Genomic DNA, 68,197 nt, shown 5'->3' with positions numbered 1-68,197 from the left:
ACTGATAGGGTCTGGAAACTGGTCCATGCATCAGCCCTTCCTGACACACATGATTTGACTCCCTTAGTAAGGGCTGCAGGACCAGCTAGAGAAACTCTACTTCCTTCCAGTGTTCCTGTTCCAGATGAAAAATAAAGGCTTGGCCTGTGGGTAACTGAGTGTAAGATCCTCTCATCACTGGGCAATTGAATGCTGTTTGAGTATCTTTTAAAAATTATTAGTGTTGTGGTAGCATGTAGGAGCCCATTGTGTTCTCTTTGTACAGCGCCAGACACACGAACAGTCTGTATCCCAAAGCCTCTACAGCCCTACGTATAAGCTCTCTCTTCTGGTCGTATTTGGGGGTCCCATTGCACTAGGTTCTGTACAAACACACAGGGCACAGCTGTTCACGAGCTGAGAGCTCTAGCTGTTGTGATCTCTAGCTGAGCTCTCTGAACACCTGTCTGGTTTTGCTCTTTCAGCTTGAAGTTGGAATGTGACAAGCTGGCCAGTGAGAAATCAGAGATGCAGCGTCACTATGTCATGGTAAGACTCCGTTGCAATAGCAGAGGGTTTGGGGTGCAGGCGAAGGGGAAAGGACATGGTTAAACAGCCCGCTGGAAAGGGGTGTCGTTTTTAGGGCTGTAAAATCCCCTTTAATTGACTAACTGGTTAAACTTCGTGTTTCGGGGGAGTGGGAGCATTTCCCCACACTCCACCCACCTGCTTTGGCCAGGCTGGGGCAGCCCCTGCTTGGAGCAGCACCCCTCCACGGCAGGCCTCATGGGGTTGGAGCAGCTTCCTGCCTGAAGCAGCGAGGAGTCCTGTGGCACTTGATAGACTAACCGAAGTGTTGGAGCATAGACTTTTGTGGGCAAAGACCCACTTCGTCAGCTGCATGTAGTGGAAACTTCCAGAGGCAGCTATAAATGTGCAGGCCAGGATCAGGCTGGAGATGACGAGGTGGATCCAGTCAGGGAGGATGAGGCCCACTTCTAGTAGCTGATCTGGAGGTGGAAGGTTAACCTGTCACATCCCTGCTTGTTTGGTAAGCAACAGGCCGATGAACTCGGAAGCCGGCCCCTGGAGAAGCAGAGGCGAGTGTGCTGAGGAGTAGGAGTCCAAGGAGGGCTTCTGAGAGGACACCCGCTCAAGCAGTTTAGCTCAGGCCTGGGGTTTGATTCCTGGCTCTGCTACTGACCACGTGTGTCATCTTGACATCTCGGTGCCTCTGTAAAGTGGAATGGCACTGGCCGAACCTACCTGATGGAAGTAAGGAGGCTTTGACTTGCTAATGGCAGGGAAGGGCTGTGAGCGCCTTGGCTGGGAGCAGAGACAAGAAAATAGCGACGCTGGAAACGGCTGCCAAGCAGGGCTTTGTGATGCAAACGCCAGGCGATGCTGACTTGTAGCACAGCTGCAGGGTGCAAATTAGACCTTCATTGCCTTGCACAGTCATCGCCGCCGACGCAGAGTGGGCGGGAAACGCTGCCACATCCGCGTGGTGGGCGCTGGAGTGGGGCAGGCCAGTGGGGAGCTGGCTGCTAGATGCATGCTGTGCCATTTTAATTCAGTAAGGAAACCCTCTTCTGTTCCTCTCCCAGATGTGGTCAGCACTCAGCCCTCAGAGGTGCCTGTTTGCGGAGGATTTGCCATATGTGAGCTCCTGGGCACAGGTGGGCTTGGGGCCGGAAGTGCAGAGTCTGTGGCCGGGTTGAGCTGTCAGCGGCTGCCCGTCCTGGGATGGGGAGAAGTGGCAGGGATGAACACAGAGCTTCTGAGAAGAGTGAGGGATTTAAAAGCACAAATAAAAAGGGCAGCATCCCCATTCCTCCACCACAGGCCGTGGCTGCTCCCAGAAAGGGGGAGGTTGGCTGCCTGACTGAAATTCAGCTCCTTGCTGTGAGCCACAGCTGGTGTGTGGCAATGACGAGCAATAGAACAATGCGCGTACGGGGGCTCGCGGAGACGGGAGGGTGTCCCAGAGAGCTGGTTTATAGGGGTTTCTGGACAGGGATTAGGATCTTTCACTTTGGGTGCCAGCCCTGATTCTCGCTGAGACAGGCTTTGAACCATCGTAAGAGCTGGTGGAGGAGAAGGGGGTTTGGGATGATGCGGAAATACCAGCAATTTTCACCTCCTTCCACTGGAGCTAGTTGTTGGGCCTGGGAAGGAGAGAATTCCTGTGTGTGTTAGGTAGTGTCCATCTGGGACCATCGCCCCATTGGGCCAGGTGCTATACAGGCAAGTCCCTGCCGCTCAAAAGCTGACAGTAAAATGATTACATTGAATCCCAGTTTGTCCCTGCAAACAGAGGTTGCCGTCTGCCTAGTGTAGCCAGCAGCCCGCTAGTGGGAAGCTAGCAGAAGGGTTTTATCTCTGAATTGGTTGGCTACCGGGCCTGCGGAAGTTTGAATTGCAGTTAGCGATGGACCCCTTCTCTGCCCAGCTTGAGAAAGGAAGAGGAGAAACCCCTTGCATGGGACCATGGCGGCTGCTGCTCTGAGCGACGCAGGAAGGGGATCCAAAGGGCACTACTCAGGGAACACGGGAACATTCCAGAGGCAATTCTGGCCTCATTGAGATGCCTGGGAGCTTTTCCCAATGGAACCAGGATTTCACCCCAAGTGTGCAGGAAGGGCTGTGACCATGAGCCAGCCTTTAATAGGGTGGGGAGAGAACTTCCTCCCATGACTGGTTCTCCTGGAGCTGCTGCTTGCACCTCTGAGACGGTCCAGGAACTCGCCAGTGCTGGTCTGCGTCCGTCCGGCTCCTTTGCAGCTTCGTTAGGAAAGCCGCTCGTGCAGCCCTTGCGTGGTGTGGGGAGTCTGAGTTGTTGCTGTTTCTCTTTCCTCTCCCCCTGCAGTATTACGAGATGTCCTACGGGCTCAATATCGAAATGCACAAACAGGTGAGACAGGGTTTTCTGCAGCTGCTAGGATGGGCGGGGGGAGTTATTTCCTTCACCAGACGTCTCTGACCTTGCTCCCCTGCCTCTGCCGGCTTAATTTCCTTGTGGAAGCCATTGGAAAGCCATGACGGTTCCCCTCTGGCGGGTATGATTTGAGCTCCTCTTGGGATTGATTTGTTTCCTCCTCCTCCTCCCCCTGCAGAGACACACGCCCCATTGCTGGTTGTTCATGAGTCCATAGAAGACCTTCATGGTTCTGCCAGATGGATTAGGGGCTGAATCCAGATGGAGAGGCGAGACTTGGGGGAGAACATTCTGCATCTCCTCTCAGATGTTAAGCTCCGGTGGAGGAGGTGTGGGGCCCGAACGAGCTGGGCATTTCCGTGGGCTCAGGGAGCAGCACCTAGACAGGGAAAGAGCAGAAGGCGGAGCCCAGGAGGAATGCGCTGCCAGGCCAAGCTGCTGGAATGTTCAGTACATGATGCTGAGCCTGAGCCGTGCCTGGTTCACAACCCCCTGAAATCTTGTTTGGACTTGCTGAGCTCTTTAGCAGCTGCTGCTTCCTCCCTGTCACGTGTCCTGCTGAAAAGGCCGGGGAAGCAGGAAGAATCCTTTAAAGATTCTTTGAAAACAATTACCCTGTGATTCCCAAGGGCTTGTGCTGGGTGGTTTAACTGTTCAGGGGCCGTAGGAAATTCTTGTGATCTGTTGTCATGCAGCAGCTCCAGGACAGGCGAGGGGAGAATCTGGAAGGTGGCAGATCCTAGGCACCTCTTCAAGCTCTCTCTTTGGGGTGGGGAGATTGTACAATTAGGTCTCCTTTGTGGGCCTCTGGGTAACTTCAAGCTCCTGCCTCTGACTCATGTCCCAGCTCCAATCCAAAATGCATGTTTTTAGTTTAAGGGCAGTCCCTGCTCTGGGACAGGAGATGCTGCAGAATTTGGCAGGCCTAACTGGGGAACAAGGGGGGGACAGTTTGTAGACCACAGCCAATGTTTTCAGTGCTTTCTGAGAGCCTGGCTTTCCAAAAGCACTGAGCCCCCATCCTTTGGAAATGCCCAGCCCCTTCTGTTGTCTCACGTGGGTGATATATTGAAGTGCCCAGTGGCTTTGGGGAGATAATGGGCTTCTGTTTTCACACATGGATTTCTTCCTTCCTTCCATGGCTATCTAAATAAAACCCCAAACTGGGTTCTGTCTGTTCCCACTGTCGCACTGTCTCCCACACAATGCAAGCCCAGTTAGCGGTGGAGTTTAACTGCCAAGCCCTTGAGTGGATTCCAGCTTTGAGTTTGCCCATCCATTTTGGGGGTAAGCAGCCTTTTTCTGTCTGTCAAGAGGGAAGCAGACGGAGGTGATCAGGCAAATGTGAGAGATGTGCAAAATATTGGCTTCCGTGTTTCTAAGCTCTCTCCGCCACTAGACTCGTGCAGTGACCTGGCTGAGGCCCTGGGCCACATTACAGAGGTGTTTAGCATCCGAAAGATGCAGATAGGCACCTAATGGGAAGAGCAAAAGTCCCCAATCAGGTGGGGCAAGTAAGCCTTATTGACTTTAAAGTCACAGATTTTCATGCCTATTGTGACCTCTGTGATATAGGCCGTGGGACTTCTCTGGGTTAATTCCTACTTCTCGTCTGGCAGCTGTGGCTGAACTAGAGTCTCTCTTAAGAAAACATCCCATCTTGATTTACCCACTTCCAGGGATGGAGAGCGCACCACAGCCCTCGGCAAGCGACTGCAGTGGTCCATTGCTTGCAATTCTTAAACGTGCACCTTATTTCTAGTCTGAATGTGTCTAGGTTCAGCTTCTAGCCGTTGGCTCTTGTTAGTCCTCTGTCTGCCAGAGTGAAGAGCCCTCGATTTTTATCAAACTTCCCCATGCAAGTGCTCAGCTGTGATCAGTTCACCCCTTAACCTTCTCTGTGATACGTCCCTGGAGCCTGTCGCTGCCAGGCATGCTTTCCAACCCTTTAATCTCTCTCTTGGCTCTTCTCTGAATCCTTTCTAGTTTTTTCACATGAGGTCCCCATCCTGCTTGGTGGCTTCTGTAAACCCTTGTAGGTAGGTGCCTTTCTGCATCGTCAACCTAGCCCGGTACTACTCGCCATACAACAAATAAAAATAAAGGCTGGATTCTGACTGAATGAACAGCTTTGTCATTCCCCAGGAGAAAAATATTTAAAAAAACACTTAACAGTCTTTTTTTGTAAAGCCCATGGGAACCAGCTGACACTGTTGTTTTATCTGATCTCTGCTATGGATTGGTTTGTTTTGGTTTTTTTAAAAACCCTCCCTCCCCGGCGCTCTTTGCCCTTCCTATTAAGAGTCGGCCTTTGTCTCTCCCTGGGCCTATTGCTGGTTATTAGCCAAGTCTCCTCTTACTAGCTCAGCTGGTGAGAATATTCCTGGTGCGCAAACTCAAGATTTATAGAACTTTTTAAAGATGTGCAGGGAGAGGGGAGATGACTCCAAGGAGACCCACAGCTGATTTCATCACGGCCTCTCCTTCTCGAAGTGAGTCAGCCACAGTGAAACAAAAGTGTGTCTGGGAATCTAAGCAGTGTACGTAATTCAGCGCTTCCCAGCCTGGTTTCTAATACATTTCCTTCCTATAGGTCTCTGCTTTCTTTATTAAAATGCATATTTGAGTCCCTGAGTAGGACAAGGAAATACTGAAAAATCACGATGTGACCAGCAGGATTTATTTGTGCAGGGGTCTGGAGTGGATATCCTTCAGGGCCCCCCACCCCTTCCCCCACCCTCTTGGGGACACAGCAAGGTGGGTGGGACGCTCGTGGACGGATATTGACCAGGGCAGTTAATCTACAGGGAATGTGCCTCTCTTCTGACCCTTTTTTTTTTCCCACCCCCAGGCTGAAATTGTCAAGCGGCTAAATGGGATTTGTGCTCAAGTTTTGCCCTACCTGTCTCAAGAGGTAACTTCCCTCCCCCCCCCCATTTCTTTCTATACTGTGAATTGCAAGCAGTGGGGGCTTTAACCACACGGCTTCTGTGCACTCCACCTTGCCTGTTGCCAGGTGCCTTCAGGAGTTCAGTGGGTGTTGTGGGGCAGCCCCATAGAATTAGGTGGGAGAAGGGGGCAGATATTTTTCAAGTGCTTAGCGCTATTGACCTGGCTGGGGTTGTTCCCAAAGAACTGCACCCACTGTGCCAAATCTGGGAGAGACGGCCACTTGGGCTAGTGTGTCCCTGGTAGCTGACTCTGCTGAGGCTCTAGCCTGGAACATTTAAAGTAGCTCTTGAGTTTCTCAACACCCTCCGTGGTACGGCTAAAACGTCCTGGCCTATCTTGTGGCACATCCACAGACAAAGATGGTCTCTGTTCGCTCCCCTGCTTTTCCCATGATTTGAGTCATCAGCTGCTTCTGTGAACTATGGCTGGGCCATGCTGGCAGCTAATTAGGAGGCTGGAGTGTGTATTAAAAAAACCTCCATATGGCTGATTCTTAAGATCTTAGTTTCTTTGCTTCATTAATTAATATACTTGCTGCCTGCCTCTCTCTTTCTCTCAAGGAAAAAAAAAAGAGGATTAACTGGAGAGGAAAGAGCATTGGGGAAGAATATGACACCTCAATTTGATTTTGACAGAGCAGTCTTGGCGTGTTTACCTTTGAAGGGTTACATCCCGAGCCATCTTGGCTAATAGCATGAGGCACAATTGAATTCTGGTCAGAATTAGTCCACCCGGTGGTGGTATGGGGGCTCTGTTCTCCATTTTGGGGGGAATTTAAGGAACATGGAGGTCCAAGCTCTCTAATAGTGTAGCTGTAGCTGCATTTTCTCTGTCTTAGCACAGTGCCCTCGCCCTCTGCTAAGAATCTACTTGCTGGCGATTGTATTCAGGGTCTTTTTCCTATTGCTACCCCTGTGGGCCAGTTACTTAGTACATATTCTTAATATAGCTGCTGCTGCTCTAAATTTTTCTAGCATTATTGCTGGTCTTCCCAGTGACTCTCTAGGCTGCCTGTTATTCAGAACTTGCATCCAGGTCACCTTCCAGGGCAAAGAGCATTTGACCTGTGGAGTGTTTCTTCCTTGCTGCTTTTCAGAGGGGCTCTGGGGCCTTGAAGTAGCCCCTTGCTTACAGCCGTAGTGTGGAGTTTGCTGCATGGCCCGAGTAAAGGATTACTCTCGCCCTGTTGCTGCAGTTACGTCCAGTTAGAGCAAATTCTGCCCCCCTCTTCTGTTGGGGGGTGGGAGAGATTTGGGGCCTGCAGGTTGCAAAGTCCAGCTGTACTGGGGATCCAGGGTGGATATAAATCCATCCTTTCTTGGAAAAAATGGATATTTTACATAACGGCTTATTTCAAATAAATAAATAAATTTAAAATTAAAGTGAAATGGTGGAAAAATGTTGAGGCCTTAACTTACTCTAGTCGGTTAATACTAGGTAAATAATTTTACCCAGTACTGTACTGAGCCGGTAGCAGGCCCTAGTGAAGCACCTTTAACCAGGGCTTCCTGAAGGGCTAACTCAGGTTCTGCAGGTGCAGAGGGAATATTTCCTTCCTTTCAGTTTATTCAGTTCCGTGGCTTGTTCATTCGAACCTGAGAGACCAATAGGTGGCTGGAAAAAGCAGAAATGTTTGTTAGCGCACAAGAATGGTCATCTTGGAGACCAGGGTCCGTCTAGCACAGGATCCTGTCTTCTGACAGAGGCTGGTGCCAAAGCTTCAGAAGGAATGAGCAGAGCAGGGAAATTGAGTGATCGACACCCCTTCCTCTCCTCCCCTCCAATCCATCTAGTCCCAGTTTATGGAAGTCCCAGGTTTAAGGGTGCCCAGAGCTTGAGGTTACATGCCTGACCATCTTGGCTAGCAGTTAGAGGATACAGCCAACTCTTCTAATCCAACTAGACTTCACAATATCCCCTGGCATTGAGTTCCACAGATTGACTCATGGGTGGTGAATATCAGAGGCAGGGGAAGGCAGTGCCAGCTGGCACTGCTCGCATGCTTCCCCCATTCAGTACAACCCTCTTCTCACCCCACCCCCCAAGTCTCCGGGGAGGGGCTGCCTGGGCTTCAACCCTGCGCTGCCAGCCCTCCCAATGTTCTGGTGCCAGGGAGGCTGGGATGAAGGGGGGCGAGGGGCAGGGAGAAGTTCCCTCTCCAGGTTGGCCAGTGCTGTGTACTCCCTGCCCTCCCCGGGCAGGGGGGAAGGCTAGGTCTGTGGGCCGCCTGTGCTCCAGGTGGAGGAGCTGGGGCAGTGGAAGGCTACAGGCTGCCCCCGCTTGGTGGAGGCCTGCCCCCACAGTGGTGGGGTCTCAGGCACAAGGGCCACCGCTGGGGGCTTGCCCACCCCAACCCTGGCTTCACCTGGCACCATGGGTTACGTGTGTGGGGTGCGAAGAAGTAATTCCTTATTGCAATTTGAAACCTGCTGCCTGTCAATGTGGGTGCCCCTGGCTCTTGTGTGAAAGGATAAGTAATACTGTGGTCAGAATCTTGTAGACCCCTGTCCTATTCCCCCTTAGTCACTCTCCATTGGTGTATAAAAATGAGGTATGAAAGGATGAGATGTGCTAGATCTAATATGTAGAGGGACATGGTGACCAGAAACAATCAATTCCATTCACTTATTACGGGGAACACTTCACTTATTTAATAAATCCATCGGTTTCCAATGCAAAACACATTTTGATAAACTTAATTTTTGTCACGTATCCTGCCCACTTAATGCGACTTTATTTAGCTAACAGTTCTTAAAATGTTGTTTGTGCATTTAATTGGTTGTATTTCAACCCCTGTAGAGTTTGACACACCCCAGTACAAAAGTAATCAGTTAGGAAATAAGAACTGAATCATTCACCATAGAATTTCTTGCACAAATGTGAACAGATACTATATCCTCCTGGTTTGCAAAAAAGCACCACATTTAGATTAAAGGGTATACTTAGTTACCAACCAACAAGAATCCACCTTTCTTTTGGAAAAATAACAAAAATGTAGAAATGTAAAACAAAATTAAAATGGGTGATTATAATCAAGGGTGTTGCTTGCTGATCGAAATCATGATTAAAATTGGTTATTTTAACCCATTTTGGTTTACATCAATCGATCTTACTGAGCCAGGTGCTGGTAGGGGAGTTTCTGGTTGGTGCTGTGGAGACAACTCAGAGAGGCTGTAATAGAGGTCTATAAAATTATGACGAGTGTGTAGAAAGTGAATGAGGGAGTGTTATTTACCCCTTCCCATAAGACAAGAACCAGGGGTCACCCAATGAAATGAATAGGCAACAGATTTAAAATGAACATAGAGAAGTACCTCTTCACACAGTGCAGAGTCAACCTGTGGAACTCCTTGCCAGGTGATGTGGTAGCTGGGTTCATAAAGGAACTAGATATGTTCATGGAGGATAAGTCCACCGATGGAATCAGCAGAAGGAACTTGCCTCCTGCAAGCAAAGTCTTTTGGCTGGCTTATGGCCCCCTCGTGGTGTACTTAATGGGGACAGATCCTGTAGCACATGCTCAAAGGAATGTCTCTTGTCCCCTTCATCCTCGGGGAGCATTGCAGGATCAGGCACTTATTCTACAGGCACCTGCTCTCCCTCCCCTCCCCCTCCCCAGAGCCTCTCCTTGGCCGGCAATTAGTCCAGGGCGGGATGAGTTTAACCTGACTGGCCGTGCAACCTGCTGGGAGAACCTAGCTTGGGCTGGAGCTGGCTGTGCTGAGTCCCACACAGTGATCTTTACATGACTTGAAGGTTTTATTTCCTCCCCCTTCTCCCTCCCACCCAGCACCAACAGCAGGTCCTGGGAGCCATTGAACGAGCCAAGCAAGTGACCGCACCGGAGCTGAATTCCATCATCCGTGTACGTGATGCGCGGTCAGGAGCGGGTTGTGGGGAGCAGGGGAGAAGCGTGGAGATGGGGTGGGGGGTGAGCTCCAGGTCCAATCACTTTAGCTACCCTGAATTATTTAAAACAGACAGGCCCTGGCACGCTGCAGGGGGGCCAGGGCAAAGAAGGTTGTAGCTCTGCAGGGGGATGGGGGCTCTGAGCGCTGCCTCTGCTGCATCCTTTGCCCCCTTCCCATCCTACCTGAGGCAGGCTCTTGGCACATTGTCATAGCCAGCAGCCTTTGACCACCGTGCAATGGCGCCTCTACTCCGATGAGCCCCGAGTCCCTCGCCAAACCCTACACCGACATCACGCGCCCCTGCAGAGCGCTGGACCACAGCATATGCCTGCTGGCTGCAGCTCTGCCGTGGCCAAGCTGGGCCGTAGGGGTGCATCGGGCTGGCGTGGCCCAGCAGCGCAGGTAGCAACAGGGTGGATGAGGAGCTGACCTGGGCTGCATCAGGCCAGGCCGTGTTCAGCCGCTGGCAGCTGAGCTGCAGGCAAGCGTCTAGGCCGAGCTGCAGGTGTCTAGCCCGCTTGGCTCCATCCAGCAGCACGGGCAGAGGGCTAGATCCTGGCTGCAGGGCTAGTGCAGCGTTGGGGGTGGGCCAGGACTCAGCTCAGCCATGAGCATAAGTGATGGGGGGAGGGGCGTTTGAGGGGAGGAGGGGTTCTGCAGAAGAACACCAGGCTCCTATGGGGGCCTAAGCAGCTTCCACGCAGGCACGAGCAGCCTGTGCATTGCTCTGGAGGTCACCGGTGCAGTCCCTGCAAGACAGCGGCCGCCCCAGCTGCAGTGCGCGAGGAAGCCCCGTTTGGCTGGCCGCTACCCCAGGGGAGCAGGGCCCGTCGCGGAGGGGGCTGCCCACTTTCCAAATGACACATGCCCCTCTTGTCCGTCTCTTCCATCGTTCCCTACAGCAGCAGCTTCAAGCTCACCAGCTCTCGCAGCTCCAGGCTCTCGCTCTCCCCTTGACTCCGTTGCCCGTGGGCCTGCAGCCCCCGTCTCTCCCGGCCGTCAGCACTGGCACCGGGCTCCTCTCGCTCTCGGCCCTGGGCTCCCAAGCCCACCTCTCCAAGGAGGACAAGAACGGTCACGATGGGGACACCCACCAAGACGACGATGGGGAGAAGTCAGATTAAAGTGAGGGGGTGGGGCTGGGGGAGGGCTGGGGGGAGGGGCTCAGTAAAAGATGCAGTATCGCTCTGGTCAGTGCTCCTTAGAACTGCAGTAGTTTGTAGGGTGGCATCCCGCCAGGCGCACAACGTGCGCGTTTCCCCCCTTCCGTGCCCACGATGGGTGGGGATCTGAGCAGCCACGTCCCTTGAACCAAGTAGAAACGTGGCAGCAATTGTGGCCACAGTCACGCACACATGGTTGCTAAATTCCACTCTGCCCGCCCCCAGATCTGTTGCAGGCCTCGTATTGTTCAGTCACGCCAGGGCTCGGAGCGCTGCTCTCCGCAGCTCTAGGCCAGCAGAGCATCGAGTCTGGACTCTGGGTACTATGCGTTCACAGTGGTACCATTCCACCTCTTTTCTGCCCCCGTCCTCTCCTCCCCAGAGCCGGTGCATATTTAAAGATACATCCCTGTTCCTGCCCCGACATGCCCCAGCCTCTGTAGGTTTCCATTGCATCTCACTGGCCCTGTTCCTTCTCGGCACCCCACCTGCACTTGGACCAGTTCTGCACCTTGCTGTCCTGCATGTATCTCTCTTTAACCAGTGCCAGGGGCACCATACCTACTCCAGTGCCCTCAGTTGCCAGGTGTGTCTCTGCGTGCTGCTCCCCCACTTCCAGCTGGCCTTCTCCAGCATGGTACCTGGCTATCTAAGATGGTGGGAGAAAGGAGGTGGAGGGGAAAAATCAGACCAGATTAGAACCTCCCCCTGCTTCCCTCTCCTCCCCCCCCCATTTGGAAAAGGATACTGCAGCTTTCTCTGTTTCTATTTCCGTGCGCTAGCGTGTCTTTCTTTTAAAAAAAACAAAATGGAATTTTAAAAAAAATCTCGTGTTTGTATATAGTCCTTTAGAGAGAAATCTTGTTTTGCTTTTTGTGTTTAATCATTCAACCTATAAGAAGAGGAACTGAAAATGCTGTATGGAGGGTGTTACTAGCTGTGCCTTTAAAATAAAGAAATAAGAAGGTTGGTTAAAGCTGCGACTCAGGACTCTTGGTAAATAAATGCGGAGATTTTGGTTCTAGGGCAGAAGCAAAGGGCCTGGGTTCTTTGTCTGACCAAATCCGTGGCCCTCTACTGCCCTGCTGTATGCCTCAGTTCCCCCATCTGTAAAATGAAAGTGATTGGGGCTGCCTTGCAGCTGTTCTGTGACCTCTCCAGATGCAGAACAAGTCTCCCCTGCACGCCCTGAAATGCTGCAGGCCTGATTTCTCTCTCCTACCCCCAAGAGTGTGTGGTGGGGTGGACCAGGTCCTGAGGCCCCCTGCCGAAGGCCCTGTGGTCCTGCCACACCCCACCCCAGAAAAAGGCCATAGACAAGTCCTCCAGGAGGCTAGAGTGGCTGTGGAGGAACTGGCCAATCAGGGGCCAGAGAGGTGCTAAAAAGGAGCTGCAGGCCCAGAGTCAGCTCAGTGTCTTTGAAGCCCTGAAGAGGAGAAGCCTGGCTGGCCGAAGGAGCAGCAGCAGCAGCACCCCCGGGAGCTAGTGTAAGACTCCAATGAGCTGAGGTAAAGCCTTGAGCTAGGGGAAGAAACCTCCAGAAGAGCCCTGGAGGCATGGCTCACGGCTGAGTGAGGAAACAAGCGGAGAGAAAAGGGGCGCTAGCAGAGGGCACCGGGATGGACCTGGGTGAGGCCCCTGCCCGGCAGGCGTTTATGATGCAGCATGTCACTCGGCCGGAGGGCTGAGTTGCTGAAGAGGCTTTCGGCATCAGGCAGTGCGGGAACGGCACTCAGCCGGGGGGGCGCTTTCCTGGGTTGATCCTAGGGCAGCCAGGTCTGATTGTCCGGAGGTGCCACGCAACAGGGCTGCTCAGTGCCTTGTAACAGGCTGGCACTCTCCAAATACATGTGCCCCCTGTTACAAGGTGATGAGCATCATCTGCATCCATGTTGCTCAGCACCCCTGGACAGTCAGTCCCTGGCTGCCCTGCAATCACGCTGACAGAATTGGCTGCTAGCTCTTCATAATCAGAATGGCCCGAGAGCCCTGTTCTAACTTGAGAACATCCCTCTGCTCTGGGTACCTGTCATGCCAGCTGGAGAGGGGAGCCTTTTGCTGCCTGGGCCCGTGCCCATAATCTCGCGCCTGGTGAAGTCAGTAGAGGAAAGCTGCCAAGGCAGGCAGCCGTGTGGGCACAGGCCCTGGCAAAGCTGCGTGCAGCTGAATTGGAGCACGAGCTGCTGGGCCTGCAAAGGGATTGTATTTAGCAAAGATCACCCCTTCTAAGACAGAATTTGCTTCGTCCCACGAGACTGCAGGTTCATGGAGTGCGGTATCCTGCTGTGGGCGTGAGAAAGGGAGGTACCTTGACCAGCCACTGGCAGGGGAGCCCTGAGACTGCACAGCAGAAGCAGGGAGGATTCCTGTTCCCTAGGGAGTCTCATCCAGTAAATTCCACAATCGACAATTCTACAAATAAAGGGAAACGTTCCCTAGTGGGAACTGCCAGCTGCTGCAGCACTGGCTGGATCAGTCTTGGTGCAGCCTTCACCTGCTGACCATGCCCCTTAGGTGCCACCAGCTAGGCACAGCTTTGGGACGGATGTGAAATGAGTTGGAAGGGTCTCAGCCTGGTTCCCGGGGGCAGCCAAAGCCTGTCAGTGCACATCCATAAAAAAGCACCGTGCAAATTGTCGCTGATTGGTCCTGTTGTCAGCACTGCAGCCTGAACCGCAAGGCCTGGGGCTCTGGGGGCCAGAGATGCAACCCCGCATCAGGCTCTGTTAAGCAGCAGCTCCAGCTGTCTCCAGTCTGACAGCTGCTCTATGGCCTTTGCTATGGAACTGAGGGCTCTAATGCAAGAGGCCAAGTGGCTTTCCCTCGGGGTGTCTTTACAGCCATGTTTGCTCATGCAGTTGCTCTGTAAGAGCTGTGGGGCGGGCACTGGCTTTAGGGCTAGCTTGTGCCATGCCGCCTGTCCTTGCTAGGTCACGGGTTCAGATCGAGCCTGTGGGCAGGTGGGACCGAGTGCTTGCGGGTGAAGTCAGTCTGGTGCATTTGTGATCTGCTTCCCTGGAGGAGGGCTGGCCTTGCAGCTCAACTACAAAACTCACGGGCACTGGAATGAATTTGCAGCTGTAGCAGGTCAGTCAAGGGCTGAATGACGGAGGCCCTGTTTACAGTCAGCTGAGAGCCACAGGATCCTGACAGGTAGCAAGTATACGTGCCCTCCCCAGAGCTATGTGTATGGAGTGTGAGTCTCCAGGGGCCTAAACCCACTTTAAAATGTGCACAGAGAACCACTTCCCTCTCCAGTCCCTGGGATCTCTGGGCTCATCCTGCGTTTTTCTTCGCTAGGAGCCTCTTGGTTACATGCCTCGGGCATTCCCGCCAGTGCGTCTGACTTCCCAGGTTGGTGCTAGCAGGGCGCCATATCTGTCTCCTGCATAGACTTTTGATCACTCAAAGAACATTCCTCTTGGCAGCTTCTGACGGCGGCTGCATTTCTCAAAACATAGTGCGAACATCCCCTCCCACTCCCGGGCAGCAGAAGGGGCTTAAAAGCACCCCACCCCAGTGACTCCTTCGCTAGCTAAGACCGCTGCTCGGGTCGCAGAGCAGCTCTTCCCTCTTGACCTGGTGTCTGCTCATACAAGCCCCTTTCCTGACCAGGTGCAAGAGGGCGTTTTCCAGAGCCCTCCGTGTGATTTAACGACTAGCTCTTGGATTCAAGGCAGCTCAGAGTTGTGAGCAGGAGGTTAAGGCAGGAGAAGCTTGTTAATGTCAAAAGAGAAACCCAGGCAGACAGGTTAATAAACAGCCCCTAGCACTAGGATCTTTAAATCCTGCAGAAACGCTGCTCTGAAAGGGAAGCTGCTCCCCCCACCCCTACCCCCACCCCTGCTCATTTTTGCTTTGCTGGGCTGTCTGGTTCACAGCACCTCACCTTTTGCTGTGTGTGTCTCCCCTGCATGTCTGCAGTGCCTTTGGTTTTAAAGGGCCCCACAACCTTACTCCATAGCCAGTGAAATGCAGCTGCCTGGGGGAGGATGTGGGAAGAGGGAGCATTGGGGGCAGAGATGCCTGGGTTGACCCTTGCTCTTTTGAAGAGCTCCGGGGGGATTTCTGGCTTCCAGGCAGCACTAACCAGTGCTCAATTGATCCCCCGGGGGCGGGGGGGGGGGGGAGACACAAGTCTGCGGTGATTCGGGATCACAGCCTGTGACTGTAGGGAGTCCAGGTGTTTGAAACCTGCTGCCTCTGGTGCAAGCCGTGTTTGGGAAGGGAAGCCAAGCAGGTGAACACAGCGCCTAGCTCAGGTGGCGTTTCATGCCAGTGCGGGAAAGGGGGTGGTGCTGGGAATAGAACCCAGCAGTCCTGGCTCCAGCAGTGGCTAGGGTTACCCATGCACACATGCTGTGAGCACGGATGAAGCTGGTTTTATTGGGTGGGCTCCCCAAAGTGCAAAGCAGAAAGTTACCCGAGCTGAAGTAAAAAATTCAGAGACAAATTTTCCTTCTAAATGCGGCACCAGTGAAGATCTGAGACTCCGGAGCGGTCGCTCGCAGGTAAATGTCACTTCCCGTGAAGAGAAGAAAAATAATTTAACTCCTTGCCATCCACTGGTTGCTGCTGTCATGGGAGGCAGTGTGCCCAGACATTAAAGCACAGGGCTGGGAGTCAGAGCACCTGGTTTCTCTGCCACTGACCTACTGGGTGATCTTGGGGAAGTCACTTCTCCACTGTTTGTAATTCCCATCCCATCATTTGTCTGTCTGCTCTTTGTAGCTCTTCAGGACAAGGCCTGTGCCTAGCACAAGGGGGCCCTAATCTTAGCTGGGCCTCTACATGCTTTTATCCTACTCATAAGCAGTGCAGCCTCTGCTTCTCCAGGTGCCTCTTCTCAGAGCTGTCTCTGCTGTCCCATCTTTCCTCCAACAATCAGGTGAGGAGAGGTCAGTGTTTGGGAGGAGACCGTGCCGGCTGATGTTCACTGCTGGGATGGAGCCCAGGAATAACCTGCAGTCCACCATGGAGCTAGTCCTACTAGTGGAACATGCTTAATTGCTCCCCAGGCTGGGCAGAGCACGGGGCTGGGGTCAGGAACTAATATTTGGCTGAGAGCAGGGCCCCCTTGTGCTGGGCTCTGTAGACACATAACAAGAGACTGTGCTTGCTCTGCAGCCCGTCCAGGGCAGATCCCAGGGCTGGGTATAAACAGAGCGTGACTCTGCCCCAGAGAGCTCGCAACAGGCCCAGAATGGGAGTAGAAAGAGGAACGTCAGAGCAGGAGATTTGCCCGAGATCACCTGCCATGTCAGCGACCGTGTCAGGAATAGAAGTCGGTGTCCAGGTTCCCAGTCCGGCGCCCTACCCATGGGCTACACTGCCTCTCAGAACAATGTCTGCAGGAGGGAGGGAGGTGTATAATGCAAGTCTTTGCTCAGCCTAGTGCCCTATCCTGTAGACAGCACAGCCTGTTTTCCTTGCTCTGGCACTGACTCCTGCTTGCAGCCGTGGGTGAATCACTTAAACTTGGCTGCACTGTGGCAGGGATAAAAGCACTTTCCTTTCTCATTAGGGGATCAACAGTGTTTTGCACATATTAAAGATGGAAGTGGCTGGGATTGATTTGTTCTAGGGCGGAGCATTGTCTAGTGGCTCGTGTACTGGACTGAGGCCTAGGAGTCCTGGGTTCTTTTCCTGATTCTGCAACTGGTGTGCTAGGTGGCTTAATGCCAGTCATGGTCCCCTCTCTGTGCCTCAGTTTCCCTGTCTGTAAAACGGGTGAGGATACTGGCTTCTATTATAAAGCGCTTGGAGATTTATGGGTGGAAAGTGACATATAAGCAGAGTTAAATTTGAGCCCAGGCACCTCTGGCCTAGCACGTCGATGATGAATGTAAAAGAATTCCTTGCGCCCTGGCTCCTCTTTCCTTACCAATTAAGCCCTGCTTAGAAGTGCTGGAGACGGGGGGCCGTTGGGTTCTGTGGGTTTCATCACCACCGTACGGCCTTCTTTGTCAGCGGCTGAGCCTGCGAGGTCCCTGTCCCTGGGGCGTGGGGCCTGGCTGTGCCATAAGCCGCAAACCAGGAGTACTTTGTAACGGCAGGAGCTGGCGGGGCGGGGGGACGGTTCCTCCTTCCCAATTCATCACTAATGCAGGAGCCGCAAGCCCCTCACGGCTGCGGCGAACACGAGATAAAAGCTAAGAGAGGCATCAATAATTAAAACCCACTCAGGAGCCGGTAAGTGCAGCCAGCAGCAGATCGAAGAGCGCGCCGGAGGAGAGGTGCTGGCAGCTGCTGTGCTCCTTTAAGCCAGGACTCCTGCCCCAGCCCTCACCCCTGCAGCGAGGTGGTGGCAAGGTGTCCGGGACATGTAACAGACTGGTAGCCACACAGACAGGAGCAGCCCTGCCTGTCTCCTCTTTCCCTGGCATGGCAGGAGCTGAGAATTTAGCTTCTTGGAGCTGCCGGGTCCTACTGACCCCCGCTCCTACGTGGCCTCAGCATGGGGAGAGGCGGGAGCATGTGGTTTTGAAGAGCAGAAGGTGGCTGTGAGATCGAGGTTCTATTCAAGGCTTGCGACTGGTTAATGGGAGGCGGGGACATCCAAGGGGTAGATGGATGAGCTGGGGTCTATTGCCAGCTCTGCTCCTAACCTGCTGGGGGAACTTGGGCTAGTCAGAGCACCAACCTGTGCCTCAGTTTCCCTCCCTGCCCTGCAGTGATCTTGTCTGTTCAGCTTGTGCAAGGGCAGGGCTGTGGCTGCCGGATCTTGGGGGGAGGTCTCACACGCAGTGCCCTTTGGAGAGGGGAAGGGCCCTAGCTTCCTGGTTGAGAGGGGAGAGCATGTTAACAACCCTGGAGACAGCTTGCTAGCAGGTTGGGGGCAGCGGGGGCTCCTCTCTATAGGTGTGTTATGGCCCTGCAAGAGGGGAGTCCAGTCTCTGTGTTCTTGGCCTGTCTGCTGAGGCTGCCCACAAAGGGGTTAATTTAATGGCCAGAGAGCTGTGCCACGTGGACAGCCTGAGGCTGGGCTGAGACCCTCCAAACTCGTCTCGCGTGGTCCTAGAAGCAAACATCAGCTGCTGCCAGCCTGGGTGGACGTAGCGCAGGCCACGTGGAGCCAAGGGCTCCGGTGGGCACCTGTGTGCACAGGCTGCTGCAGGATCCCCGGCGGAGGGCTGCCGCTCTCGAGGCCTTGGTGCTGTGCTTATGGAAGAGCCAGCCCTGCCTGTAGGAGGGGGTGTAGTGGGAGCCCCTTCCCCACTTCCTCCCCCCTCTCCCACTGGGGAGGTTCTCCAGCAAGGTGCCCCCCTCTGCATCTGAGAGTCGGGCTACGCTGAGAGCAGCTTTGTCACCCGCAGGGCAGGCAAACCTGCCTTTGCACCCCAAGGGCCGATTGCAGCAGGGCCAGTGGCCAAACAGCGTCTCTGTGGTGGGCCTCCCTTTCGGCCCCCTTGGTGTGCAAGTAGGAAGCAAGCTGGGCTCTGGGATGGGTGTGGATGGGCCCTTTGTACCCCTGCCGCCTGCAGGATCCGTCATGTGGGGCTGGCGAATGGGGCCAAAGCCCTACAAATGTATTTATAGTCTGAACAATTGTGTATGGAGGCCCCCGCTGTGATTGGTGCCCTGTTGTGCTGGGCATTGGATACGCACAGCAAGAGACGCTGCCCGGCTCCTAGAGCTAATAGTACAAATAGGTGAGACAGGTGAGGAAAAGTGAGACACTGACTGGGAGGGGAAACTGAGGCACAGAAAGGGTAAGCGACTTGCTTAAGGACACCCAGCAGGTCAGCAGCAGGGCTGGGAATAGCACCCAATCCAGCACACTAGCCACTGCCTCCCAAGAGCTGGTCCCAGCTGCTACAGCTCAGCCAGTGATCAGCCCCCATGCGAGTGAAGTCTGCCTGCCAGGACGTACCTGTGGGCCTCTGGTCCCCGCACAGCAAGTGAACGGTGCCCTGAGCCTTGGCCAGCACTGGCCTAATCTGCCAGGGACTGAGCCGGGCCTGCTTCTCCCCGGACGTTTGGGCAGACGAGCCAATGACCTGCTTGGGGTGCGTTGAGCGGAGCCCGTGGCCTGTGCCCAGCCAGGAGGTCGGGATCTAGAGGTGGATCGTGGAACCCCTGACGGGATCCTGACCGGTTTGGCCAAGAGGCTGTCGAGTGCCAGCGCTTCAGCTGCCCCTCCCCCTCTGCCTTGGAGCTGCCCCTGCTTTCTGTGCAGGGCAGGGCTGGGAGAGGAGGGGGCTGATGTCAAGGTGCCCCCCCGCCCCGCTCTGTATCCTCTCTCCGGAGCAGAGGGGGGGCACAACAGGACGTGGGAGGGAGTTTGCTGGCTGCTTTTGGGAGGGTGCAGGGCCAGGGCAGGGGCGAGCCTACCTTACCCCCACTGCACCCCCACCCCAGAGTCACCTGAGGTCAGCAGGGCCCAGATGGAGCCTACATCCCAAAACCCTAGCCCAGCCACAAACCTCCTCCTGCACCCCAAGCCCCTGCCCCAGCCCTGAGCACCCCTGCACCCAAACCCCTCCCAGAGCCTGCCCCAAGCTCAGCTCAGAGCCACTCTCACTCTCCAAATCTCTTAATCCAAGACCAGAGCCTGCACCCCAACCTGGTGAAAGGGAGAGAGAATGGGGGAGGGTGGGAGGGAGGACAGTGTGAACGGGGGCGGGGCCTCGGAGAAGATGCGCAGAGAAGGTGGAGCAACGGTATTTGGATTTGAGGTAGATCTTGGATTGCACTTAAATTCAAAAAGTGATCTTGTGCTTAAAAAGGTTGGAGACCACTGGCCTACAGCCTAAACAGGCAAGGCAGGGAAAGAAGGCAGCGGCATGGTGAGAAGAAGTGACTTGCCCAAGGTCTTCTGGCAGATCAGTGGCAGAGATGGGCTCAAGGCTCAAGTCACCTCCATCCCAGTCTCATACCTTCTTCGCTTGATTTAAACAAAGGGCAGCCCTTAGCAGATCGGAAGGGAGAGGGCATGTCTCATGCGCTGCCCCACCTTCCATGAATGGTAGAGTCTGGGAGGCTGGCGGACTTTGTGGGGGCAGCTCATTGGGGGTCTTCAGCTCGTGAGCACAAATGGGTTCTGAGGTAGCAGACTGCAAAGACCCTGAGTCGCCGGCCCGGCACGGAGGAAATCCTGCCAGCGCCTGCCCGGCTGGGCACGGGACCTAGCTCCCTGGTGCAGGTTCTTAGTGTTCTTGGGGGTAGGGGGGGAGCTGCCTTAGCCTTTGGCTCCCAGCAAAGCAGGTCTCCTCTTATTTTCCAAATGAGCTGCTGGGATTGCGGGGGAGGGAGGAGGGTTCAAAGGGAGAACCCCCAAGAGGGCATCCTAATTTGAATTGACCATCACAGCTGGAAACTCCAACAGATCAGGACCCTGTTGCATTGTCCACATGCACAGACAGGGACAGTCACTGCCCCCAGAGGAAGAGTAGGAGGGTTATTTATTGAGGGGAAACTGAGGCACCGAGTGGGGAAAGACTTGCCCGAGGTTATGCAGAGAGTCAGCAGCAAAGCCAGCAGCTGAGGCCAGATCTCCCAAGCCCTGTCCCAAGATTCGAACCTCCCAGACCATCCTTTGTCCCACGAGGTGAGGGGGGGATGGAGCCCTTCCAGAGTGGCTTCTCTATGGTGGCTGTTTTGGGGGCCACATATCTTAAGCTGAACCCGTTTTATTTGCCATTGGATTCAAAGTGCAACCCCCAGCGCAGGAAAGTCCCCACATGCCAGCAGGAGGGGGGAGCAGCTCTTTGGCTTTAGCCTTTTAGACGGGTGGTTTTCATTGGTTAGTCTCGCTGCTAACAAACAAAAAGACAGAGACCGGAGTGGAAGGCTGCAGGACTAGTGGACAGAGCAGGCTGTTGAGATTCAGGGCTCCTGGTGTCTATTCCTGGCTCTGCCACTAGCTTGCCTGGTGACCCTGGGCAAGTCACTTCCCCTGCCCCATGCCTCAGTTTCCTCATCTTTAAAACAAGAAGAATGCTATTGCTGACCTGTCAAAAGTGCTCACCTAGGTGCTGATAAGCACGCGATGTTGTGGTCTAGTTCCAGTGCGTGCTGACCCAAATTACTCCCTGGCTTTAAACCCGTTTCAAGGAATGAACCAGTCACAGAGGGCATGTTGCACTGCATGGCTATTTCATATTTGAATAGCTACCCCGTAAGCCACCCATTATTTTGAAATAAATAACGGGCATGCTATTTCACCATCCCAGTTAACCTCGTTGCATGAGGGTCAAGGATGGCTCGAAATAGTGCGTTATTTCCAAATGTGGTGCTGTGTAGATGCGACAAATTTCAGAATAAGCTATTTTGAAATAGATCTGAAAGAAGATACAAAATGTGCGTAGTGTGAAGTGCATCTCTTAGTTTGGGTTCAGGGTGCTGTGTAGACGCACCCTGAGTCAAGGTGCTTTTCTACCTTTTCCTGTTTATTCCATCACTGCCTATTTCAGGGCTACTTGTAACTTCTTCCTTGTGTCTCCAGTCTTGGCACAATAGTGGCTAGTGCTGGTTTTTAAAAATGTGGGGGGTGTTTGTTTGGTCTTTTTGTTAAGGAAATGAGGGAAAAGGGGGGGTTAATTTGTCACAATATCCCCCAAAATGTATTTGACCAGAAAAATGAAAAAGTGAAACTTGTTCCCCTTTCAAAACACCAAAACAAACTCTCCCCACCTTGATGCATCAGCTGCTTGGTTAAAAAGTCAGTTTATAAACAATAGAAATCCAGGTTGTATTCTTGAGGGGTCAGAACCCCGGGAAGTGTCATCAAACCCTGAAAAGTTCCTGTGGAAATTTTTTTTCTCAGCCAAGTGCCATTTTCTGTTAAAATTTCTCAGCACAAACCTTTCTGCCAGCTCCGCTCTGCTCTGCAAATCTTTGCCCCGTTGAGTTTTTACCGTTTAGCTGCCTTTGGCCTGCGGCTGTTAACTGTAGCGTATTGCTAGAGGTCAGGGCTGCCTTTGCTCCTAAAAACGTCAAAGGGGGATTTTTAATGACGAAAAGGAAAAGCAGAGAGAGGAAGTCGTTAGCTGGCACAGGGATAGCAGCTGCGGAGCACAGGAGGGATGTTCCCAAAGGTGAAGTGGGGAAAAATACCAACTGCTTTTCAGTAAGAGAGATTAATTCACCCCTGGGGGTGAGCTGCAGGGACAGTGAATGATGACTGATTTGACCAACCAATTATGCCACCAAAGCGTTGTCATGCCAGGTAGCCCCACTGTCTGGGCAGGCTGCAGATACCTAGCCGTTTTCCAAAGGGCTGACGAACCCTTCTGTGTCCGTGCCACGCTACGGAAATAGGCCGTCTGGGCAGAGCGCGGAGCGCCGCACCACACGGTGCTTAGACCTGAAGACCTAGGCTCTGTGTTCAGCCACTGCGGGAAAAGGACATGTCCCCTCCTCAGCTAGGATCCGCCCTGTGTTGGTGTATCAGAAAGAGCCGGGCCCATGTGGGCTGCGCGGGTGCACGATCCAACACAACCGCTGCCCGTCTCATCAGGCAAGCCTGAGCCAGGGCAGGAGGAAGAAAGGGTTATTCTTCCTATTTATGAGTGGGGAAACCGAGGCCTGGAGCCAGGATAGGACAGATTTTGAAAAGATCTTGGCGCCTAGTTAGGAGCCAGAATAACGGAGCCACTTTTACTAAACTGAGGACTATGGGATGCCTTGCCCAGGGTCACTAGGGCAGTGGTCACCAGCCAGGAGGTCGGGATCTAGAGGTGGATCGTGGAACCCCTGACGGGATCCTGACCGGTCTGGCTTCAGCTGCCCCTCCCCCACTGCTCACAGCTCCTGCCCTCTGCCTTGGAGCTGCCCCTGCTTTCTGTGCAGGGCAGGGGAGGGAGAGGAGGGGGCTGATGTCAAGGTGCCCCCCCCCCCCCGTATCCTCTCTCCGGAGCAGGGGGGGGCACAACAGGACGTGGGAGGGAGTTTGCTGGCTGCTTTTGGGAGGGTGCAGGGCCAGGGCAGGGGCGAGCCTGCCTTACCCCCACTGCACCCCCACCCCGGAGTCACCTGAGGTCAGCGGTGTCCAGCTGGAGCCCACCTCCCAAACTCTACCCTGTCATAAGCCTCCTCCTGCACCCCCAGCCCTGAGTACCCCTGCACCCAAACCCCTCCCAGAGCCAGCACCTAGAACCCCTCAACTGCCTGCCCCAAGCTAAGCTCAGAGCCGCTCTCGCTCTCCAGATCCCTTCATCCAAGACCAGAGCCTGCCCCCAACCCTCTGCCCCAGCCTGGTGAAAGGGAGAGAGAATGGGGGAGGACAGTGTGAGAAGGGGCGGGGCCTCGGAGAAGGCGCGCAGAGGAGGCGGAGCAACGGTATTTGGATTTGAGGTAGATCTTGGATTGCACTTAAATTCAAAGCGTGATCTAGGGCCTCCGGGGCATTGCTGGCAATCAACCCCCAATCTCCTGAGTCCCAGCCTGTCTGCCACACTCCCTCCCCTGCTGTGTGTTCTGTCTACATGTGCCAGGCTTGTCTGCTGACATATTCCACCTGGGCAGCCCCCTGGCGGGAGCGCATCACCCCAACAAGCTCACCCCATAGCAGGACCAGGCACCGCGGTGGTGAAAACACCAGCCCCTGTCCACATGACCCCTCTTACAGAGCTGCTGCTCCCGTGGCAGCCATGGGGGGCGATCTGGGGGCTGGGGGCTCGGAAGAGAGCTTGGTCTGTCTGTGTCATCGCTGAGAGCCGCCATCGTGCAGCAAGTAAATAACATAATTAATAAAAGATTAGGAGGAAATGTGGCACATTAAATATTTAACCTGGTGGCTGCCTGCGTGTGGAAGGCCAGGTACAGCTGGCTCCTGCAATATTGAAGGGTTGGCTCATCCCCGGCCCCTCCCCGCAGCAGGAACTCTCCAGACGTGCAAGCGGGGGGGGGGGGGGGGGTGACGCGTGCAACCCTCTCCTGGCCAGAACCACACACCCAGCACGTCTCCTCCATTGCTAATGCAAAGGTTCTGTGATTCGGAGAGCGAACGTCTCGTAGGTTGAGAAGGGGCTGGGAGCCAAGGCCTGTGTATTCTAGTCCCAGCTCTGGGAAGGGGAGAGACGGGGCGCAGCGCAGCGGGAACCACAACCCATAGGTTCTAGACCCAGCTGTGGGAAAAGAAGGGGGTCGTGCAGCTAGAACAGGACTTCAAACTGCGTTTCCTGTGAGATGAGCGCTCAGGTGGCCACCCAGCAGAGATTCAAATGCTGATTAGGTTGGTGGTTCACAACTGCACAGTCTTTGGTGCACAGAACAAAATGTATTCTGCAAATGGATGGAAAAAACTTAGAAGGAACATTGACTGGGCACCAGGACTCCTGGGCCCTTTCTATTTCCAGCTCTGGGAAGAGAGTGGGTTTAGTGATTAGAACAGAAAGGCAGAGAGCCAGGACTCCTGGGTTCATTTTATTTCTAGCTCTGGGAGGGAAGCAGAATTGTCTAGTGGTTAGAACATGGGGGCCTCTTGGGTTCTGTCCTGAGCTCTACTCCTCACTCACTCACTGCCTCATGTACCCAGGAAGAGTAGTAATCCTTCCCTGCCTCCCATGGGTGCTGCAATGCTTAATTGATTCAAGTGCTCCCCTGCCAAAGGGCTTTAGGCAAGAGTGGAGTTTTGTTATTCCAAGAGCTGAAACTGGCGGAGAGGAGCAGGGAGCGGCAGGGCTTTGACAGCCTTGTGCGTTTCCGTATCAGCCCCGCTTTTGAGCCCTGAACACAGTTTTAATTGGACAGCCATGCTCAGGAATTCCGCGGTTGGTTAGCAGTGGCAGTAAAAGGTTTGTTGCGTATTAGCTGGGTGCCAAGCCAAGTGTGGTTAATACCCTGAAATCCTGGGAATTTACTGTGGTCAGGAGCGTTTGGGGGGACGGTGTCGACAATACGTCCCACGCAGTTGCTGCCTTACGGGAGCCATTTTCCTAATTGCAGCATTTAGGTTTGCAGCGAAACATGCAAAACAAATGAAATCATCCTTTGGAATTTTTTGGCCAAAATTCTAGCACTTTGGGGTTTGTTTGGTTTTTGTTTCCATAGGGTTACCCCTCACACCCTTGTCTCTGTCCTTGATGGAAAAACAAGGCCTGCTGAAACCCAGTGAATAATCGTCATGCAGCACATCTGCCACTCTCAGTGCATCCATATTATCTTCTTTTCACAGCTGGGGAAATTGAGGCAAAGGGACACACCAAAGGAGATTAGCAAATTGGTGGCAGTGCCCAGAAGAGGACTCAGGAGACCTCTGGCTGCCTCCTAACACTGATATCAAACTGGCACTGCTAAGGGCCACCACTGTCCAACAACCATGCTTCACAACTACAGCAGCCACACAAACACAGCCACCTCTGGGGTGTAGCACAGACGCTGGCCCATAGCACGCTACACAATCCTGAGAGGAAAGTGATAGAAATGGAGCCGTGTTAGTCTGGGGTAGCTGAAGCAAAATGCAGGACAATGTAGCACTTTAAAGACTAACAAGATGGTTTATTAGATGATGAGCTTTCGTGGGCCAGACCCACTTCCTCAGATCTGATCTGAGGAAGTGGGTCTGGCCCACGAAAGCTCATCATCTAATAAACCATCTTGTTAGTCTTTAAAGTGCTACATAGTCCTGCATTTTGCTGAGAGGAAAGGACTTTTTTTATTTTCTGGGCTGGGTAGAGGGGGAGACGCTGTTCTTATGAGCCAAGCAACTTGAGGATCATAGAATCAAAGGGCTGGAAGAGAGAGACCTCAGGAGGTCGAGTCCAAGTCCCTACTAAAACAGGACCCATCCCAACTCAATCATCCCAGCCAGGGCTTTGTCAAGCCAGGGCTTAAAAACCTCTAGGGATGGAGATTCCACCCCCTCCCCAGGGAACCCAGCCCAGTGCTCCCCCACCCTCCTAGGGAAATAACACCTTTAACATCCCTGCAAATGGGACAAGCTTTGCTGCTGAGTGGAATTTGGGCTGTGATGGCCCAGCAGCAGGGGCTGGAATTTGCAGTGTTCTCAGGAGCCTGCTGCTCCGACGGCGTCCCCCAAAGGTGGCTCTGTCTTTGGGGCCGTTGGGGCGGAAGGTGCAGAACTTGGCTGGGGTTCACTCTCAGAGGGGAAGAGCGGCCCTAGCTCTGTTTGCGGCTCACTCTGCTGTGGGCTGAGGGAGCTGGCGTGTGTGTGTCTGCCGAGGCCCCCATGGTGATGGAAGGTGCTGCTGTGTTAAAGATATGTGCTCCTCTCTGGAAAGCCTGATTCATGGCCAGCAGGAAAGCCTTGCTCAGTTAGATCAATGTGCTGTAATTATACCAGCCAGCCACTTCGGGTGGGGTGGTGAGGAGGGAGCAGGGCCCCACGTTACTTTGATTGACAGGGCAGAGGAGCTAGGCGCAGGAGCTTGTGGGCAATGTAGTTTGTAGTTGCTCTGCACTTTGGGGTGGCTGGAACAGCCAGGGGTTGAAGATCAGGGCATTAATTTGCTTGCCAAGGGGGAGGAGGGGAGGACAGCTGGTGCAGGCATGGAGCAAGGACAGCCCTGACCCCAAAGATCTGCCCGTCAGGGGGCAAGCTAGGGAGGAGATTAAGGACCCTGGTCCCTGTCAATAAATCATAATCCCTAGCTCTTATCTAGCACTTTCCAGCTGCATCTCTCCCGTCACTTTACAAAGAGGGTCAGGATCCTTCTCCTCCTTTTGCAGCCAGGGAAGCTGAGGCATGAGCCAAAAGCTCCTAGTTGCCCCCACCGCCTTACTCCAGAAGGATACACATGCCCCAGGGGCATAGTTTGGGGGAGCACAGGCATGTTGCTGCCCCTGCAAAAATGCAAGCCCCTGATGGGGTGGAATTTGCTGCTCCCCACACGGCCCCATTGGCTTGCCTGGAGCTCCCCCAATAGAGAAGTCGAAGTCGGCCTACGCCAGGCCCTGGGGGTGAGCGAGTGGTCCGCGCTGCCTTCGCCCAAAGGCTGGGAAGCAGTGATCCGGTCCCCAGTCTGTCTAAGCAGGATGCTGCCTTGGGCGGTGACAGCAACTCACAACGGAGTAGGGAAGGATGCTTGAAAAAAGCGGGAGGGGGGACTTGAGAGCCCCAGTCTGTGCAGCCTACGGCTGCCAATAAACTAACTCTGGAACTCTGGGAGCTGCCCCAAGAGGCAGGTGCTGGGGGGTGGGGTGGACTACAAATCCCAGCTTGCCCGAGCTATTCCCTCCCCTACCCCAAGCTCACTTCTGTTTATCCTCCAGCTTCTCTGGCTCCTGATTAGCCTCTGAAGCCTTTGACATCATAGACCCATGTGGGAACTGGCGGGGCCGATTGGCTGGGGCGCCCAGCCAGCTGCAGCCAATGGAAGCTGGTCCCCAGTAGCAAAGGCTGCAAAGCTGTTTAAGGTGGACCTAGGGGCTGGTTTGTGCACCAGCATGAAGGCTCGGGTGTAATAATAATAATAATAATTAATGGTGATCCTGGGGGGAGGGGGGGCTTTTGGAAGCTTCTGCTTCAGGAATGATCAGGCCTTTCCCAGTTTTTCGGGAGCCTGGGAAAACCCGGCTGCACTGTTGCCTCCCGGCCTAATAATCAGCAGCTGTGGTTTCAGGGGACTCTCCTGTTGGAATCACACTAACGCAGGGAGACATTGTTCTTCCAACCGTTCCAACAGGAGGCGCTGTAGGGAATGGGGCGGGAGTGCTGGCTGGGCCTGGCTCTGACCCTGCCAGCAGGAGGCGCTGTAGAAAAGGGTGTAAGAGAGATGGGGCAGGTCTGATGGGTGTAGGAGAGATGGGAGCAGACATGATGGGTGTAGGAGAGATGGGGCAGGTCTGATGGGTGTAGGAGAGATGGAAGCAGACATGATGGGTGTAGGAGAGCTGGGGCAGGTCTGATGGGTGTAGGAGAGATGGGGCAGGTCTGATGGGTGTAGGAGAGCTGGGAGCAGACATGATGGGTGTAGGAGAGATGGGGCAGGTCTGATGGGTGTAGGAGAGATGGGGCAGGTCTGATGGGTGTAGGAGAGATGGGAGCAGACATGATGGGTGTAGGAGAGATGGGGCAGATGTGATGGGTGGAGGAGAACTCCCGCGTCACCTCTGCCAGGTGTAGCTTTGCTCTGTATGAATCATGCTATAAAGCCATGTGGGGAGCCGCGCTGGTCTGCTCCCTGCAGGAGGTGCTGGGAGGAATGGGATCAGTGGGGTAGGTGCCTTCCTACCACCAAAACCAGCTCCTAGTTTTTCTCCTTTCTCTCCATGGAAACCAGTCCTGGCAGCAGCTCAGGGCCTGGGGAACACAGTAGCCTGGCTTGGATCACTGGGTCAAACAGAGATTCTAACCCTGAATATATTTGATGAGTATAGATTTATGACGCCTTTATTGCAGAGCACACAGTGCGTGCTGCTCCCTGTGCCCAGGGTCAAGCCAGGGGCTAGCGCCAAGCGGCTGTGTAGCTCTGCTGTCCAAAGGGCCAGGAAGAACGAACCCAAGTAGATGGAGGCACCGCGGGCCCCAAGAGGGCAATGCTTATTGAGGTTGGTTTCATTTGGGTCTGGGGGAGGGGGCTTTCACCCAGGCCCCTTCAGATCTGGGCCCACCTGTCTGAGGCGCTGGCGGAGGGGTCGAGTCCAGCAAATCCGCTTTATAGCACGGGGCTCCGCAGCCGCAGATGTGCATGCAGAGTGCCGCGACTCATTTTTGCAGATACAGATGTGGATACAAATTTGTACCCATGCAGGGCTCTACGGGGGGGCAGCCTGGGTCCCTGTGGCCATGGAAGATCCCAGCAGTCAGTAGGGTGGGAGAACTCCAGGGGGGAGAGTCTGGGGGCAGAGGAGAAGGAAGAAAATGTTGGGGCACAGAGGAAGGACAAGGAAGGGGCCTGAGACCGGCGGGTGTGCCCAGGGCATGAGGGAGGGGAATATTTAGGGGGTCCCCATTGTTATCTGAATGCAGCCCAGCCCCACACTTGAAGGGGGGCCATGCAGGGATAGAGCAGAGCCAGATGGGAGCTGAAGAGCCCTTAGGACATGAAAGGTCAATGAGGCGGTTGACCCTCCCCCCCCATTTTGGCCAAGCAACCTGGAGACTGAGTCGGCCAGTCGGCTGCAACCCACCCTCCCCGGCCCAGCAGGATGTGGGGGTGCTGGTAGGGAAGTGGGAGCAGCTGCTTCCCTCAGTTCAGTTAGCCTGGGGGGGGTCGCTCTCCCAGGCCTTGCTGCCCTCCGGCACCTCTAGTGGGTGGGAAGCATCCCTGGTGTGGCTCCCAGAGCCGTGGGCAAAGCCCCTGGTGCCACCTCCTGCCGAGAAAGAGCCACCTTAAGGATCCAGTTCGACAGACTCCCCTACTCTCCCTTTGCCTTGCCAGGAGGCAGTTTTCATTCTAGCCAGGGACCGCTGTTGAAATCCGGCCAGATTTTCTACTGACCTTCTGTTCCTGCTGGTTCTTTTTCTTTTCTTTTTTTTCCCTTTGGCGCTTTAAGACAGATTGTATTTCCCCCAGCCCTGTGTCCGATGGGGGGGCTGAAGCAACCCGGACCAGTACGACCCACTGGGGAGGAAGCCTCGCGCCCCTTTCACCCGACGGAAATGTTCTTCACCCCGGCTGAGCCGTACCCACAACAATAAATAATTTTATTTAAAAACAAATCCGAGGAAGATTCCAATATCCGGCCATCCCTCCCTGAGACAAGATTTCCTCGCCCTCTTGATCTCCCGGGGACCGGCGGCTTTTGGAGAAGTTAAAAAAGAAGCGGGGCTGGGGAGGGAAAAGAGAGTGGCCTCTCTCCTCCGGTGGGCGTCAGTTTTGGGCAAGCCCCCCAGGATGTACCCACAAGGACGGCACCCTGTAAGTACCATCCTGTGCTCCGGGCCGGCTGGGGAAAGCCAGGAGCTGGGCTGGATTCTGGCATGGGGCAGGGGCAGGGGCAGTCCTTGGGCCGTGAGCTAAGGGAGGGGAGGGCAGTGCATTGGCGATGGGGTGGGTGGCAGCAGCGTTGTGTCTGATCTCCCCCTGCTCTGCGCTCTAGACTCCGCTTCAGTCTGGGCAGCCCTTCAAGTTCTCGATTTTGGAAATCTGCGACCGGATTAAGGAAGAATTCCAGTTCCTGCAGGCTCAGTATCACAGGTGACTGACGGGGTGTACGGGGGGCAGGTGAGGGACACAGCCAGACAGGTGTCTAGGATCCCAGGTAAAAGGAGAGATTGAGGCAGTGGTGTCTAGGTTTACATGGGGGGTGTTCTGTGGGTCACAGGTATGGCAGGAGTATGAGGCATGGCTGGGCACACACCTGTCAGGGTGGGGGGGCTCTGGAGGGTTTTTGGGTCACAGCTCAGGGAAAGGGCAGGTAGTTTGCACAAGGAGCCAGAGGGATGTCAGGAGAGCACCGAGCTGTGCCCAGGGTCCTAGGGAACGGGGGAAGCAGCAGCCAGGCTAGACTCGGTGTTACAGGTGCCTAGCGCGGAGGGGAGAGGAGCCGAGGGGAGTGGGGCTGAGGGCTACATTTCTGTCCTGCCGAGGGAGCCAGGTGCCAGGACTGAGCCGGTGGTGGCAGCCCTTGGGGGGGGTCGTGCGTGGCACGGAGTGACTCCTGCAGTAGGGGGGCTGGGGGGAGCTCTGCCCAGTGGCCCTGGGGGCGGAGGTGGAGCAGGCTGCCAAAGAAGGCGGTTCCCTTGCAGCTTGAAGCTGGAATGTGAGAAGCTGGCGAGTGAGAAGACGGAGATGCAGAGACATTATGTCATGGTAAGAGACCCGCCACCTGCCCCTGCACCTCTCTAGGGGGCCTCTTGCCTAGTGGTCATCCCGCTGGGTCAGCTAACAAGCCACTCAGCCTAGGAACTGGCCCCCAAGGGCCACCACTCCTGGCTGAAAGCTGGAGCACTGATGTGCCTCTGGGTGCTCTCCCTGGGGCTGGGGGTGGGGAAGGGCATCGGTCAGGAAGGAGTTAATATCTATTCCTAGCAACGCTTCCTGCTGTCACGTCTGCTGCTGCTTCCCTGGTGCGGTGAGATCCTGGGAATGATGCCATTTTTTAATTTGGCCTCGGCACTATTAACGTCCAGGTGGAGATGGGGGTCGTCAGAAGCCAAATCCCAACCCAAACCCTGGGTCATTTCAGAAAGAACAGCCGGGTGTCCTTCCAAGATGGACTCAGCCAGGGGCTCTGGAAATGGAATCCCATAATTCCGACAAATGGAAGCCGCCTGCTGGAAGGGTCTGGTGGGGTTAGGGCTGAGGTTGGCAAGGGGATAGGGACACAGGACTGCCATGCTGAATTAAACCTGGCATCCCATTCCTGCTCAATATCTTGTCTCGGATGTTACCAGCTGCTTCAGAAGGAGGCTGGTATGCAGTGTTGGGACAGGCTGCCTCCTGGGAAAACTTCCTCCTGACCTCAAAAGCTAGGGGTTGTGCATACCCTGAAGCATAAGGGTTTATTTTCCTTCCAGAATACACATTGGTTTTTTAATTTTTACTGTCGTTCTGGCTTTACTTTCTTACGGGTATGATCCCCTTCCAAATCCTACCAAGTTCTCGGCCTCTGTGACTTCTTGTGGTAAGGAGTTCTGCAGAATAAACGGAGCTTTCGTCCGGAGAAAAGAGTCAGTTCCTGGGACCAGCTTTGAAGTCCTTGGGGATGGTCGCACTTTGAGCAGGCGGTTGCGGGAGGTGACCTGCTGAGGTCTCTTCCCACCCATATCTTCTAGGAGTCTGTGAATTCGCCTCCTTTTGTTTCTTTGACTGCTCCTTCGCGTGGGTGTTCCGCCCCCAGGGCCAATCAAAGATCCCGAGCTACTGTCTTGAATCCCTAACGCACCCTCTCCAGACACTCAGCAGCCGGTGCTGTGGCAGGCCCGTCAGAATAGGCCCGGGTTAGACTGGGCTGCGGAGTCTGAACACCCCTCCTGGAACAATGCCCCTGGAGCTTGTTCCACGGCTGCCCAGGGAGAGACCCTCAGTCTCCAAGGCTGGTGAACCACTCCCCTGGCCCTGGTTTTGTCCTCCCTACTAAGCTGAATCCTGGTTGTGTGGCCCCTCCCACCTCTGGGGGGCGGGAGGGGGCTTTTGTCCTGTGGGCTCCTCCCACCCTTTCAGAACTGGAGGAGGCCAGTGCCTCGCACCATTCCCTACAACCAGATAGAATTACGAGCGTGCCCCTCTGACAGGCAGAGTAAATCTGGGCCCGATCCCGAGGAAAGCGAAACCCGTCTCTGCAATCAACTGCTGATGGAGTTACACCAGGGCCAGGTTGGCCGGGACGGGTGGAAGCCACGTGGAATAGCTACCGAGGCCGGCTGGTAACTATTGGTTGTCAAGTGGCAAATGGGGAGTTCTAACCGGTTGTGTTCTGGTTTACTTTCAGTACTACGAAATGTCCTATGGGCTGAACATCGAAATGCACAAGCAGGTAAGCAAGGTGGGCTCTTGACCAGCTGGGAGGCAAGGATTTTGGAGGCAATGTGGGTACCAGCATCTCTGAAAACTGGTCCCAAGCCCAAGCCCAGTTAACTCTGATGCAGACTGTTCTTTGTCTTCATCTGAGGCTGGATCTGAACTCGGCGCTTTCTAACCCTTCTGGCTTGGAGCAAGGGCTGGGAGAAGTTACTTACCCCCCGCAGGGATGTAGCCTAGGGATTAAAATGGGGTCCACATGGGGTCCTCTGGTTTGCTCAGGGACTTGAATCCAATAGGCAGCCGGCTGAGGAGGCCAATGAAGGGTATCCCCAAGGCACTATTAGCCAGCCAGCCACACCCCCCATTCAGTGTCCAGAGCATGGAGCCATTCACCGGTGGCCTGTGTGTAATTTGGAAGGGCTCGATTTTTATTGGTAAATGTCAGTAAATGTCAATTTCATTGGGCACACACACAAACCAGCGGAAATATTTCCATCGGTGATGATCAAAATTTACAGGTGGGCGAAGTAAAAAAAAAGAAATGTTGCCAGAGAACTTTTGGTTTCAGGCTATTTCCTGTGGGGACTTTGACATGTGATGTTGACAGTTTGTGTTTTAACGGTTATAACGCTTCAACTTGCTGAATCTCAGCATCTACTGTCATTAAATAATAATTGTCTGCGGTCCCCCAGAATTTCCTGCAACTGTGAAAATTTAAAGAGAAGGAGGAATGGTTATAACACCTACATTTGTGTCACTGAAAACTGATGCTGGTAACAAGTGAAGAACAATGGTTTAAAATATACCAGAAAGGCATGTGCTGACATTATACCCCCCAAAATAAAAATGGAGTTCTACCAAGCCTACCTGTGCGCCATGTCTACTTGGCAGACCCTCTGTGTTGCATTATGAATTATGCTTAGTACAGTAGCATGTTGAACCCTGCAAACACAGCGGAAGAGGCTGTCCTGGCCCTGAAATGTTTGCGCTCTGCATAGATAAGGCGACCCTAGGAAAAGGATGGAGGACCTAAGCAGAGCAATCAATGTAATGGCTGAAAATAGAGCTTAGAGCCAGGATTTTGTTAGTTTAATAATGTCCGGGTGGTTTCGTGAGGAGGGGAGCAGCTAAACTGAAAAGACAAGGAAGGGGAGGGCTGAGAAGGAGACGGGTGTGAAGGGCAGGGGTGGCACGAGGTTCAGACATACCCTGGACTCTGGTGGATGTCTGGCGGCTAGGGCTGTGCTGCTTCCTTTGGGTCTTAGCCCATCTAAGGGGGAGCCAACGATCAGATTTCTTAACGTCCTTCGACATCAAAAGCTGCAGACCCATTAATATCTGAAAACCCCGCTTGGTGCCTATTTCCAACTTTAGGCACCAAAAGACCTTTGAAATCTGGCCCTAAGTCCCCTAGTCAGGCCACGCACAGTAGGCATTAGCCCTCTTACAGGGAGGGCTCATCTGGCACCTCGATGACACAGAAAGCTGGGGCTGAACAGCGGAGAGCTGGAGGGGAGGCCTACAGGAGCGGAAATCAAATGGATCTTTTCTTTCCTCCCTTCCCAAACACGCTGGAGTGTTTTTCACCATCCCAGTCTCTTTTTGTTCCAGCTGTAATTTGCTTTCCTCTTCAGATTGATCAATCTAGTCATCGCAGGGCTCGCTGCCAGGGAAATTAGTTTGGAACGGTGCCTGACAAAGTGGCAAGTCGACTGCCATATTTCTCCAGCTGGCTCCGCTCTCCAAGTTTGCTCCTTTTGTTAGCAGGGTGGTGCAGGAGAGTCACTTTCATTCTCAGCTTCCTAATTTACTCCAAACGCTGATGGGATCCTGAGATCCAACGGGAGCCCCAGGAACTGAACAGGAACAAACCATATTTGTTTGGTTTACAAGGCCATGAAGACCCGGAGAGATGGAAAGGAGCGTTGCCAAGTGGTTAGAACAGAGGAGCCTGGGAACAGAGATGCCTGAGTTCTGTTCCCAATTCTGGGAATGCATATAAGCTAGCGTGGGGGTGGGTCCCTGAACTCCTGGGTTCCTCTCCTAGCTCTGTGTGTGTGGAGCACACACTCCTGGGTTCTCATCTTTGCTGCAGGTGGAAGTACGATCTAGTGGTTAGAGGTGCATATGAGGAGTGATGCTGCTTTTATTTTCTTTGGACCGCATTAACCCCTTTTGGTTTCTGGTGGCTGCATGCCAGATGCCCCTTTCCACCAGGCATCAGGAGGGGAGGCAGGGCGAGCTGCCTGCCACTGGCTGTGACTGGGAATGGTTAGGGGGTTGCGTTCTCCCCTGGGCTTTTTATTAGCACTCGAGATCTCTCTGCACCTCCGTTGCAGAGCCCTAGAAATCTGAGATGGAAAAATAGAGCAGCCCAGCTCCTGTGTGTCCCCAGATGAGTGCCAAGGTAGATTTGCTGCGTGAGGCATGTGGTTTAAATGTTATCGAGCCCTAAGGCTCTTGCTGCGTCCCTGGGGAAATTGTTCCCTTGCAGGAAGGGCACAAGGCTGGGGGGCAGAAGACTTGGGTTCTACCCAGTTTCCTTTTGCGACTGTCGGCAAGACACTGCCCCAGAAATGCCTCAGTTTCCCCCCCGTAAACGGGAGATGATTGTGGGCCCCCTCTGCGATGTGTCACTGAGAAGCCAGCAGAAGGGCTAAGTGCAGTGATGCATCTAAATAGATGCCAGTGCACAGACTGGATCTAGGCAGCCCCCTAACCCAGACAGTTTAGAGAGATTTCCTGGGTGGGGTGACAGATGCAGCCCAGAGTGAGGGTGGGGGCGGCAGATTTTAGATCCCTAGTTACAGCCCCATTCCCTGAAGCAGCCTGCCAGCAAGGGCTCAGGGAGGCAAGGAGAGGGTGGATGAACTCTCTTTACCTTCTTTTGAACCCACTCAAATGCGGGGGGGGGTGGAAAGTTTGACTCCAGCTCTAACGCGATCGGTGTCACGTTCCACTTGGCAGAAGCGGGAGCGGAAGGGAGAGAAACATCAGTCCTGTGTAGGGCGGCCCCTCTGCCCTGGCCGGGTGCCAGCCGAGTTTCCGGGCGCTCCAGGGTCGGCACTGAGCACAGCCTGCCCTTTGGCTAGGAGGAGATTTTCAGTTGGCTCAGCTGTGAAAGAACAGCCGGGTGTTTGAGCCAGGATGTGGCGAAGGCGCTGGCCGGGGCTCAGGGTTAAATCCTGCCCTGTAAGGCGCTCGGTCTCTTTCTGTCTCTCTCCCATCTGTGCCGTGGGAACCGCGAGGCTCCCTCCGCCGAGGGTGCTGTGACCTGTGTGTCCGGGCAGCGGGGAGAGGCAGCCGGCGGCAAAGCCTCTAGGAGATGGTCGGGGTTGACTCCGGCTACTCGCCCAACCCCCTGGAAACGGGTTGGCCAAGCTCCAGGAGGGTCCCCGGCCCTCGCACCAATGGGCAAGAGGCTCAGGCTGCAGCATCCGTGCCCAGCAGGACCGGTGCAGCCCGCGACAGCCCATGCCTGGAATCCCTGCCCTGCAACGTCCTCGCCAGTGCTCCCTAGAGACGCCACCTTGGTCTTTCCGCCCCGGGAGGCTGGGTGGCAGCTGGGTGTTCGGCCCATGCCCAGCAGCAGCGAAGCCCCCCCCAGCTCCTGAGTTAAGGGCCCCCGTTCCCCAAGCGGCGCCCGCGCCTGGCGTCACTCAGCTGCCCTTTCTCTTTCCAGGCGGAGATAGTGAAGCGGCTGAGTGCCATCTGCGCCCAGATCACCCCCTTCCTGACACAGGAGGTAAGAGGGAGGACCAGGCACCTTGGCTGGCCCAGGACTGAGCTGCGCTGTGCAGGGGGTGCCAGGCTGCCATGAGTAGCGGTGCTGGCAGGACCGAGAGGGCCCCTGAAGGGCTGTTCCCACGGGAGCGTTCCCTGGACTTAGCTCCCCGGAGGGGCGGCTCGGCGCGGGACCCAGCCCGCCGGGACCCCCAGATCCTCAGTTGTTCCGGGACACCCTGACCCAGCCTGTCTTCCTTTGCCAGCACCAGCAGCAGGTGCTGCAGGCCGTGGAGCGGGCCAAGCAGGTGACCATGGGGGAACTGAACAGCATCATTGGGGTGAGTAGCCCAGCGAGGGGGAGGGGCAGGGGGTTCTGTTCAGGGCCCAGTGGGGCACTCTGGAGCGGGGACGCCTGGCAGAGTAGCCCCAGAGCAGACAGATGGTCCCTGGGCTCTCGCCTGACACTTTCCCCTTTGCAGCCCTGTGCGGAGCAAGCCCGACAGCCCCCCCCACACATGGACACCGACAATGGCCAGATTCCTGCTGCGGGCCCAGGGAGCCGGATCACCCCCTCCCCGCTGCATCCCTCTTTGTGCTCTGCCCAGGGTCTGTGGGCACCCAGGGTCTTGGGACCTGCTTGGGAGCTGGGGGGTGAATCGGGGGGGAGGGTAATTCCTGGGAAGAGCGTCTCCTAGCAACACCCCACAGCCCTTGCTCTTTCTCCTCCAGCAGCAGCAGCTCCAGCACCTGTCCCACCACGTGCCTCCCATCCCGCTCACCCCGCACCCCTCGGGCATGCAGCCGGCCAGCCTGGCCAGCATCAGCAGCGCCTCCGGCCTCCTGGCCCTGTCCGGGGCCCTGTCCGCCCAGTCTCAGCTTGCCGCAAAGGAGGACAGGGGGGCCCCGGGTGCCGAGAACAACAGAGGTAAGGGACAGGCCTGGGGTGGGAAGGGGCAGTTAGCCCTTGGAGGCCTGAAAGAGCGAGAGCTGCCCACGTGCTGGCACAGCATCCTGAGTGCCCGGGAGCTACCGACCAGCAGCCGGGCGCGGGAGAGCGCATGACCCAGCCCCTGCAAGGTGCTTCTCAGCTCGTATTCTGCTGACGCGGCTGCTGGCGTTGCTGTGGCTCGGGAAAGCTGCTTGGCTAAGGAGACCCCAGCCCCTTGTTGTGGGAGCAGAGCCAGGCTGCTTGGGGGCAGGACGGGAAGGGGAATGATCGGTCCTTAAGGCAGCGCCAGGACTGAGACTGATGCTGCTGTTTGGTACCACCCAGCAGCCTCCCACCCAGGGGCCTACAGCAAGGGCAGACGTTACCCTCTGCCCTTTCCCGGGATGCTCTGGCGTGCATCCAGAGACGCGCCGGACACAGCGAGTGACCGAGAAAGCGAATTAAGTCTCTGGAAGCTCGCGAGGTTGATGCTGGTTCTGACGGAGGGAACAGCAGCATTGCAGTGTGCAAACTGGACACCTGCGCGTGTGCAGGCATGCCTGGTTGTGTCCATGCGCCCCGACACACGTCTTTCTGTGTGCCCATGAGTGTGCTTGTGCACGCACACGAGTGTACACACACAGAGGCGTGCGTGGTGGGCTCCGCCAGGCAATCAGCAGAAGGGCTGCTGTTTCTTTGATGCTGTGCCCTGCACATCTCCCCGGAGAGTGCGCTGTGGGTTGCCACCAGCGGCATTAGCTAGTAAAGCGCCTGTGAACCAAACTGCTCCTGACTCCGTCTCCAAATTGCCAGGGGAAGATGCCATTAGCAGCCGTCTCTGTGTGACTGCAGCCATGTGGGCCTGGGGGGGGCTAAAATCCAGCCCATTATCTCCTCCCACCAGCATGGCTGAGGGGCGGGAAAGCCAGCCTTCGCACCTCCCACGCTGTCCTCCCAGGGGGTGGCTGAGTCGCCCGGCACAGCCCCTCCTTGTGGAGAAGGGGGCAGGGTGTGAACCAGGCAGCGCTGGGACGGGGGCATGTAGCAAACAGGGCTGGGGCAGGGAGGATTCCACAGAAACAGCTTCCCGGCTGAGCGAGGTGGAAATCAGGAAGGAGGGTGGCCCAGCTGTGCTGTGCGTGACACCCCCCCCCCCCCCGTCCTGGGGCATCTCCCCTCTCCCTGCTGCAGCAGCCTCTGCCCCTCCTGTGCTGCGCCCTCCGTCTGTCACTTGCTGTCGCTGGTTTCCGACCCTTCCAGCCTCAGCCCAGCGTATTCTCTGTGTCCATTTGCCACTCGCTGGGCAGAAATTGCTTTGAAAGTGAACGAGAACCAGCCACCTCCTCCTGCCGTCCTCTCCCAGCCTCTCGCCTCTCTGGCTCTGGTCCTGTGTGCGCCTCCTCTCTCTGCCTACCCAGGCGCTCCGTGCCCACCCCCTGCCCGCTGCTGCCCGGTTGCCAGCTCACCCCAGGCTCTGGCCAGGCACGTTGGCTCCATGAGCACGCACGAAGAGCGGTGCTGGCCCGGCTTGGTGACACATGGCAAAGGAGCCTAGGCAGACAGCGGCATGTTAGCCAAGGACCCTCCGCACTGCTTTCAGACGAGGGTGCCCGTTGCCAAACGCACCAAAGGAACGATTCCATCAGTTTTGGTTTCTTCATACGCAGGGGTCCTCAGGGGCGACTAGTCCATAGATAATGGCAAAAATGATGAAAGGGAAACTGACTTTTACAAATGATCCAGTTTTGCTTTTAATAATGTCAGGTGACGTGAGTGGCACCAGCAATTGTGTCTGCGTATGGTGGGGGGCACGTGTGCATCCCTCCGCACATGTACGTGGCACCAGCAATTGTGTGTGTGTATGGTGGGGGGCACGTGTGCATCCCTCCGCACATGTACGTGGCACCAGCAATTGTGTCTGCGTATGGTGGGGGGCACGTGTGCATCCCTCCGCACATGTACGTGGCACCAGCAATTGTGTGTGTGTATGGTGGGGGGCACGTGTGCGTCCCTCCGCACATGTACGTGGCACCAGCAATTGTGTCAGTGTATGGTGGGGGGCACGTGTGCGTCCCTCCGCACATGTACGTGGCACCAGCAATTGTGTGTGTGTGTGTGTGGTGGGGGGCACGTGTGCATCCCTCCGCACATGTACGTGCAGGCTTTTAATTGTGACAGTGTCTCTTTAAAGGTGTCCCCCCCCCCCCTTGGAATAAACAGTTGGAAGAGGAGAAAAGCAGGTTTTAGTCTTTCTTGCATAACCCTTTGCAAACCAGAGAGCTAGGCTAATGACTCCCTGCACTGCTTGGCCAGATGCAGCGTCGTTCGGTGTCCTCTGAGGGCCGGTGTTATGTTGGATGATTGGCTCCTTTCACCCTTAAAAATCCGGGCAACGCTGCACACGTCCCAGGGGTAATCCTAGTATCTCGGGTGCATTATTCCAGAGCTGGTCCCATTACATCCAAGCCGCATTCTGAGACGCTGATCTCCCTCAGCCCTGTTCCTTTGTGCTGACCAGCGAGGCCTGGGCGGGTAAATATGTTCAGCTCCTCCGTCTCTTGATTTCTGTCTGCTTCATGCCTGAGCATCTGTTCTCCTGCCAGAGAAGATTGGGACTCTGCTGGGAGAGCCCATTGATCCTCTCCACATGCTGATGCGATCATTACCAGCCAGGCTCCGGATCCGGCATGAGAACGAGCAACATCGGCGCTGCAGCGCGGGCCAAGGTGCAGGGCTCACGCTGTCTCCCCAGGGAACATTTGCTGTTCTTTTCCATGGGCTGGCGCATCCCGGTCTGCAGCTTCGGGGGTCTCTGATTCCCACGCGGGGCCAGTGGGCTAGGCTCCGAGGGGTGTTACAGATACTCTGGCTGTGGTTGCCTGGGGGGTGACTGGCCTGGGTCCTCCCTGCCTCTCCAGAATAGTCTCTGAGACCGGAACAAAGCCCAGCGTGTGCAACAGCCGAGTTCTGTCCCCCAGTATCTGACCCGTCCATTTACTAGTGCAAGGAACCCAGCCCCAGGAGCCGGGTGGCCAGGAATGGCGCTGTCCAGCCTCCCCTGGTTACGCTGGGGGCGCACACCCCAGATCAGACCTCTAACTGAGCCTCTTTGTTCTCCCTTTGTGCTTTCCCAACCTGGGGCTACCTACGCACCTGTCTCTTCCTGCCGGACGGACCCCAGAGTGCACGCCAAGCCGGGTAAGCCATGCGCTGGGGCCAGGACATGACTTGTCTGGGCTAGGGATGTTAAACGGGGCTGGACGTGATGACCTTCTGATGTCTCTTCCAGCTCTGTGGTTCTATGAGTCTATGAACATCGGTTAATTGAATAGTCGAGTAACCTCAAATTCGTATCTGTTAGTCGACTGTTCTATAGTCCCTGGGGGCGGGGCCACAGCCAGTGTGCTCGGCCTCTCTGTTGCTGCCTCTGTATCTGAGGCAGCAGTGCGGGGTGCCAGGCAGGAGCTGGTCAGTGAGGGGAGCCGGTTTCAAAACCAGCCCCCCTCAGGGACCGGCTGCCTGTCGTCGAGTGCTGCTGCCTCTGATAAAGGTCTGAGCTCCCAGACTCAGTGCAACCCAGGACTGAGCCAGGCTGCCTGCCCACCCGTCTCCTAACACACCTGAAATGCAGAGCTGCGGGGGGGGTAGGTCCCAGACCCAGTGCAAGCCAGGACTGAGCCAGGCTGCTGGCCAGCCTGCTAACCAATGTGCTTGCCGGGGCAGGGGGAGGGGAGGAATCAGCCAATCGACTCCACTGTTACTCTCCTGCGTGGGAGGTTTAGCGGCTGGGAGGGAACCAGTGGGAGCCAACAGGCTGTTTCTTCTGCACTTGTAAATTGCTTCTGTCCGCACATTTCCTGGGGCGGGGGCTGGGTTTGCTGTGACGATGGGCAGCCCCTCTGGGGGCAGGAGTCCGTTGCCTTCGTTCCCGTGACTTCAGGGCAGCTGCCACTAGGGAGCTGACGCCAGGGGAATTTCCACCCCTCAGGGGAGCAGTCCCCCATGGATTTCAGTGGAGCGAGGCTGCTGGGCAGCAGCGGGAGATTGGGCCCCACTGACTTCCGTGGAGCTGTGATGGCTTGCACCATCCAGAGGGCCAGGCCATTGGCACCAATGTAGCTACAGCTGTTTGCACCCGCTGAGGAGCTGGCCCAGAACTGGCATTTGCACCAGTGACACCGAGACAATGGCCACATTCCCCAAAGCACTTTGCTTTTCTCTCGCGGGGCTGGGGAGGCCCGGCCCCGTGCGGTGCCTCAGTTTCCCCCGGCTGTCAGAGGAGGGCGGTGGTCCCCACAGGGCTGGAGGCTCAGTTGCCGCCGTCTCCAGAAGCAAAGGGCTCAGGAGGTGCCCAGGGTGACTCGGCCCCTCGGCGCACAGGCTCTGCACTGAGGCGCCTTTGGAAGAGCGGGGCCAGATGCCTGGGTTCTGAGAGCTGAAAACTCAGCCTCTGGCTGGGAACGTCCACAGAGCAGGTTGGCCTTGGCGGGCCACGGAGCCTGGACCCTTCCGCTCCTCTCTCCAGGGCTGGTGCCGGCTGGCAGGAGCTGGGGGGCCATGTGGGAAGCTTGCTGGAGGGCAGCCCTGGGCATTGGCCTCGCTCGGAGCTGGCCTGACGGGGACTGAGCCTGCCTGGGCCTCACCTTGTGCCCTGTGCAGCCCGTCGGCAGTCACTGCCAGGGGGGAGCAGACCAGCCCCAGCACCCTCCTTAGGCACAAGGGACTCGCGCAGAGCCTCCCAGAGAGTCACACTTCCCACCCCCTTCGGGCTCAGACACTGCGAGCCTTCAATACACACACACCGGGGCTGTGCTGTATATACACACACACATACTCACGCACGTGTGCCCTCATAGCCTTTCAACACGCGCACACACCCTGAGAGCGTTTCAGCACACACACACACACACACACACACCCCCTGAGAGCGTTTCAGCACACACACACACACACACACACACACACACACACACACACACACACCCTGAGAGCGTTTCAACACACACACACACACACACACACACACCCTGAGAGCGTTTCAGCACACACACGCGCACGTGTGCCCTCATAACCTTTCAACACACATACACACACACACACACACACACACACACACACACACACACACCCTGAGAGCGTTTCAGCACACACACACACACACACACACACACACACACACACACACCCTGAGAGCGTTTCAACACACACACACACACACACACACACACACACCCTGAGAGCGTTTCAGCACACACACGCGCACGTGTGCCCTCATAACCTTTCAACACACATACACACACACACACACACACACACGTTGCCCATGCAGCCATGCCCGTACAATACACACAGTAATACACAGGGGCGGGTGCCTGTAGCTTGCAGTGTGTCAAACAGGATGCCTGCAGTGCACCCTTGTGTCCCCTAAGGAGGATTTCTGGGTATTGGGGTGGCCTCCCCTCCCCCTTGGTAGTACAGTCCTCTTGAGCCATCCCCGTAGGAAGCAGGCAGAGACATGGCTCCGTTCCTGACCTCAGAAAGGGAGAGCTGGGCTGCCCCCACTGACAGCTTCATCCTACTTAAATGTTCTACCCAAAGCACACAGGACGCCTATTCACCCACCACTACAATGCAGCCACCTCTGGGGTGGAGCATGGCAGCTATTTAACAGCTCCCCAGCAGAGCGGCAGTGTGGCTCAAGGTGGAAAACAAAGGGTGATGGAGCCAGATGAAATTCAGGAGGAGCTTTAGGTGGAGTTGGGGGGGGGGCTGCTGTAAGGAAACGGGGGCAGGGGGAATCAGCAGTCGAGTCTGGGTTGGGACTATACAAAATAAAGGGGCTAAAATCCCCCCGGCTTTGGCAGGCGTGCTCCGGGGGGAAATGTGGGGGGAGCAGTTTAACAGCCGAGGTGCTCAGCCTGACTCAGCCAAGGTTGAGCGCTGCTCCCAAAATAGCCTCTTCCGTCCTTTCAGAGACAGCGTTTCCAGCTCACCCGGTGGGAATGTCCCCTCGGGGCCCCACGCTCCCTGGCAGGGCTGCCTGGAGGCAGATCAGAGAGCCAGTCCCACCACCAGCCCAAAACCTGAGAGGACGCTTTGGAGGGCGCAACCTCCTGGACCCTCCACCAATGGTCCCGCTAATCGTTTCCATCTATGTGTGGAATAAATGTTCTTGTGTGCACTAAGGCATGTGTGAATGTGCACCACCACTAGAAACACAAACCTAGCTGTGGGTAGTCTGCTATCTGAACCGTGGCCACTTGAAATCCCAGAGACTTGGCAGTAACCTGCTGATGGCAGCAGTGGGAGAGAAGGTGTGTTTGAAAAGACCCAGTTCAGGTGTGTTTCAGATTCATGCCACTGAGACATTCCTCCTGGACTAGGAGGACAGGGAATGCTTCGAGGCGGAGGCAGCTTGCGCTGACAGGCACTAGCCATGCCGTGGTATTACATTGCTTTGCGGTTCAGCCTTTCTGGTCTCCAGTGTGCGGTGGAGGAAGGGCGCAGAAGGGTTAGAGATCTGGCTGTGCCCCTCCAGCTGGTGAGTCATTTGCATTGATCCACAGCGAAGGATGGTCTTGAAATCCTTGGGGGGGATGGGAAAAGGTGTGGGCTGGACCAGTGATGTGCTAGGCAGGCAGGCGCCGCACAGGAAGTGCAGTGATTACGGCTGGATTGCTCCACCAGGGATCGATTCCAGACTCTTAGAGGAAGGTGTAAGCTCTTTGGGGCACATACGATCTGTGTTTGTACAGTGCCTTGCACAATGGGGTTGTGGTCCGTGACTGAGGCTCTCGGGCATTACTGCAGTAGAAACACAATCCAAAACAAGCGGGGTGGGCTGCGGGAAAGTCTGCCTGGCCACGGCCGCAGATGAGCTTTTGGTCTGAAGCCGGAGGATTGATGGCCCTTTGTCATTTTCCTCTTGACACCTGAGGCCACCCCTGCTCAGACAAATGTGCAGTCCCTGCAAGCTAGTTGTGTCCTGCAGCAGGGCGTTCTGAGAGTTAACCGTCTGAGGGGTGAAAAGGTCCTTGACTCTGGACCACTTTGAGTAGGGGAGAGGGAGAGCAGCTCTGAGCAAGTGTAAGGTCATGGGGAGGAGACGGGGGTGGGTGGGAAATGCTGAAAACACACAACTCTTGGGAGCTGCGAGTGCCCAACTCCCCAAGAGGAGCCCCCAAAACCCAGGCACCCTAACACCAGAGCCCGCTTAGAAACCCGGGCCTGCCGATATCCTTACGACCGCTGAGCTGGGTGAGGTCGAATAGGATCCTGTCACAGCACCGTCACTCCAGATTTGACACCCGTTCTCTGGGGATCAGAATCCGGCCAAAGCAGGTGTGTGGGGGTGGGAGGAGGAGGAGAAAGTTGATGATATTATCGTCAGAGGAAGCAGAAGCGCCTGATGGCAGGGATAAAGGGATTTAAGGCACCCACGCAGGTTTAGTTACAATCAAATCGACACCAGCCCAGTGCCAATGGGACTGGGCTGGGGGGAGGGACGTGCTGCTGCTCTTGATTTCTCCACGCTCCTTGTTCCAGTGGTGAAGGGGTTAAGGCCAAGTGCAGCGCAAACAGTAGACGGTGGCTGGGGATTTTCCATTCCTGTCATGCCTCATTATCTCCCAAGGGGCGGAACTGCCTTCAAGTCCAGGCACTAAGGGAGGCCGCGTTACTCAACTGTTGTTTTAATTTAGCCCCTACACAAACAGCTCTGCACAGAGCCAGCGCTTCCTCGGCTGGGGGCGGAGCAGGGGGTGGCTCTTCTGCCCCCCCTTTCCTTCTGGAAAATGTTTATTTAAATAGGTCATTTATGAGGCCCACCTGCTGCACAGATCTGTCTGCATGTGCTGGCTGGTATCTCTCCTTGAAGTGACCCCTCCCCCCCATCCAGATGCCGGCAGCCAGGCTGCGCTGGCTTTGGCAAGGCTCGCTGCGGCCTCGCGGGGCGGGTGGGCTGATCAGCCCTCTCTCCCGTCAGTGCAAGCGCAGAACCCGCTGTGGAAATGGCATGCGGTGTCTGGACAGTGTCCGTGCCCCGCGGCGGGGGGCATGGGGCAGAGAAGGAATATTGGCATGGGCTTCCGGCTCTTCAGGTTGTTCTTGCCAATGTTCCCTCTACTGGTTTCCATCCCTGTGCAGAATAAATGTTGTTATGTGCACCAAGGCACGTGCAGATGTGCGCACCACTAGTAGAAATATATGCTGCCAGCCATGGGCGCTCTGCTCATCAGCTGGGGAGCCTTTGACTCTGGTGGGTGGCAGCTTCCAGGGAACCATGGGAGCTAAGGGCAGAATGTGAAACTGACGAAGCGATTGGTGAAGGCCTTTTCAAGGAGATCTCTGAGCCCTTGATAACCAGTCAGTGAATTCAGCCTCCTGGTCTCCCCCCTCCGTGGGAGGCAAGTAAAGAGCATCGCCCTGATTGTGCAGATGGGGAAACTGAGATGCAGAGAAGCAGTTTGCCTGAGTCAGTCCAGGACAGAAGTTGGCCTGGAACCTTGGAGTCCAGACTCCCCACCCTGCTGCTCTTGGTAGCAGAACTTGGGAGTCTGGACTCCCTGATCTATGTTTGACCCTTAGACAAAATCCTGCCTCCCTGAGCCAGGAGCAGGACCCAGGAGTCCTGTCTCCAAGTCCCCTTCCCGCGCTAACCTTGTAGGTTGCACTCTGCCCCAGGGGCAGGACTAGAACCCAGCATCCCGTCTCTGAGTACCCGTCTCTCGGGCCAGGAGGATAAAACCCGCCTCCCCCTTTTTATGTGCGGGGTGATTTTGCACAGTGCCAGCTGGCGCGTTTGTGGGGGCAGGTCACAGGGGCTGAGGGCATGAGCTGGCAGGGAGGGGGCAGGATGGGGCTCCCAGGGAGGGGGCAGGATGGGGCCAGTGCCAAGCCACTTTCACCCCGGCTGGCAGGGAGATCGGCTGAGCTGCGGAATCGAAAAGACCCTGGATCCCAAGTCTCTGCCGGCCTCTGAGGGGGGTTCAGATGCCGGGGTCCATCCTCCACCCCGAAAGGAGCTGGGCCACGCATGCTGCCAGCCGTGGGCTGAGCCTGCTCCCCTTGGCCTGCCGGCAGGAAGCTGTGGGAAGTAGCTTGGCAGCTGCTGGGACTCTGGCTGGGCATTAACTCGGGCTCCTCTTGATTTGCCGGAGCAGAGCATTTCCGCCTCCCCTCCCGAGAGCCTGCAGGACGAGGAGCGGCCGGGCGGCGCGGGGGTCAAGCGGAAACGGGAGGAGAAGGACCTGCCAGGACATTACGTGAGTGCGGTGCAGGGGACGCGCCAAGAGAGGCAAGGGGAGGGGCCTGCTCAGCCGTCCCCAGACTCTCCCGGTTCAGTGGGTAGGGCACCGCGCTGGGCGTCTAAGGGCCGGAGTTCTAGTCCCGGCCCTGCGGGGTGAGGAGCCGGATGCCTGACGGGAGGGAAGGCTGGGGAAGTGAATCAATCGGGCAGCATCCCTGGGCAGGGATGGGCCTTGCTCACAGACATCACTTGGCTTCCATGTCAATGAGCCAGATTCTGCTGGGGCGACCTGTCGTTGTGCCAGTTTCCTGGTGAGAGTCCGGCCCGCGGGTGGGAGCGCGTGCATCCCAAGAGAGAGCCCTGGGTTGGGGGACGTCCCTGATGCTGTAGCCACAATGGGTTTGCTGGGGCAGTCTTGGTGCGACCGAGACCCCCCCCCCCCCCCCACATACACACAGGAACCTGGGGGAGCTTGAGTCCCTACTGGAGTCTTTGGAGGCAAATGGAGAAGAGCTTGGGCTTTGTCCAGAACAGAATCTCTACTCCAGCCTCTCTCATTAGGGGGTCACATAGACAGGTAGCATTGCTCAGTGGTTAGTGCACTGGACTGGGGCTTGGGAGACCAGCATTCTTTTCTGACCTGCTGGGCGACCTTGGTTAAGTCACATTGCCTCTCTGTGCCTCAGTTTCCCCTTGCTCTGTCTGGTCTAGACTGATTGCAGCCTGACCATCTCTCGATAGTTGTATGTACAGCACCCAGCACAGCAGCGCCCCAGTCTCAGCTGAGAGCGTTTGGCTCTGCGCTAACACTGCTAACGATTATACCCCTGCCCTGCCTGTGGCTGTTTTTAATGTTGGCTGGAGGCTGTGGGATTTGTCTCCCAGATGCTGCAGGTGCTGTGGGGGAGAAAGCCGAGAGATGATGATTATAACAAAACCAAAGTTCCACCTGCTCCAGTGCCGATGGGGGTAGGAAATAACGACTCTGCAGCGCTTTGTAACCAGACGGGACTTTTCAGCCTTATGTACTAGCTTGAAAGTGCTGCAGAAAATATTTGGGAAACCGCCTTAAAAAAGAATTCCACAAGGAGACCTTAAATCCGAGGGACTTGTGGGTCTCTGCTCAGCTGACAGACTGCTTTTGTGGGGTCAGATCCAAAGCCCCTTGAGTTTGGCAGGGAAACATTCCCCTCGTTTCCATGGGTTTCAGGTCAGAGAGACATGCCAAGAGTGTGGCAAGATCATAAATACCCCTTGGGTTTTTCTAGTGGTTTCCATCTCTTAACATAAAACAAAGGACATCCGTCTCATCAGTCCCATTTTCCAGATGGGGAAACTGAGGCAGACAGCGGTGCCGTAACTGCCCAGTGGCAGAGCTAGGACTAGATCCCAGGTCTTCTGAGTCACACTCAAGTGCTTGAACCACTAGGCAACACTGCCAAGATCTGGCCTGTGTCGGTGTTTTGCTGTTTTAATTGTTCCTTGCTCTGTTTCCCCCACTGGCAGGACAGCGACGGGGATAAGAGTGATTATAACCTAGTAGTGGATGAGGTGAGTGAGAAGTTTTTAATTAGATCTCCTAAGGCCATGTCTAGACACGCAATGTATATTACGGTAGCGGTACTGGTACAGCTCCAGTCCAGGATAGGTCAGTATAAAAGTAACAGCTACTCCGAAAGGGGAATGAACTCGAGTGGTGTATGGCCCCGCTCGCAGCTGTCCCCATAAAACCATATCTGGGTACTGGTCTGAAATCTGTGTCTAGACCAGGCCTGATGGTAAGTGACGGCAACTCCTGGGCAGATTCACACCTCTCACGGTCCAGCGAAGAGCCACAAGAATGATGAAAGGTCTAGAAGCCATAACCTGGGAGGGAAGACGGAAAGAGTTGGGTTTGTTTAGTTTGGAAAAGACGACTGAGAGGGGACGTGAGAGCAGTTTTCAAGTACATCAAAGGGTGTTACAAGGAGGAGAGAGGAAAATTGTTCTCCTTGGCCTCTGAGGACAGGACAAGAAGCAATGGGCTTAAACTGCAGCAAGGGAGGTTTAGGCTGGACATGAGGAATAACTTCCTACCTGTCAGGGCAGTTAAACCCTGGAATAAATGGCCCAGGGAGGTTGTGGAATCTCCACCATTTGAGATATTTAAGAGCAGGTTGGACACACACCTGTCAGGGATGACCTAGATCCGTGTTCCCTGGCATACCGGTGAGCCGCGGGGCAGTCGGAGATGGGCCGCGGAGAACAACAGAGTTCAAAATGGCCACGACTTTTCCCCCCCCCTCAATAATCTTCCCCCCAACCCTATATATATATATATATATTTTTTTTTGCTCAATAACTTTTCCCCAGCCTCTTTTTTTCTTTTTTTGCTCAACAAAAAGTCCTTGGTGTTCCTCATAAAAACAATTGTTGTTTGGGTTCCTCCGTCTTAAAAAGCTCAAGAAACACTGATCTAGATGGTGCTGTGAGGGCAGGGGACCTCTCAAGGTCTCTTCCAGTTCTAGTGTTCTAGGACTCTACGATCACAAGTCTTGTGATTTTTGCTGGTGTTCGAGAAGCCCCCATTCTGGAAGTCACGTGAACGCATCAGAATCAAGTTTTCTTTAAAAACAAACCAACCAACCCTCAGTTTCCAGCCTTCCTGACTGTGGGGAGAAGCTGGGACACGAGACCTCGGAAAGGCAAAGAGAAAGAACCCCAAAGTTGTTATTTAAAAAAAATCTCACCATGACTTTCTGGGCACGTGAGGTCGGCAACCTGGAGGTGTCTGTCCTGGACACTCGACTGATTTGCAAACAGTCGTTTTGTCTGCCTGGTTGATTATATTGTAGCCAATCAGCAGGCGTTCCCCACTTCTCCCAGCCAATTGCATTAAGAGAGAGCAAGCGAGAATGAATGTGGCTTTGCAATTTGCCTGGGCATTGAAAAGACGAGCCGATTTTCTCCTGAACTTGTGTCCCTCTGCAAAAGCAGGGCTGGATTCTGCTCCCCCACCTGCGTAGCTCTGACGCTTGGGCTCAGACCGGCAGGAGGAGAGCCGACTGCTGCTGGCCCTGCTGGCTGTCTGCGCTGGGTGCCAGTTCACTCCTTTCTGAAAGCTCTGTCGTCTTTCCCGCTGCAGGATCCGCCGTCTGAGCCCAGCAGCCCTGCCCATGCACCCAGCGCCAAGCTCCCACCTGCCCGCAGGGACATGCCAGAAAGCCCTGCCTCCCTGGCCTCCAGCCGGAGCGCCACACCTCTCAAAGGGAAGGACCAGAGCCTGGTAAGGTGATGGGCTGCAAGCTGCAGAGGCTGTGGGATGGGGAGGGGACCCCCAGTCTCGCAGGGGGCACTGCCCCTGGTGTCTCTCCTTGCTGCAGCCGAGTGCCTGGCCAATGGGTCTGCGATTGGCACCTTGCAGGCGAGGTGCCGGGAGGTGCCCCGGCTGAAACTCTGGGTCAGGGAAGGAGATGCTGCCCCCACAATCCCGCCTGCTCCTTTCCTCATGACAGGCAACTGCGTGGGCCCCACTGGCCCTTAACCCCTCAAGCCCTTCGTGAGTGCCCATCCTGTTACTCCCTGCCCCCCACGTCCCTGGCCCTGCCAGCCACCAGGAAAGGACCCTGCCCCCATCCTGCACTGCATTTCCCCCAGCACCCCACATCCCCATGCTGGTTCCCTGCCCAGGGGGCCATGGACTGGCAATGGGGTAAGCAGGGTGTGGGGGGCACAAGGGGCATGCGCCCCCAAACGGAGTGGGCAGGAGGGTGCCAGGCCAGAGTCTCTGGGCGTCTGGGGGAGGCAGGAGTCTAGCGCAGCAGAAGGGGTCAGGCCCCCCCACACACACTCACCGGCAGGAGGGGGTGGGACTGCCCCCATCATCAGCTGGGTCCCTGTTGCTCTGCTTCCCCCCCACCCCTCTCATCTCCCAGGCTGCATTGCTCAGGGGAGGGGGCTGGGAACGAGGCGGGGCCAGGGCGGAGGGGGGTTGTCCTGGCCCTTCCCTGAGCTGGGGGGGCAGTGACATGGCCAGTGGCCCCCTCTCCCCAGTAGCTCCTGGTCGTTGGAGGGATCAAGTCGGGCTGGCCAGGTAGAGAGATGGGGGAGGGCGCGACACGCTGGGTTTCTCCTCCTGACACTCCCTTCCTGCCCATGCTGCCAGGGTCCTTCCCTCCGGCTCCAGCCCTGAGCGCCTGCCAGAAGCCCAGGAACCAATCCCCAGAGGGTTAACCCTGCAAGCCACAACACACTGCAGTCACCCCGCTCAGCATGGCCCCTGGAGGGCCTCCCCGCACTCCGGGTTAAGGGCGGGGGAGCGAGAGGGAAGGCTTGTGGGGGCTTTGCTGCCTAGTGGTTGGAGCAGGAGGGGCCTAGGAGCCAGGACACGCGGGTTCTGTTCCTTGCTCTTTACTGACTCGCTGCCCCTCCTTGGGCCAGCCAGTTCCCCGCCCCGGGTCTCGCCTCAGCCCCTCCGTACCACGTGTAACGCCTGGGGGAGCACCAGCAGGCCCTGACCAATGAGCCTAGTTCGTGAATCCTGCATCCCTGCTATCGCTGGCGCCCCCCCCCCCCCCCCCCCCCCCCGCGGCCTGGCAGGCGGCGCGTGCCGGTCACGGCGCTGGTCACTGGAGCCCGGCTCTGCAGGTATTTTCCATTCGGCTGCCTGCAGAATTCCCCTGGGCTGCGCCGCGTGCTGCGCAATCCATCGATTGGCCCCGCGGCCGCCTGCTTCGCCGATTGAAACATCAGCAGGCGAGCGGCCTGGGAGCGAGGCTATTGATTGCACCGTCAGCCCTAGCCTAGCTCCCACGGGGAGGAGCGAGAGGGTCCAGCAGGAGCAATCTGCCGGCTGCAGGGGTTCGGGAGCCTTGTTAGCGCTGCTGGCCTTTCTCTGGGACAGTCTGATTGGGGCAGGCAAAAGGCCCTGAGTGGTGTGAGCTTTGCAGCCTCCACTTGGATTTCCACCCGAGGAAGGCAGATCTGGGATCGTGCAGCGGCACCGCCAGCAGGGCAGGGTGGCTGGGAGAAGGGCCCCATCCTGCAAGGGGGCTGGTTGTCAGAGATGGGCCCCATCCTGCAAAGAGCTGGTGTGCGCAGCCCGGGGGTGGGGGCTGCCTGCAGTTGCTCTGTGTGGGCATTACATGGAGGGGGGGTTCTCTTTGGGAGTCAAAACTCTGGTGGTGGGTGTCCCAGCTCCAGGCAGGAGGGGGCTCCAGTCCTAGGGGTGGACGCTGTGCGAGGGGCTGGGAGCTGGGACTCGTAGGTTCTGTACCAAGCCCAGCCACGGAATCTCTTTGTGAACTTGGACAAATGTCACTGCCGCGCTGTACCTCAGTTTCCCACACTGGGGTGGTGAGAGGTTTCATGGGAGCCAAGGTCGCGTTTGGGGGTTCTTGGCTAGCAGGGCACCGTGAAAAATGCCTCCCTATCTCCTTTCCACTGTAGAACGATGTCTCCGCCAACACTCCCGCCTCCAAGTCCTCCAGCTCCTCTCCACCACGGGACTCCGTAACGCCCGGCCCCAGCTCGGCCTCCCACCTCCGGCAACTTTCCTCCAAGCCGCCTGCTACCGACACCATCAGTGAGTCTCTCTAAGGCGTCTGTGTCCTTCTGAGACACTGCCTGGCCTCATCACAAAGCACATGTGTGCGTGCAGGAGTGGGTGGTGTTCTGTACACATCAGCTGATGCAGTCACCCATGTACAGGGCTCTGGATTTCCACCTGTATCACAGCCAATTTTATGAAAGTGATTCTGCTGTGGAATACAGTGTGTCAGTCACTTACACTGACAGGCATGATGCATCAAGGTGCCGGGAGCCTGCTGTGGCATGCAAGGCCCTCCTTGCTTCTCGGGTCTGGGTCCATCATATGGTTTGTGTCAACTGGTGGGACTCACTGCTGCAGGAATTCAGAGCCACAAAAATTGAATCTGTATTTTGGAAAGGGCTCCACATTGTTTTCTGACTAATCATATTTCTGGTTCTGCATGTGAAAACAAGGCTGAGCAAGGCACATTGGCTGGTGGGCTCAGGAAAGAGCTGGCAAGGGAAGGTTGTCTTTTAGGGACTGCTCTGCCACAGACTCTTTGCATGGCCTAGAGCAAATCATTTAGGCCCAGATCTTCAAAGGCACCTAACTCAAGTGTCTAAAGACCTTTGAGTATCTGGGCCTTAAGCTCCCTGTGCCAGCCGTGAAAAAGAGATTTCAGGCATTTCATCTCCTGTGTTTGCGAAGTGCCTAGTAACAAAGGGCCCCCGGGGTTGGGGCAGGTGGGACCCTGGGATAATGATACAATTATTGGATCCTAATGTATTTGCCTCCCCACCCAAGGCGAATGTTGCAGGAGGGCCGGGGGAACCGGGGAGGCCGGGGGGGGCCGCCTCTCCTTCTGGCACATCAGACCCTGACCCCTCCCAGAGACCAGGGTGCTGTGAGCTGGCGCCGGATTTCTCTGTGGGGTTGTGCGTGTGTGGAGTGGATTTCTCTGTGGGGTTGTGCGTGTGTGGGGTGGATTTCTCTGTGGGGTTGCGTGTGTGTGGGGTGGATTCCTCTGTGGGGTTGTGCGTGTGTGGGGTGGATTTCTCTGTGGGGTTGCGCGTGTGTGGGGTGGATTTCTCTGTGGGGTTGCGCGTGTGTGGGGTGGATTTCTCTGTGGGGTTGCGCGTGTGTGGGGTGGATTTCTCTGTGGGGTTGCGCGTGTGTGGGGTGGATTTCTCTGTGGGGTTGCGCGTGTGTGGGGTGGATTTCTCTGTGGGGTTGCGTGTGTGTGGGGTGGATTCCTCTGTGGGGTTGTGCGTGTGTGGGGTGGATTTCTCTGTGGGGTTGTGCGTGTGTGGGGTGGATTTCTCTGTGGGGTTGTGCGTGTGTGGGGTGGATTTCTCTGTGGGGTTGCGCGTGTGTGGGGTGGATTTCTCTGTGGGGTTGCGCGTGTGTGGGGTGGATTTCGCTGTGGGGTTGCGCGTGTGTGGGGTGGATTTCTCTGTGGGGTTGTGCGTGTGTGGGGTGGATTTCTCTGTGGGGTTGTGCGTGTGTGGGGTGGATTTCTCTGTGGGGTTGCGCGTGTGTGGGGTGGATTTCTCTGTGGGGTTGCGCGTGTGTGGGGTGGATTTCGCTGTGGGATTGCGCGTGTGTGGGGTGGATTTCGCTGTGGGGTTGTGCGTGTGTGGGGTGGATTTCTCTGTGGGGTTGTGCGTGTGTGGGGTGGATTTCTCTGTGGGGTTGCGCATGTGTGGGGTGGATTTCTCTGTGGGGTTGTGCTTGTGTGTCCACAGCAGTGGGGAGCAGCCCGTGGCCGCGTGTGGCCCATTGGGTTCTACGTGTGGCCCGCGAGATGTTTGGTTGCCGTGGCCCCCGTGCCACTTTCCACGGGCTTCTGTCCATAGCTTCTCCCTACCAGTGCGACTGAAGGGACACGCACGGAAAGCCCGGGCCCGGGAAGCGAGGTGCAGGCTGACTGCACCCAGCGCTGACCGTGAGAGCCGGGCACTGCCCCTGCACCCAGCGCCGACCGTGAGAGCCGGGCACTGCCCCTGCACCCAGCGCCGACCGTGAGAGCCGGGCACTGCCCCTGCACCCAGCGCTGACCGTGAGAGCCGGGCACTCCCCCTGCACCCAGCGCTGACCGTGAGAGCCGGGCACTCCCCCTGCACCCAGTGCTGACCGTGAGAGCCGGGCACTTCCCCTGCACCCAGTGCTGACCGTGAGAGCCGGGCACTGCCCCTGCACCCAGCGCTGACCGTGAGAGCCGGGCACTTCCCCTGCACCCAGAGCTGACCGTGAGAGCCGGGCACTCCCCCTGCACCCAGCGCTGACCGTGAGAGCCGGGCACTCCCCCTGCACCCAGCGCTGACCGTGAGAGCCAGGCACTCCCCCTGCACCCAGCACCGACCGTGAGAGCCGGGCACTCCCCCTGCACCCAGCGCTGACCGTGAGAGCCGGGCACTCCCCCTGCACCCAGCGCTGACCGTGAGAGCCGGGCACTCCCCCTGCACCCAGGGCCGACCGTGAGAGCCGGGCACTCCCCCTGCACCCAGCGCCGACCGTGAGAGCCGGGCACTCCCCCTGCACCCAGCGCTGACCGTGAGAGCCGGGCACTCCCCCTGCACCCAGCGCCGACCGTGAGAGCCGGGCACTCCCCCTGCACCCAGCGCCGACTGTGAGGGCCGGGCACTCCCCCTGCACCCAGCGCCGACCGTGAGAGCCGGGCACTCTCCCTGCACCCAGCGCCGACCGTGAGAGCCGGGCACTCCCCCTGCACCCAGCGCCGACCGTGAGAGCCGGGCACTCTCCCTGCACCCAGCGCCGACCGTGAGAGCCGGGCACTCCCCCTGCACCCAGCGCCGACCGTGAGAGCCGGGCACTCCCCCTGCACCCAGCGCCGACCGTGAGAGCCGGGCACTGCCCCTGCACCCAGCGCCGACCGTGAGAGCCGGGCACTGCCCCTGCAACCAGCGCCGACCGTGAGAGCCGGGCACTCCCCCTGCAACCAGCGCTGACCGTGAGAGCCGGGCACTGCCCCTGCACCCAGCGCCGACCGTGAGAGCCGGGCACTTCCCCTGCATCCAGCGCCGACCGTGAGAGCCGGGCACTCCCCCTGCACCCAGCGCTGACCGTGAGAGCCGGGCACTCCCCCTGCACCCAGCGCCGACCGTGAGAGCCGGGCACTCCCCCAGCATCCAGCGCCGACCGTGAGAGCCGGGCACTCCCCCTGCACCAGTCACAGCGCCGACCGTGAGAGCCGGGCACTGCCCCTGCACCCAGCGCTGACCGTGAGAGCCGGGCACTGCCCCTGCACCCAGCGCCAACCGTGAGAGCCGGGCACTCCCCTTGCACCAGTCACAGCGCCGACCGTGAGAGCCGGGCACTGCCCCTGCACCCAGCGCTGACCGTGAGAGCCGGGCACTCCCCTTGCACCAGTCACAGCGCCGACCGTGAGAGCCGGGCACTGCCCCTGCACCCAGCGCCGACCGTGAGAGCCGGGCACTCCCCTTGCACCAGTCACAGCGCCGACCGTGAGAGCCGGGCACTGCCCCTGCACCCAGCGCCGACCGTGAGAGCCGGGCACTGCCCCTGCACCCAGCGCCAACCGTGAGAGCCGGGCACTCCCCTTGCACCAGTCACAGCGCCGACCGTGAGAGCCGGGCACTGCCCCTGCACCCAGCGCCGACCGTGAGAGCCGGGCACTCCCCCTGCACCAGTCACAGCGCCGACCGTGAGAGCCGGGCACTGCCCCTGCACCCAGCGCCGACCGTGAGAGCCGGGCACTCCCCCTGCACCCAGCGCCGACCGTGAGAGCCGGGCACTCCCCCTGCACCCAGCGCTGACCGTGAGAGCCGGGCACTCCCCCTGCACCCAGCGCCGACCGTGAGAGCCGGGCACTCCCCCTGCACCCAGCGCTGACCGTGAGAGCCGGGCACTCCCCCTGCACCCAGCGCCGACCGTGAGAGCCGGGCACTCCCCCTGCACCCAGCGCTGACCGTGAGAGCCGGGCACTGTCCCTGCACCCAGCGCTGACCGTGAGAGCCGGGCACTCCCCCTGCACCCAGCGCCGACCGTGAGAGCCGGGCACTGCCCCTGCACCCAGCGCTGACCGTGAGAGCCGGGCACTCCCCCTGCACCCAGCGCCGACCGTGAGAGCCGGGCACTGCCCCTGCACCCAGCGCTGACCGTGAGAGCCGGGCACTCCCCCTGCACCCAGCGCTGACCGTGAGAGCCGGGCACTCCCCCTGCACCCAGCGCCGACCGTGAGAGCCGGGCACTGCCCCTGCACCCAGCGCTGACCGTGAGAGCCGGGCACTGCCCCTGCACCCAGCGCCAACCGTGAGAGCCGGGCACTCCCCCTGCACCCAGCGCTGACCGTGAGAGCCGGGCACTCCCCCTGCACCCAGCGCTGACCGTGAGAGCCGGGCACTCCCCCTGCACCAGTCCCAGCGCTGACCGTGAGAGCCGGGCACTGCCCCTGCACCAGTCACAGCGCCTACCGTGAGAGCCGGGCACTCCCCCTGCACCAGTCCCAGTGCCGACCGTGAGAGCCGGGCACTGCCCCTGCACCAGTCACAGCGCCTACCGTGAGAGCCGGGCACTCCCCCTGCACCAGTCCCAGTGCCGACCGTGAGAGCCGGGCACTCCCCCTGCACCAGTCCCAGCGCTGCTCCGGGGCAATCCGCACACCCTGCAAACTCCTGCCGCACGCGGGCAGAGAGCGAAAGGGCCCTGGGCCGGGAGACTGGCTTGTTCTGACACTCGGCTGCCCCTGCAAGGCAGGAGGTCACTGGTGCTCCCGCACTAGCCTGAGCTACCCAGCGCCGCGGCCCCAAGGCGTTAGATGCCCGGGGCTAGTTTCCAAAGTGGGATCTGAGCAAGGCATGGAGACCTGGCGCCCTGGTCTATGCTGCCCAGTGATGCCGGCGGAAGGGCGGGGGCTGGGCGTGGATCTCGATAAGCCAGTGGGACCCGAGAGGAGAAATCTCCTGGGCTCAGCTTGGAACTCGCTTGCTTAATTCCGTCGGAGCCCGGTTTAGAGGGATTTCAGAGCCTCGCCATCCAGGGCAGGAAAGGCCGCGTGGCTCGGGGCCGCTGGCCTGGCACTCACAAGACCTAGCTGCTATTCTTGGCTCTGCCACTGATCCACTGGGTGACCTTGGGCACGTCCTGCCGCCAGTCTGTGCCTCGGTTTCCCCTCCTCCCCTTTGTTCACCTTCCCTGCGACCTTTGAGGCTGCAGCTGTCTCACCGTGTCTCTGTACAGCCTGTAGCACAGCAGGGCCCAGACCTCAGCCAGGTGCCTCAGTTCATGGTGCCGCTGTGGTACTGCACACAAGCTCTTGACTCACAGAGCTGGCTCTCCGTGCGCCCAGGCTCAGCCCCAGCTGCCCATGGCCCACACTGGGGCAAGGTGGGTGACAAGCACCCAGGCGTGCTGCTCACGGCTGCCTCTCTTCTCCCACCCCGCAGCTCTGCGCAGCCCCCTGAGTGTGCCCAGCACCTACCCAGCCTCCTTCGGGGTGGTGCCTCACGCCACCCTCAATGGGGAGCTCGCCGCACCCAGCACGTACGTGAGCATCCACCTCTCGCCGCAAGTCAGCGGGACGGTGATGTACGGACGGTCCCCTCTGGTGAGTCGCGCCGGTGCCCGCGCAGCCCCAGCGGGGGGACTGGGTGCAGGGCATGGGCCAGTCTGCTCCCATGGGGCACCTCTCCCCGGTGGAACGGGGCTGGCCGGGGCGCCCTGCTCCTGGCCCAGCTGTGCAGCCCGCAACAGCGGAGCAGAAATTGGCCCTTGGGAGGGACCCTGGTGTCAGCTGTGCCCCCCGCCCTGTGATGTTCCTGCAGGAGAGGGCGTCCTCCCCCAGCCTCGGTGCCGGGGGTCCCTACGGCCCCTCCCCGGCGCGCCGCTTTGTGGACTGTGCTCCCTTGGCCTTTGCAGGTGGCTTTTGAATCCCACCCGCACCTGAGGGCGTCCACGGTCTCCTCCTCTCTGCCGGCCATCCCCGGCGGGAAACCGTAAGTGCAGACGCCTCCGGGCAGGGGCTGAGGGCGGGGGGGGGGTGGAATTGGTGAGGGGAGGTGGCGGGATACGGCGTGTCCAAGCTGCCACTGGCCTATGGCACCAAACAGGCCATGGCCACGCTGCTGCTTCGGGGAAGGCTGGCCCAGTAGTCGGCACCGTGGTGAGACTCCGTATCCCTGGCGTCGATTCCCTGCTGGGCCCCCAACTCCCTGGCTGAGTTGCTGCCTCGCTCTCGGACTCAGTTTCCCTATTGGGATGCTGAGGTTTACAGGCCTGCCCTCCCTCCTGGACCAATACACTACAGCTGGCCGAGGCTTACCTACTGCGACAGTAAGGGGGCTGGGTATGTACCTGCCTGGAGCGGCCCCTCCGCTTCCAGCCTCCCCTGGCAGGGAACCCTAAGCACAGCCCGCTGGAAATGACAGGACAGAAGGGGCTGAGCGCGTTATGCCCAGGAGGGCTGCATGTCTCTAAGCCCTGCCAGCTCACCCGCCTCTCCTGCTCCTCCAGCGCCTACTCCTTCCACGTGAGCGCCGACGGGCAGATGCAGCCGGTCCCCTTCCCGCCCGACGCCCTCATCGGCACCGGCATCCCCCGGCATGCCCGCCAGCTGCACACCCTGACCCACGGCGAGGTGGTCTGCGCCGTCACCATCAGCAGCTCCACGCAGCACGTGTACACGGGGGGCAAGGGCTGCGTGAAGGTGTGGGACGTGGGGCAGTCTGGGGCCAAGACGCCTGTGGCGCAGCTGGACTGCCTGGTAAGGGGGGGGGGCGGGTGTGCGGGACGTGAGCTGCAGAAATGGGTCAGGGCTTCGTCCTTAGCCCGGCAGGGACGCAGGGAGGAGGCTGCTTCTGCTGGACCCAGCATGCTTCCTTGCTGCCCTTGAGGACCAGGTCCCTAGTGGGGAGGTTGCCATGGCTGCGGGGACGCCAGCCGAGGATTTGGCCCTGTAGCCAAAGGCAGGTGCTATGCACTGGAGATTGTCAGTGTAGTGAGCTGGCGTGGCACCTTCCCAAGGCCCCTGCTGTGGGTCCTAGGCTTGGCCTTGCACCCACCGAGGGCTGGGCCCTGCGTAGGTCCCGCTCTGCTCCCCCAGGAGCGTGTGTGCAAAGCCCAACCTTCATGTCCCCTGCCTCAGTTTCCCCACGGAGCCAGCACAGGAGCCTTGCCCACATAGTGGTGTGAAAGGGCGGGGTGGCGCTGAATGCGCGGCTGCATCCTCAAGACGCGGGGAGCAGCAGGGCCTGGCATGGCTCCGCCGCTAGAAAACCCTCGTCACAAGCAAAAGCCATTAATAATTGAGCTACCCCGGGGCCCTGCTCATTAGCACGCCAGCGACACCGGCGCCTGCCCTGCCTGGACGGCGCTGCGCAGCGGGGTGTGACGGCTCGTCCCTGCAGCACTTGGGGGTGTCCCTGAGCATGGGGAACAGCTCAGGCTCGGCCACGTGCAGAACCGCCCTGGTGTTTGGGCTCCTGACCTGAGCCACAGACCGGGGGAGGGGCGCGTGGCGGAAGCCGGTGGCCTAAGCCAGCTGTGCAGGAAATGCCCAGTCCAGTGCAATTCCTCACGCCCTGGGTGGCCCTGCCAGTGGCCCAAGCGTGGCAGGGCTAGGCCTGCAGCAGCGGCAGCCTGAGGGCTGGTTCCGCACAGCCAGGCCGGGCGCGTTGCAGGAAGGGTGGGCAGGCTTTGCTGTCCCTCCCATGCCACAGCGTAATGGAGGGTAAACAGGCCAGTGTCCATCGCGGGGCGCTGGCAGCCTCAGTCACGAGGAACAACCAATGGGCTTCTGTAAGGAGTTGGCCGGGGCTACAGGAGAGTGGGGTTAGTTCCTCGCTCTGCCACAGACTCTCTGTGTGGCCTCAGGTGAGTCATTTAATTGTCCTGCCCCTCATGGTCTTGACACAGCCAAAACCCCCAGGCCGTTTTGCCAAGGGCTGTAGCCCCCTGGCAGTGGGCAGGACACGGGTCAGCTTGGGGGTGGCAGCAGAGGTGGGGACCTGGGACTGCTTTGGAGTAAGGTCGAAATTGCTTCAGGGCCTGCAAAAGTTTAGAGCCCTGCAGGGGGAATTCCACCAACCTCCACTGAGGCCTGGCCCAGGCGCCTCCTCCCAGGACAGGTGGCACTGGGCAGGCACAGCCTGCGGCTGGCACCTGGGGGCTGAACCAAAGTCTGCTGACTTCGGGGGAGACGTTCCCCTGAGCCTTGAGGGGCACTAGATCGCCCCCCCCACACACTCTGCAGTGACTGGCTTCATGGGCGCTGCTCCCGCTCCGTCCCCAGAACCGCGACAACTACATCCGGTCCTGCAAGCTCCTCCCGGACGGGCGCAGCCTCATCGTGGGGGGCGAGGCCAGCACCTTGTCCATCTGGGACCTGGCCGCGCCCACCCCCCGCATCAAGGCGGAGCTGACCTCCTCGGCGCCCGCCTGCTACGCCCTGGCCATCAGCCCTGACGCCAAGGTCTGCTTCTCCTGCTGCAGCGACGGCAACATCGTGGTGTGGGACCTGCAGAACCAGACCATGGTCAGGTGAGCCCCCCTCCCCCGCACCTCCACACAGCCCCCCTGCCGGGCCAAGTGGGTGACCCCTGGTGCTTGCAGCTGGCTGGTGCTGCTCACACTTGGGGTGAATGGGCTGCGGGTGTGGGCCCTGCAGACCCAGACGCTGGTCAGGTGAGCGCTGGGCATCCCTTCCCAGGATGCATTGCGGCGCTGCTGGAGAGGGGAGGTGCTGCCCTGTCCCTGGCCACAGGCCCCTAAGCTGCAGCAGGCGACGGCGCCTGACGGCCCCTCTCTCCCCTCCAGGCAGTTCCAGGGCCACACGGACGGTGCCAGCTGCATCGATATCTCCAACTACGGCACCAAGCTGTGGACGGGGGGGCTGGATAACACGGTGCGATGCTGGGACCTGCGGGAGGGGCGCCAGCTGCAGCAACACGACTTCAGCTCCCAGGTGGGTGGGCCATGGCAGTGTTCCCTCTAACGCCTTCCATCCATGTGCGGAATGCATTTTGTTGTGTACGCTGATGTGCACGGCGCAGCTTACGGGGAACATTGGCCAAGGGGCACCAAGCGCCGGAGCGGGTGGGGAGGCCACTGTGCTGCGCTCGCCCCTCCCTCGGAGGGACCCGTTTCCTGGTGCCTGATTCTGCCCTCTCCCCAGATCTTCTCGCTGGGTTACTGCCCCTCGGGGGAGTGGCTCGCCGTGGGCATGGAGAGCAGCAACGTGGAGATCCTGCACGTGGCCAAGCCGGAGAAGTACCAGCTCCACCTGCATGAGAGCTGCGTCCTCTCCCTCAAATTCGCCTCCTGCGGTAGGAGTGCAAGCGGAGATACGCGCTCAGGCCGGCCCAAGGGCTGCACAGCCTAGTGGGTAGGGCAGTGGCTGAGACTCAAGAATAAGGTTCTATTCTGGGCTCTGCTGCTGGCCTACTGGGTGACCTTGGCTCTGGGCCTCAATTTCCCCTCCCCCCTTTGGGGCCCTAGCTCGTTGGGGCAGGAGCAGTTTCACGTCCTGTCTGTGCCGCCCTGGCACGATGGGGACCAGGCCTTGGCTGTGGGCTGGCGTTGCTAATGCCACCCAGTCTCATGTCAGCCTGACGGCAGAGCTCGGGGGGGGCTGGAGTTGGGCTCAGTGACCATCTGCAGGACACAGAGAGGAGCTGGGCAGGGCATGGAGGGCTGCGTGGGCAGGACTGGCCACCGTGCGCACTGTGCGGCGGGGAGTCGACCCTGCCCGTGCTGGGCATTAGATGCCCCTTTGCTGGCTCTCGCCCACGCGTGGCCCAGCCCTGCTGACCGCAGGCTCTCCCGCCGCAGGTAAATGGTTCGTGAGCACAGGGAAGGACAATCTGCTGAACGCCTGGAGGACGCCCTACGGCGCCAGCATCTTCCAGGTGGGGAAGGGCACGCTGCTGGGAGGTTCAGGGCAAACCGGCCAGGCTGGGAGTGAGAGCAACTGCCCAGCCCGTCTGGGGCTGCCCGGTAGCCAGAATGGACCCTAGTGACCCTCTGGGCCAGAGGGCTGGCTGAGACTTATGGGGCCCAGGGCTGAAGCCAAGCAGGACCCCACTGGCCAGCGCCAAAGCCCTCGGGTTGCAGCCCGCAGGTGTTGTTACTCTCCCGACCCGGGCAGTGGGGCTGGGGCCGGCTCACCCTGCGGCCCCCCCGCATGGGGCGGTGCAGCCGCTTGGCGTCAGAAGGGGCCCGCGGTGCGGTGAAACGCACTAGGCCCACGTGGCTCTTCGGCCAGGTGAGTGTGGCTAGTTTGCTAGAGCAGGAGCCGCTATCGTGGTTCCTGCTTTTGGCCCCCACGGCTCCAGTTCGACCCCCGGCGCCTCCTGAACTAATTCCTCTAACCCGGAGCGCCAGGTTACGCAGTGGCCGGCTTTCCCTGGGGCCGACGGGCCTTCGGCTCCTCCGAAGGGCTGGGCTCCGAGTTTAACTTGTCTCCTTTGCCACTGGCCTGTCTGGCCCTGCTCTCCCCCCCTTGCTATCCCCATGGGGGCAGGGTCCTTCTCCTAACCGCCCCTCCCCTCTCAGTCCAAAGAGTCCTCCTCGGTGCTCAGCTGCGACATCTCGCTCAACGACAAGTTCATTGTCACGGGCTCGGGCGACAAGAAGGCCACGGTCTACGAAGTGGTGTACTGAAGCGTGTGCGTGGGGGGCGCCCGGCACGCTGGCGTGGAGCAGCCCGGACCGAGCTGTGCCTTGCCCGCCACCCCTCCCCTCCCGCGGGGCAGCCTTGCCAACCACCGCTGAGGCCTGCGAACTCGCCGCACCCCAGGATCTGGCCCCGCCCCACCACGCAGCTGCAGGGCAGCCCGAGCACCTCCTGCTGTTGTTCCCGGCTCGGCCTTGGGGCCCCCTCGCACCGTCTGCAAGGGGCAGGGCTACGATGCCCCCGCACCCAGCCGGGGTGGAAGGGAAACAAGACGGCTCGCTTCCATTCTGTATCTTCCATGGGCGCAGATGGGGGGCATAAAGACTCTGACCAGCTCGGCATTGGATGGAGAGACGGGGACCGATCTGACCTCCTAGCGCCGGCTGGATCCCAGGGCAAAGAGGGACGGTGGCACGGGGCAGGTGCTGCCATGGTCACGCAGTGGCCTGGCCCTGCTCCCCCGTGAGTGCTACTGAGTTAAGACACTGGTTCTCTGGTGAGGAGCCAGCTGTAATTTCTCCCCAGTAAATACAAGTACGTAACCAGCAGCTGATGCAGCACTGATGTCGGGCAGTGGGGCTTGGCCTCGTGGCGGGGGATTAGCATGGGGGCCGTTCAGCACGGGGAGAAGAGGGGTGCAGGGCAAGCTGTGGGCTGCTAACAAGGCAGCTCCTTACAGGAAGGGAGCTGGGGGGCTAGGTGTTGAGCTGGCCCTTCGGCAGGCTGGGTGAGTATCCCAGCTCTGCTACTGCCTTCCTGGGTGGCCCTGGGCAAGTTACTTCCTCTCTTCAGGCCTCAGTCGCTCACCTGGAAAATGGGGCTAATCCATCCCTTCTCCCAGGCTTAGAGAAGGCTGCCGTGACTGCATGACCTCCCTCTCGTCGGCAGATGCACAGAGCCTAGCACGCCCCCATTTTAGTGGCAAACGGTACAAGTGACTATAAATGGTACAGCCGCAGGGGCTAATCAATGCAGTGTTGGCCCCACGGCTGGGGGAAGCAGGGGTCTGGCCACGCAGGGAATGATGCTAAGGAGCAGCAGGGGGCTGCACGGTTCCTGCCACGGGCGCCAGGTGAGAGGACAGAGCGGTAGCGCCAGGGCTGCCTGGCACAGCAGCTGCTCCAGCTCATGCAAGGGCAGCAGCGTGTGAGGAAGGCCATGCACCAAGGGGGGGGGGGGCTTGCCCAAGATGGTTGTGGGCAGGAAGGGGGGGGCAGTTTGGCTGCCACCCCTCCAGCTTGCACCATGCCACACAGGGGCTGGGAATGGCGAGGCCCAGGCCCAGCGACACCCAGAGAACATGGGCCGTGGCCGCACCCGTGAGCCCCCCGACGGGCTCAGGAGCCGGCGTGTCAGCCTGGCGGGCGCTGTGTCCATTGCTCATGGGCGGGGCAGAGCCAGGGTTTGTTTTCATGGGCCCAGGTCAAGGCCTCGCGCTGCTGGATGCCGAGTCTGTGCCAGCCACGCGTGGCAAAGGAGGGCCGGGCTCAGCAGTAGCAGCGCCCTGTGCCCCCCCTTCCCGTTGAGAGCGTCACCCAAACAGCTGTCCCGTGACACGGGCGCAGCTCCTGCCAGGGCTGAGCAATGACCCGGTGGCAGGGCCAGCCCCACCCCTGTAGGTACCTGCACCTCTGCAGGTACGGGCGAGAGCAGCACCCATTGGCCGCCGGTTGTCACGCCTGGCCAATGGGAGCAGCAGGAAGTGGCGCAGCGCGGGGCTCAGCGATCAGCTGCAAGAGCCTTTCCAGTGAAATGCAGGGAACGACGCCAGCAGCGGCCCCAGGAGCTCACACCGGGGCACCAGCACCAGCCCTCCCTGTGCGGGGGTGCTGCAAGGTCAGGGATGGCTGCTGCAGCCCCAGCGGAGGTGGGAGCGAGGATCCCAGGATTCGCTGCTTTAGCCTCAGGCCAGGAAACAAACCCCCACGCATGCCCCCTTGGTGTCTCCCCCAGCGCCCATAGCAGGACCCGGCCCTAAGGCGCCCTGCCAAGCAGAGAGGCTGGAGCAGCCAAGCCCTAGGCCAGCTTGATGCCAGCAGCCTCTGTCCACCGAGGAGGAAAAACAGGTTTGGAGACAGCTGACTAGCGGGGAGGGCTGATCTGCCACCCACTGCACCTGCCAAGTGCTTGGCCAGCCCTCGCCAGCGCCGCCTCTCAGCCAGCCCTGCCTTGGCTTTCATCGCAGGGAGGCTGCTGCTGCTGAAACAGCCTGTCTGCCCCACGTGGCCCTGGGGCGCAGCCGGGCGATAGGGCAGGGCAGGACCCAAGAGCCACCGGCCTCTCTCCATCACTTGACTGGGGCTTTTACCTTGCATGGGACCGGGGAGAAGAGCGGGAGCATCGCAGGGGCAGGGGCAGGGGCAGGGGCAGGGGCAGCCCCATGGCTGGATCTGCCCCACCTGCACAGGCGCTCGCTGCAGTGGGGCAGTTATCCCCGAGGCTCTGATTGCTGCACCCACCCCTGGCAGAGGGGGATACTGCCCCTGCCAACTCCCAGTCCCCTGCTGCTGCAGCAGGTTTGAGCAACTTCCACTCCCCCCTCCCCCCCCCCGCCCAGCTAGGGAAGGTGCTGTGGCCCTCGGCTGCTCTGGCCCACCTTGCTCGCAGAGCCTCCAGGAAGCCCCAGCACAGCCGTGACCCTTCCTCACTCTCGCTCTATGGCCCAGGCCCCTCACACCAGCTATGTCTACACGCGCGGCTTCTTGTGCAAGGAAACGTCCACACTGCCACGTGCGAGCTGTGCTTTTGCGCGGGAGCGCCGTGGCAGTGAGGACGCTCTCTTGCACAAGAAAGCTCTGATGGCCATTTTAGCCAAAGGGCTTTCTTGTGCAAGAAATCCCTGCTGAGCGTCCACACTGTCCTCTTGCACAAGAGCCCCAGCACGAGAGGGCTTACACCTGTCAAAAAAGAGCGTAGCTCTTGCACAAGGAGCCCTCTCTTCCCACACGCACTGTACAGTTCCTTGCACAAGAGCGGGCGGGCAGTGTGGACGCTCTGTGGATTCTTGCACACGGAGCCCTCTCTTCCCACACCGCACTGTACAGTTCCTTGCACAAGAGCGGGCGGACAGCGTGGACGCTCTGCGGATTCTTGCACACGGAGCCCTCTCTTCCCACGCGCACTGTACAGTTCCTTGCACAAGAGCGGGCGGGCAGCGTGGACGCTCTGCGGATTCTTGCGCAAGGAGCCCTCTCTTCCCACGCGCACTGTACAGTTCCTTGCACAAGAGCGGGCGGGCAGCGTGGACGCTCTGCGGATTCTTGCGCAAGGAGCCCTCTCTTCCCACGCGCACTGTACAGTTCCTTGCACAAGAGCGGGCGGGCAGTGTGGACGCTCTGCGGATTCTTGCGCAAGGAGCCCTCTCTTCCCACGCGCACTGTACAGTTCCTTGCACAAGAGCGGGCGGGCAGCGTGGACGCTCTGCGGATTCTTGCGCAAGGAGCCCTCTCTTCCCACGCGCACTGTACAGTTCCTTGCACAAGAGCGGGCGGGCAGCGTGGACGCTCTGCGGATTCTTGCGCAAGGAGCCCTCTCTTCCCACGCGCACTGTACAGTTCCTTGCACAAGAGCGGGAGGGCAGCGTGGACGCTCTGCGGATTCTTGCGCAAGGAGCCCTCTCTTCCCACGCGCACTGTACAGTTCCTTGCACAAGAGCGGGCGGGCAGTGTGGACGCTCTGCGGATTCTTGCGCAAGGAGCCCTCTCTTCCCACGCGCACTGTACAGTTCCTTGCACAAGAGCGGGCGGGCAGTGTGGACGCTCTGCGGATTCTTGCGCAAGGAGCCCTCTCTTCCCACGCGCACTGTACAGTTCCTTGCACAAGAGCGGGCGGGCAGTGTGGACGCTCTGCGGATTCTTGCGCAAGGAGCCCTCTCTTCCCACGCGCACTGTACAGTTCCTTGCACAAGAGCGGGCGGGCAGTGTGGACGCTCTGTGGATTCTTGCGCAAGGAGCCCTCTCTTCCCACGCGCACTGTACAGTTCCTTGCACAAGAGCGGGCGGGCAGTGTGGACGCTCTGCGGATTCTTGCGCAAGGAGCCCTCTCTTCCCACGCGCACTGTACAGTTCCTTGCACAAGAGCGGGCGGGCAGCGTGGACGCTCTGCGGATTCTTGCACAAGGAGCCCTCTCTTCCCACGCGCACTGTACAGTTCCTTGCACAAGAGCGGGCGGGCAGCGTGGACGCTCTGCGGATTCTTGCACAAGGAGCCCTCTCTTCCCACGCGCACTGTACAGTTCCTTGCACAAGAGCGGGCGGGCAGCGTGGACGCTCTGCGGATTCTTGCACAAGGAGCCCTCTCTTCCCACGCGCACTGTACAGTTCCTTGCACAAGAGCGGGCGGGCAGCGTGGACGCTCTGTGGATTCTTGCACAAGGAGCCCTCTCTTCCCACGCGCACTGTACAGTTCCTTGCACAAGAGCGGGCGGGCAGCGTGGACGCTCTGCGGATTCTTGCGCAAGAATGGCCGTACTTGCAGAAGCAGCTGCGCGTGTAGACATAGCCTCCGAGACGGGGGATGCAGCTGACCCAGCCTGCTGCAGAGCTCAGAGGGAAGGATGCCCGACCCCCTGGCCCACCTCATCACAGCTGGTCCCTGAGCCGAGAACCGCAGCCCAGGCTGCGGCCAGGGGAAGCAGAAGGGCAGGGTGGGAAGGCAGCTGAAGCCTGACAACTCCCCCCCCCTCCGGCCCGGAAAACAAAACATCCCAGTCGGTTTTACGCCACATTTCCTAGCACGGCTGCAGGAAGGTCGTGCGGGGTCAGGATGGAATTCACTAGGCTTCAGGCAGGGGGGAGGAAAACCAGAGCTGGGCGGGGTCCTGGCTAGCCAGGGACTTGGCAGGGCAACCATCCCCTCCCCCATTGCCTCCCCCAGCACAGCTGTTCTCTGGCTCGCCACACGGGTGCTGCCCGCCCAGCAGGAAACCGGCGCCAACAGCCGCTTGCAGACACACACCTGCAGGGGGGAGGCGGGGCAGCCATTAAAGCGTCCCGTTTCCTGCAGCAGGGGTGCGCGCAGGATGTGGTGGGCACGGGGGGGGCTGTTTGCTGAGGAGTGGGGCCGGAGGAGGCTCCCGGGCTGTCCCTGACGTAGGTGCACACGCTGCTCTTGGCCCAGGCCCCACGCAGAGGCAGCAGCCCATGCCAGCTGGAAGCCTCGGGCCCCCCCGGCAGCTGTACCTGCAGCCTTCCCGCTGGGCACAGCACTGGCCCCGGCTCTGCCTGCCTGAGGCACATGCCCAGGGGCAAAGCTGCCGGGCCCCTTATTCTTGCAGCTGAACAGGGCAGGCGGCCCAGGCAGGACCCTCCCCAAACAGCCTCCCCTGCCGGCCCCAGGACTCTCCGGCCATCCAGCGCTGGGGCAGGTGGCAGGGCTGCAGGGTGGCCCTGCTGGCCGGGGCGAGGGCAGCTCAGCCCCAGCCCGCTGGCCAGTTCGCCACCCCTTCAGCCCTGGGGCGGGGCGGGGCTGCCTGGCCTCTGAGCGCCACGGGCAAGGGCCAGCCGCCACATTGCTTGGGGGGGGAAGAGAGAGAGATGGGCAGGGTCCAGCAGCAACCCGGGGGGGGCTGGGCCTGTGGGGGTAGGACTGGGGGGGAGGCTTGCCCCCCCGCCAGGGGTTCCCCAGGGCACATGGAAGGGACTCTCCGGGGCAGGCAGGGAAGGGGGCTGCTCGCCCTGCTGCCCGGTGGGGCCCTGTTCACCATTACGCAGATTCCTTTCACTAGTGACACAGGCGGAGCCGGGGCCTGCTCTTGCACATGACACTGAGCAGGGGAGCCCAGCCCCTCCTCCTGCAGCCAATCACAGGGCTGCGGCGGTTCAACCCCCCCCCCATTCGAGCCCCCCACTGCAGTGAGCAAGGCGTGGGGCAGATCACCT

At 58.3% G+C, this 68,197-nt stretch overlaps 2 protein-coding genes across 8 annotated transcripts in view; both read left to right on the top strand.

Moving 5' to 3' along the window:
- TLE5 (TLE family member 5, transcriptional modulator) overlaps positions 1-11,926 on the top strand; it is a 16,174-nt gene extending 4,248 nt beyond the window's left edge. The window contains exons 3-8 of one of the 5 annotated variants that reach the window (XM_075902547.2): positions 465-528; positions 1,587-1,658; positions 2,849-2,893; positions 5,769-5,831; positions 9,660-9,734; positions 10,686-11,926. In XM_075902547.2, the coding sequence (XP_075758662.1) occupies positions 465-528; positions 1,587-1,658; positions 2,849-2,893; positions 5,769-5,831; positions 9,660-9,734; positions 10,686-10,904 (538 nt within the window). In that variant the 3' untranslated portion in view covers positions 10,905-11,926. Of the gene's footprint in view, positions 1-464; positions 529-1,586; positions 1,659-2,848; positions 2,894-5,768; positions 5,832-9,659; positions 9,735-10,682 lie in introns of all 5 variants that reach the window. The other 4 variants (XM_075902546.2, XM_075902550.2, XM_075902549.2 and 1 more) reach the window with 4 other exon arrangements.
- A 17,293-nt stretch (positions 11,927-29,219) lies between these two features.
- On the top strand, positions 29,220-62,866 carry TLE2 (TLE family member 2, transcriptional corepressor). Of its 3 annotated transcripts, none has more exons than XM_075902553.2 (20): positions 29,220-29,710; positions 29,892-29,989; positions 30,541-30,604; positions 32,226-32,270; positions 35,940-36,002; positions 36,247-36,321; positions 36,716-36,908; positions 40,093-40,109; positions 46,073-46,174; positions 47,665-47,709; positions 49,283-49,423; positions 51,586-51,721; positions 57,094-57,254; positions 57,566-57,642; positions 58,160-58,409; positions 59,937-60,184; positions 60,461-60,608; positions 60,819-60,969; positions 61,475-61,551; positions 62,198-62,866. In XM_075902553.2, the coding sequence occupies exons 1-20, from the start codon at positions 29,687-29,689 to the stop codon at positions 62,303-62,305; spliced, it is 2,223 nt and encodes a 740-aa protein (XP_075758668.2). In that variant the 5' UTR covers positions 29,220-29,686; the 3' UTR covers positions 62,306-62,866. The 3 variants fall into 3 exon arrangements, with proteins under 3 accessions (XP_075758668.2, XP_075758667.2, XP_075758670.2); XM_075902552.2 differs by having other exon boundaries at positions 36,713-36,908; XM_075902555.2 differs by lacking the exons at positions 29,220-29,710; positions 29,892-29,989; positions 30,541-30,604; positions 32,226-32,270 and adding an exon at positions 32,297-35,449 and having other exon boundaries at positions 36,713-36,908.
- Positions 62,867-68,197: the final 5,331 nt, after the last annotated feature.

Source organism: Pelodiscus sinensis, chromosome 32 (genome assembly GCF_052426305.1).
Source record: "Pelodiscus sinensis isolate ZL-2025 chromosome 32, ASM5242630v1, whole genome shotgun sequence".
NCBI lineage: Eukaryota > Metazoa > Chordata > Testudines > Trionychidae > Pelodiscus > Pelodiscus sinensis.
Note: the sequence above shows the minus strand (reverse complement) of the source record. Positions and strands in the feature narration are given on the sequence as shown.

Excerpts from the sequence above, each read along its gene's own strand:
- TLE2 (XM_075902552.2), top strand. The coding sequence starts at position 29,687 with ATGTACCCACAAGGACGGCACCCT. Across the intron at positions 30,605-32,225 it reads TGCAGAGACATTATGTCATG|TACTACGAAATGTCCTATGG; the intron begins GTAAGAGACCCG and ends GTTTACTTTCAG. Across the intron at positions 32,271-35,939 it reads ACATCGAAATGCACAAGCAG|GCGGAGATAGTGAAGCGGCT; the intron begins GTAAGCAAGGTG and ends TTCTCTTTCCAG.